Source organism: Culex pipiens, chromosome 1 (genome assembly GCF_016801865.2).
Source record: "Culex pipiens pallens isolate TS chromosome 1, TS_CPP_V2, whole genome shotgun sequence".
In the NCBI taxonomy this organism is placed as follows: Eukaryota; Metazoa; Arthropoda; class Insecta; order Diptera; family Culicidae; genus Culex; species Culex pipiens.
Window position 1 is genome coordinate 18,164,085 of NC_068937.1, and position 62,467 is coordinate 18,226,551.

General features: G+C 35.8%; 3 protein-coding genes across 9 annotated transcripts in view; 1 reads left to right on the plus strand and 2 right to left on the minus strand.

Annotated features, from left to right (window-relative positions):
- The window catches only part of LOC120421425 (midnolin homolog), a 33,628-nt gene extending 30,120 nt beyond the window's left edge, over positions 1 to 3,508 (minus strand). Inside the window, exon 1 of the mRNA XM_039584637.2 lies at positions 2,453 to 3,508. Within this exon, the coding sequence (XP_039440571.1) occupies positions 2,453 to 2,748 (296 nt within the window). The 5' untranslated portion in view covers positions 2,749 to 3,508. The remainder of the gene's footprint in view (positions 1 to 2,452) is intronic.
- A 6,806-nt stretch (positions 3,509 to 10,314) lies between these two features.
- Positions 10,315 to 14,410, plus strand: LOC120421422 (sorting nexin-25). Its single transcript, XM_039584634.2, has 2 exons — positions 10,315 to 10,719; positions 10,912 to 14,410. The coding sequence occupies exons 1-2, from the start codon at positions 10,599 to 10,601 to the stop codon at positions 13,875 to 13,877; spliced, it is 3,087 nt and encodes a 1,028-aa protein (XP_039440568.1). The 5' UTR covers positions 10,315 to 10,598; the 3' UTR covers positions 13,878 to 14,410.
- Positions 14,411 to 16,965: 2,555 nt separating this feature from the next.
- LOC120421420 (short-chain dehydrogenase/reductase family 16C member 6) lies at positions 16,966 to 57,018 on the minus strand. 7 transcript variants are annotated; one of them, XM_039584628.2, is made up of 5 exons: positions 56,498 to 57,018; positions 50,261 to 50,365; positions 18,114 to 18,416; positions 17,868 to 18,045; positions 16,966 to 17,802 (listed from the first exon to the last, which is right to left on the minus strand). In XM_039584628.2, the coding sequence occupies exons 1-5, from the start codon at positions 56,554 to 56,556 to the stop codon at positions 17,359 to 17,361; spliced, it is 1,089 nt and encodes a 362-aa protein (XP_039440562.1). In that variant the 5' UTR covers positions 56,557 to 57,018; the 3' UTR covers positions 16,966 to 17,358. The 7 variants fall into 7 exon arrangements, with proteins under 7 accessions (XP_039440562.1, XP_039440565.1, XP_039440567.1 ...); XM_039584631.2 differs by lacking the exon at positions 50,261 to 50,365 and having other exon boundaries at positions 56,498 to 57,017; XM_039584633.2 differs by lacking the exons at positions 50,261 to 50,365; positions 56,498 to 57,018 and adding an exon at positions 37,921 to 38,397.
- Between the last annotated feature and the right edge of the window lie 5,449 nt (positions 57,019 to 62,467).

Genomic DNA, 62,467 nt, shown 5'->3' on the forward strand with positions numbered 1-62,467 from the left:
AAAGGATAAAACGAAGGGAAGGAATACAACGAAACAGGTTACAATGGCGTAATAAAAGGTAAGAGAAAGAATGAAAGACAGAAAATGTTGTAGAAGTTTTTAAAATGAAGGGAAAATATGAAAAACTCAACAAAACCTTAAAATTTTGAATGTGTTTTATTAAAAAAATGTATTTGATGAGATATTAAATGGTGAAATGTAATACATCTCTCCACAATGTAATTTTACACCCCTATAAAACACACAACTTGGCAACCAATACACTCACACAATCACACCACCGTAAAAGCACTAGTTAGCCCTCGTATATTTTTTTATTCCCGTAATTCCGCTTCCAACCGCGACGGGAGAGTCACGTGCAGCAGCAGAGAGCTATCCGGGGCCCCTCAGAACCATCATCACCCGCGGGAACATGTGAATGGTTTCGGATTTTTTATGGCCGTGTTTTGTAGTCTGAACTACGGGAGGGGAGAGAACAGGCCAACTATCGGGTACATGAACGTGAGTTTGACCATAACTATTTGGCTGGTGGATGTTAAGGAATGTGGCGTAGTTGAAAGAAGATTGAGTTTTTTGTTACTTTTCTGTAAGTTTTCATTCGAAAAATTGCGGTTTTTGAAAGTTTTATTGCAAGAAACCTTTTTTGAAAAGTAGACAAGACTTGTAAAGGTTTGCGTCTTGACTATTTCGCAAACACACACAATTTTAGACAATATCATAAGAAACACTTGAAAACTACAAAACACTACAAAACATTTCTGATCAGCAGTATGATAGATTGAACGTCTTTCTAAAACAAAAGTAATATCATAAAAATCAAAATTTCTATAAGCTTCTCTAATACCGACGTAGACATTAGTGAACCAAGGAAGAAAAAAACGTAGTTTAACATTTTCTATAAGTAAATGTTATGATTTTGTAAGTTAGGTGTTTGCAATATGTTGAAATCTCCTTCTATGATGTTCAAAAACAGATAACTGGATTATTTTAGTTTTACTCGGAAGTTAAACTCAGGTGAATTAGAAACCTCAATTTTATCCGATCTTTCAAGTTTCTCTGGTTGGCAATCCATGTTCATGAAGGACAGTAGCTCATCAATTTTAGAAGCTCAACAGAATTTTTCTCTACCTCAGTTACTTTCAGATTTCTGATTACCCAGATAAAGATCCATATTCAGCTTTGTCAAAGGGTGTCATTTGGAACACTTGTGTCAGATTGTTTAATAGATACACTGCATTGCAATATCTCTTGTGTACATAAGGCCTTCCTGTGTCCTGTTGCAAGTTGGCACCCTAGCCATAACAAAAAAAACGATCATCTGGAGAACTTCCAGATCCTCTTGATGCCATGTCTTATGATCTTATGATTACAGAGCTCAGTTTTCAAAATGTTTTCAGTTTATCAAGATAATGAAAACTGGTATCCTTGAATACTTCAAAGCAGTCAAAGTTAGTTTCCATATGTCAGGCTAATCCAAGTTCTACATGTTTTCATTTATTGCTCACGGAAGACTTCATTCTTCTCGAGTACACAATTTGACTAGCCTCTGTCTTTGATTTTTAAGAGTCACTTTTCCAAACTCGCACCTTTACTACACAATCAGCTGAAGAACGTCCGGATCTTATAGATGCCTCTGGCCTTTCACTGCGTTGATGATCAGCTGAAGAACTTCCAGGTCCTTTAGATATGCCTTGTCTTATGATCTTATGATTGCAGAGCTTCAAGAATTTTCTCAGTTTCTTTACTGCTTCTTGAATGTTTCCAAGAAACTAGTTTCCATATGTCTTGCCTTTCCTTCTTTATCACTCCAACAAAGGGGTTCGCGAAAACCACTGACGTTCGCAAAACCTCCATTGTTTTCACAAGAGCCCGTCCGTCTTCTTCCCAGTGTGGTGAGCTCAGCTAGTATGTGGTGTGGTGACGTCGTCGTCGCCACCACCACCACAACACACTCTCGAAAAAAAACCACCACACGAAACAAAATGGCAGCAGCGCAGTAATCGCTGATTTTGGTTATGCGGCCTCAGTAGGCTACGGCGACGACGACGATTGCGGAATAGGAAGACGAGCGCGACGACGACTTCGGTGAGGCTTGAAGGTCTGGCCACCACTTGGCGCGCCGCGCCGGAGCGGGTTATTAAACAACAAAAAATAACTATAATTGCATGATCATCACTCTCTCGCACACACACTCACGCGAAGAGACGGGCCAACATAAACAAAGGAGGGCAAGCACAGGAAATGTTTAAAGTGGTGAGAGGGAGAGTGAGAGAGGTTGGAGGGGAACTCAGAAGGGGTGCCAGATGCGCGTCCAGGTCTCGCCGACTTGGCGAGATTCCGGGAATGTTGGCACCCCTTGCCCGGAGAAATGTGAAGGTGTGTTGGTGACCCGGCTCGCTCGCTCTCTCTCTCTCCCGTGTAATCCCGTATGTGTCTTCGCTGGGATACCAACCTCTCGCGGTGCAGCAAACAGATACGGTCCTTGGAGACTTTCAGCTTTTTCGATATAATTTTCTTCAGGTTTTCGACCGAGTTTTCGCCGTCCACGACGACGGAGAAGCTGCCGCCGGTCGTGGTGGTCACGTTCAGCGTCATCGGGCTAACGACGACGGTGGACGCACTGCCGGAGCTGGAACTGGTTCCGGCCGAGCCACACCCAATCGATGGGCCAGACGGGGTCGACGGGGACGGCCCGCCGTCCCGCGAATCCCCGCTCCCACCTCCACCTCCTTCGCCAGACTTATCCATTGTTCTTCTCGGCACTGCTACGCACACTACGACACTGACACTTTTCGGCACTGCTCGCGCAAACTTCCGCCTTCTTTGTCGAAAAAAGCCCCAAAGCTCGAGCTAATCTTCTTATCACAGACTCGCGCACACACACACCCGCTCGCTTCTTCTGTGTGTCGTACGTCACTCCATCACTCGGAACCGACCTCGTAACTGCATACACACCACGCCTAGCGCGCAGCGCCTACTGTGCGTTTCTTCAAACAATGACACACGAGCCCGCACGCTCACACACTCGCTCCAGGAGAGCTTTTGGCCGCACTGGGTTCACACCCACCCACCAAAGGAGCTTGGTTTTTCCTTCTGGACAACTTCCCCGGGGGAAACCCTTCAAACACCACACTCCGGACTCGTCACGACACGACCATTACATAAGTTACTAGCGGTGCGGTTCCAAGTTACTTCCAAGTCAGAACAGCTCGTGCGGCGAAACCCCTTTTTTCCTCCAAGTAGGCCTTGACGGGAATACCGTCTTCCAGCAGGCACACGAAAGATGGACGGCGGCTATGACACGTGGAGGGTGAGGCTGTCCGCTTCTCACCACACTGAATGTATTATCTACCAATACGCGCACAAACACAGCTAGACGGTGAACACAACGGTTGGGCAAGAGCTATTCCTCCTCCACCTCCGCGCGGCACTTGGCTTGAAACCGACACTGTTGGGTGTTGGTGCTGGAAGTTGTTGCTCCGTCCACTGTCAGCTCCGTCGAAAGACTGAAGGCAGGCGAGATGGGCTCGAGAGCAAGTGGCGAGCCTGTGCTGAAAGGAACTCGCGAGAGAGAGGAGCGGAAACGAGAGAGAGAGTGAGTGGTGAGATGAAACTGGCAAAAGAGAGGAACGGTTGGTGTCTTGGAAGAGTAGGGAGTGTCGAGTTGAGAGAGGGTTTGAAGTGAAGATGTGGTTGAAGTGACATCTGGGAGGGAGCTCTCGTTTTTGTTGACTTCTATTACGGACGTCATTTGATAAGTCAGCTTTCTTTGTGACACCTTTAGTGTTAATTGAGATTCAAGATCTTTTGCCAAGATACTAGGATTATTGCTGAGTATAAAGCTCTCGATCTTGAAAGACAGAAGTCAACAGAACGAGCAATAGGATCTTTCCTAAGAATTGTATATTATCTGTTTCCTCTTTATGTTGTTATTCAGGTTATCCACGACGTTACTACATCCAGTTTTCGCTATAACAGCAAGCTGTTCACTGCCATAATGATCCCTCCCCATTCTCCGGATATCTTTTCCTAGACATTTTTTAACTTTCCACATCGCTTGGGAAGCCAATATAACAAAATAAGTAAAAAGCAGTTTAAAGAATATTTCATGCACTTCTGACGTGTTTTTACTCCTCCTCAGAGGCTTCCAACAGTCCTTAAATATGAAATCGAAGAGTTTGAAGAGTTTCCAATAAACCGAGTTTCGGTCAAGATGTACTTTTCTATATTATTTGGTCTTCATCTTATTGGATGTTTGTTGAGGATTTGTCTTCTTGTGTTTGTTTTTTATCAAAGCAATTTTCAAAAATTGCATCAACATTATCTGAAATTTCAATTTTCTCATCGGAGATGTTTTGTTATGCACAAGAGCATTCGCATTGCGTCCGGATGTTGCGGAGGATTCCTTCAACTCTAGAAAGTTCCTATATCTGAATCTTAGTCGATTTTATAGCAATATTCATTTTAGCAATTCCGTTGTGAAACTTCCCACCCTTTACTGAAATTTTCAGCAATGTTTTGAGTGCTGAAAAGTTTTACTTTTACAATCTAAAAACTTCTTGTAGGCGGCGTCATACAGCGCTTCCGATTTATACGGAATGTCCATAGGACAGTCAGAGTCTCTTCCGGACTCACTTATCCTTCTTATGATCTTGGAAAAAATTAACATGACTTAACGGTGGTTGGAAAACATATGACAGAACAATTTGTTTTCAGAAATCACAGGCTACTGAGTCGGGAAACAAGTGATGGCCATATTGAACATACTTCAATACATTTATTTTTGCTTCAAATTTTTTTTTTTCAGAATTGTAAAAAAGTTTGTAAAAAATCGTCTGTTTGCACCTTGTTAAATAAATTACTTTTTTTAGGCCGTTGCAGATATTTTTTGAAGTTTATGTCCCTCGGCTCTGACAAAAATCCATCCAAAAATATATTTTTTTTCGTAGATGGCGCAGTATAGTTATTCTAAATTATCTTAAACTTTGGGAAGTCGCGTGTTTTGGCTTTGTTGTGAATGCGGTTGGGAGGAGGGACAGGCGGGACGCAGGAATAGTAACAAGAACTATGCAAGTTTACTTAATCACGTATATTATTAATAAAAGTGCTAGAACTAGATTCCACGATGTTTTTCTTCCTGCTGTTGATGGTGGAGTGACGGATGTTGTTGTTGGTTGCGCGGCAGCTCAGCTGTCAGCGCGCACGACCAGGGTGGTGCAGAACAGGTGGCGCCAATCCTGGCGCACAGTGTTGCCAAGATATGACAGGCTTCTATTACAAGTTTTCTGAAAAAAAGTTCTACAAAGTACAATGAAGTCCTTCTGGTGGTTAATTATATCTTTGAAGATGCGTTCAACTGGGTATTTAGCAGAGACACCAACCTGAATATTGATTTTGTTTAGCATGTGCATAAACCAGACAGCAACCGACACTTTCATTCTTTTGTACCCGAAGGACGAAAACTTTTTATATAATTTAGACCAGCCTACTGGCGTTTAACAGGAGTCCACAATTTTTAAATAAAATTTGTATCAGCCTAAGCAAAAACTAAAACATCGCGACGATTTTTGTTCACCTTGATTGATTTCTAGCGACGCACACTAACCAAAACGTCAATTTTCTTTCCAGGTTTGCCTCGGTCTCCCGTGCTCAATTGATCACTAAATTTAAGTCAGCTTTCAGCAAAATCTTTTTTAAAGTGTCTGTTAACTACCATCAACACTTAAAACATCGAACGTAATCGCAGCATGCCAAAATTAGATGCCACCAAACAAAAGAATTTTGGAGAGTGAGAGAGCGGGCACCAGGGTTGCTAGGTGAAATGCGTATATTTGGCATGAAAACATATAGAAAACAGGACAGAATGGGAACACTGATGGCAACAAAATTCATATGACAAAAGATTGAAAGACATAAGGTCGAATGGACAAAAGGTCGAATGCCAAAAGGTCGAATGGACAAATGGTTGAATGGACAAAAGGTCGAAAGTGGACAAAAGGTCGAATGGACAAAATGTCGACAGGACAAAAAGTCGAATTTAAAAAATATATATGTAACAAACCAAAACTTTTGATTTGAGCCTAAATACACAAATATTGATAAGCAGCTATGGAAAGGTGATTTGAACGTCTTTCTTTAATTTCACTTCTATTTTCTTAAAAAAATAGAGGTCTTCTGAATAAAACTTGCCCCGGATTGTTGGAAATTTTTTGAAAGGGGGGGTTATCTTTAAAAATATAAATAAATACGATCGTTTTTTATATAGCTATGTTTTAGAAGTCAGATTTTTCTTAGGATCTATTGAGACCATGCTTTCAGATTGATAAAGGATAGAAAACTTGCTATAAAAATTAAAAAGCAAGACTTTTTTGAAATTTTAGCTTGAAAGAAAGTAAAAGTCTCTAAAATGTTCCAACAATTTTTAATAAATAAAATTAAAACTTGCAAAATATTTAAAAAATAACAGGTTGTTTTAAAAAATAAAATAAAAACTTAAAAAATAATTTATCAGTCGAACTTTTTTTTTGGAAAAACTGCTCATGTATTAAAGAATGGAAAAACTCAAAAAAACAAAAATATGTTGACAATCAAGAATAAGTTGTTTTAAAAAATAAAAATAAACTTTCAAAATATTTCAAAAGTCGAACTTTTTTGTCAAAGAACTGCTCATGTTTGAATGAATGGAAAAATTCACAAATATATTGTGACAATCAAGGATTTTTTAAATAATAATATACGTTTCAAATATTTTAGAAGACGAACTTTTTTTCAAAGAACTGCTCATGTTTGAAAGAATGGAAAAACTAACAAAAATATAGCGACAAAAAAGAAAAGGTTGTTTAAAAAAAACCAAAGACTTGAAAAATATTTTAGAAGTCGAACTTATTTGGGAAGAACTGCTCTTGTTTGAAAGAATGGAAATGTTCTCAAAAAATGGTTTGGAAGTTATTCTGTTTATTTTTAAAAAAGATCATCACTAAAAGGGTGGATAAACCAAAGATTAACTAACAGAAAAAATCAGACTTTTTGTTAGAAATTTTTTTTTTCAAGAATTATTCAAAAGTTTATAATTATAATTATTTGTTGAATTTTTTCACATTCGACCTTTTATCCTTTCGACGTTTTGTCCATTCGACCTTTTGTCCACTTTCGCCCTTTTGTCCATTCGACCTTATGTCATTCGACGGCTAGAACGTAGAATTATGTTTTTTTTGTTATCAAATATGTTTGATCCCCGACAAACCTACCAAGCATTTCCCCTAGGTTTCATTTATATTTTTTTGAATTAGCTCAAACTTTGTGGTGTCCTTCCCTATCACCAAAGAAGCCATTTTGTGTTATTGGTTCAGCCATACAAGGCTCCATACAATTCTGGCAGCTGTCCATACAAAAATAGTACCGTAATCTGGGGTGAATCGGGACTACAGTCTGAATAGGGACAGCAGTTTTTAGAGCACTTAAAGCTTTTAAATTTGGAAATGGATGTACACATTTTGTTGGCCTGAGTCTGTTCTAACCAAACTTCAATGTCTCTTAGGCAATTTTATTGGAAATTTTTTTAAAACAAATTCATGAATTTATAGTTAAAAAAAAACCTGGTAATTTTGTGTTAACATTAAACTTTAGGTGGCTATATCTTGAAAACAGTTCACATTATCAAATAATCTTTGAAGTACCTACTTTTCGATTGCAAATTTGTTTTTACAATAACAAAAAAATCGACTAAAAAAAGGAAAATTAAAAAAAAATCTCGGCGGCAAAAAAACCAGCTAGATGTCACCTGACAAAAAAGGCTAGAAAGAAAAGTACCATTTTTGTTTAAGCCAAATAAAAAAAAATGCTCGAAATCGGTCGCTTTTGTAGATAATCTCTCTACTGATGCATTCTTCACAATTTGCTATCTGTATACTTTTTTTTTCATTCGACGAAATCTTCATCCGGTGAAATGACCGTCTCAAAACGTCCTATTCGGCAAAACGACTTTATGCGAAATGTCTCGCTTACTTACTTTACTTTATCAGCAACAGCGAATTGTCTCGCACCCAAATAAATATACAGATGCAAAATCAAATTTTCAATCGAAACTGATTTTACATTTTTTTAAATAGTGCATTGTTTTCAAGTTATAGACGTTTTTAGGTTAAATTTATTGGAAAATTATTAGTTTTGTGCAATGAGCAATTCTCGGAGATTTCGGTCATTCGATTTTTTTTGTTTTTTTTTTTAATCCGGATGAAACTTTTTTTGTGCCTTCGGTATTTATAAAGAAGCCATTTTGCATCATTAGTTTGTCCATATAATTTTTCATACAAATTTGGCAGCTGTCCATACAAAAATGATATATGAAAATTAAAAAATCTGTATCTTTTGGAGGAATTATCTTCGGCAAAGTTGTAGGCATGGATATGGACTACACTGAAAAAAATGATATACGGTAAAAAAAAATTGGTGATCTTTAATTTCACTTTTTGTCACTAAAACTTGATTTGCAAAAAGCCACTATTTTTAATTTATTTAATTTTCTGATATTTAACCTTGCAACCTTGCAGAATTTTCCAGAATGGGCAAAAAAATTTTGACCGAGTTATGATTTTTTAAATCGATACAAATTTTTTCAAAAAATCGAAATATTGGTCGCAAAAATTGTTCAACTTTATTTTTCGATGTAAAATTGAATTTGCAATCAAAAAGTACTCTATGAAACATTGTGAAATTTCCCGATCTTTTCGAGAACAAAATTTTCAAAAAATTTAAATCAGGACTAACATTTCAATTGGGCCAAATATTCAATATTACGCCCTTTTGAAATGTTATTCTTGATTTAAATTTTTTGAAAATTTTGTTCTCGAAAAGATCGGGAAATTTCACGAATGTTTCATATTTTAACATTGTAAATATGACCATTAGTTGTTGAAATATCAAATTAGAAAATGGTAGGTTATTTGAGTGAGACTCAGAAAACATCAATTTTCCTGTTTTTAAGCATTTGCATGGCAATATTTTAGCAACAAAGCTCAAAAAAGCAAAATGTAGAGATTTTTTTCAGCTTTTCAAAAATATTTTTTTTTTGAGTGGGCAAACATGGGCACTCATTAAGAAAATAATAATTGCGACTATTTTGAAAAAAAGTTACCTAAATATGGCTATAACTTGAAAACGGTGCTTTTATCAAAATTTCACTAAAGTACTTTTTGATTGCAAATTCGATTTTACATCGAAAAATGAAATTGAAAAATTTTTGCGACCAATATTTCGATTTTGTGAAAGAATCAGTATTGATTCAAAAAATCATAACTCTGTCAAAGATTTTTTGCCCATTCTGGAAATTTCTGACAAGTTGGCATTTGATGTCTTTAAAACATGTCAAAAAATTAAAAAAAATAAAAATAGTGTTTTTGTGACAAAAAGTGAAATTAAAAATCACAATTTTTTTACCATGTATCATTTTTATTCAGTGTAGTCCATATCCATGCCTACAACTTTCCCCAAAACACCAAATCGATCAAAAAAAACCTTCAAGAGATTTTTGAATTTTCACTTATCATTTTTGTATGGACAACTGCCAAATTTGTATGGAAAATTATAAGAACGAACTAATGATGCAAAATGGCTTCTTTGGGAATACCGAAGGCCCAAAAAAAAAAATGTCAGCTGGATTGAAAAATACAAAAAATAAAATGAAAGAAAAAAGACCGATTCCGTAGAGAACTGCTCCATTTTGAAATTGAATATTGAAGAAAAAAACCCCCTGAAAAATATGTTCGAAAGAATTTATTTGTTATGGTTTAAAATTAAATTTTAATACCAGAATAAAACAATCAATTAAAAATAATTTTGACAGGAAAAAAAATGGACATATTTCCACAGATTTATGAAGATGACATCAACACACCCCTGCAGATCATAACATGAGTGCCGAGAAAAGATTTTGATTCTGTCATAAGATTATGAAAGAGCGTACTTGGTGCATCATAAAAGCGTTTCCCTTGCAAGAAAATAATCTGAAGTTGTCTTTTCAAAAAATCAAACGCAATTTTCTTAAAAAGTGCCATTTTGTAAACCATTCTGTCAAGTTTGTACTCATGCAAACTTCAAAAAAAAATTTAAACAAGCCTTTTTCAAACACCACTCCACAAAACATTTCCTGCTTTGCTCCCTTCCCACAGCATTCTGTTTACAAACAGTGCGCGCCCCCCTCACAAACACCACCAAACCATTTCCAAGAAACAAGAAAAAAGCACGCAAAACGTCACACCAACTGACAGCTCGGCCGCTGCGCACTGTCACCAGTGTCAAACGCCAGCAAAGGGGCGTATTTAGTGTGTGGACGACGAAAAAAGAAGGTGCAAGTGCAAACAACACCATTTTTTGGCAAGACTCGCTCGCACACACAATATTGTAGCTTATTTTTGGCCTAAACCCCGCTCCGATGGTGCATAATTGATGGCCGCCGAAGGCTACGCCATCGATCGCAGCTGGAAGTGACTGAAAAAAGAGTCTTGGAGATGCATTTGCAGATGCTGTGCTGAGCGGAACGGAACGGCAAAACGGCCTTGAGTTTTTGTAGGGGCTTCAGAGAGCGTCGTCACAACAACAATATGAGAGTCATTTACTGGGCCGGCATCGTCGGAACCGTCATCGTGGCCATTTCGCTGTACTGGCCGCTGTTCTTCTACATCTGTCTGTTTCTGCTGTACTCGCTGATACTGATTGCGCTGGGTAAGTTACCGGGGAGATAAGAATCTGTGAGTGGGTGTTTTTCAAACGGGAATCGATAATAATGGCATCCTTTGTCTGCCTTGAATCGCCTAGTAGTAATGCCGACCTTGAGTGATGAGTAATCGTGTCCCCCCGGAAAATGGGGACTTTTCCCTAATGGAGTATCACTACTGACCCTGGTTCCTCTTGCAGCCATCTTCGGCACGATCTACGTCCACTACAAGCTTACGAACAAAGAGAGCACTCACAATGCGAAAGACCTCCCGAACAACGTGCTGTACAACGCTACTAAGTCGCAACTCTTTGACCAGCCTTCCCCGCCGAAGAACGCCTCCAGCTTGCCGATCATTTTTGGGCGCACCGTGGACAGCTTGCTGCAGCAGATCATCGGAAACGCCATGCGTGACGTTGTGAGTCCAGCGCTGGAGGAGATCATCGCGAATCCACGACGAATTGCCGACCTGCTCAAAGAGGACCTCTGGCTGGGAATCGAGAAGCTGCACGAACGTGCCTCAAGAATTGATGCGCCCAAGATGATCGCGTGCGATTTCGTGGTCAAGACTACGATCCACCTGGAGAAGATCAGAATCGCGCAGGCTCGAGCGGTGGAACTTGGCACGGATCCGGTGTTTGGAACGTCCTCGTATCTCGCGACCACCGAGAAGGAGCTCGAGTTCCTGAAGAAGATTTGCGAGATTCTGATCATATTCCTGCTCCCACGTGGGTACTCCCTGTCCCCGATCAAGGACCTCCTGAGCGAGGTGATCTCCTACAAGGTGCTCTTCCCGGCGATCAAATACCTAACGTCCCCCGACTTTATCAACCAGCAGATCGTGGAGTGCATCGAGACGAAGCTGGTCGCGGTAGCGATCCACAAGCGCAGCTACGAGTACGCCGCCAACTTTGAGGACTTTCTCAAGCTCATCAACGGGAGTCAGACGACGGAGGAGCTGCAGTCGATCCGGGGCAGCATCGTCAGCGACATCATGCAGGCTACGACGATGCAGAACCTGCAGCGAACGCGTGGCTTCGACAGTGACTTCTTCATCGGGAAGGGCAGCGGAACGGGTGCTTCGGGAGATTCGAGTGACGGACCGAGCCGGGCGGACATAACAGCGGCGATCAAGCTGAAGAAGTACATTCAGCAGTTGTCGTTCGCGAAGGGACAGTGCGAAAAGTGTCTGTCCAAGTTCGGGTGGGACGGGAACGTGAGCAACGATGTGGATCTTTCGATCTTGGACATTCTCTCGACGGTGGCGGGGCGGAGGCACTTTACGATCTTCCTGGAGCCGTTGAAGGCGGCGTCGCTGGTTGGGTTCTACACCACGGTTGAGGAGCTGAAGCACGCACAGAAGGCTTCTTGGCATCAGCTGGGGGCGGAGATTTTCTACACGTACATCCGGTGTCCGAACTCGGAGGTTCCCGTGGACAAGGCGTCACGCAAGAAGATGGAGTCTTTTCTGGTGGGGGATGGCGGGACTGAGGTGTTCTTCGACGTGCAGCGAGAGTGCTTGGTGACAATGGAGGAGAAGTACTACCAGCCGTTCTTGCTGAGCGAAGAGTACGCCAAGCTGAAGAGTTCGCTAACGCAGGAGGACTTTAAGGAGATCACGCTGAACACGTACCTCTCGTCAAGTACCGAGAGTCAAGACGAAACCGCTTCGAACGCATCGTCCGCGAGTGGGGACGTTGATCCGGTGATCATGGATTTGAGCAACCACTCGACGTACGCGAGGAACAAGCTGGAACAGCTGGACGAGAAGCTGGCGAACAAGAACCAAGCGCTGGATGCGTTGAAGCAGTCGCTGAAGCCGGACTCGAAGCTGCTGGGGATTCTGGAGAAGGAGATCGACTGGTTGAAGGGTGAGAAGCGACAGCTGGAGTCGCACCTGCTGCGGACGGAAGTTTGGGGCGATTATCTGGGCAAGTGGCGAGCGATCGTGGAGAGTGTGGACTTCTCCGACGACAAGGAACCTCAGCCGCAGTTCATGATCGTGGTTCAGGTGGACGAGGTGAACGACTGCGGCAAAGAGGACGTAAGCACTGCGATGGACGCCGCCGATAGCATCTCCACCGGGTGGGTCGTGGTACGATCGCTGGCACAGTTCCACGATCTTCACCGCAAGTTACGACCGGTCTGCGCCGATCTGAAAACGCTCGATCTTCCCTCGAACAACGCATTCAAGCTGTTCCTCCTGAAGAACGACAAATCGCTACTGGAGAAGGCCAAGCAGCAGATCCAAAAGTACTTGAACTTCATCCTGGAGGACGACCACCTCAACCAGAGCGAAGCACTGTACGAATTTCTCAGCCCCAGTTCGGATCGACTCAAGCAGAGCACAAATCCGTCACCTTCCAAAAAGGACAAGTCCAAGTTTTCGCTGGCAACCCTGTTCAAGGCCAACAGCGAAAAGCTCGATCAGTTCTGGGGACCGCACTTCCGGTTGCACAGCGCCGACTTTGCCGACGACGATCAGGTTTCGATGTATCTGGAAGGTTCCAGCGCGGAGAACGGCTCTTCCAAAGCCGCGACCGACGCCGACGCTAAAGATTCAATCGCCGAACCCCTGTACGCCCTGCTCGGCGAGATCTTCGACATGGGCGGCGTCTTCAAGTGGCTTCGCCGCAGCCTAATCTCGTTCGTCCAGATCACGTACGGCCAAACGATCAACCGGCAGATCCGCGAATCCATCAACTACCTGTTCGAGGAACCGATGCTGCACACGTACGCCTCCACCGTGCTCAAAGCCCTCTGGCCCGGCGGCGTCCTCACCGTCAAGTCCGTCGATCGCTCCGAAGACCAGCAGGAGATGACCATGAACGCGGCCAAGTCCCTCCTCCTGGACAACATCCCGGACCTGCTCGGAAACCTGATCGGCGCCCAGAACGCCCGCGCCGGCATCATGAAGCTCTTCGACAACGTCCAGAACCCGGTCTACAACAAGCAGCTGTTCTACGACCTGCTCGAAATCCTGATGCTCGAACTGTTCCCGGAGATCCGCCAACTCAAGGTGCCCCCGAGCGTCGCGGCCGTCGCCGTCGTAGGCGGCTCCTCCGCCTCCACCCCGACCCACGGCCGCTCCGGAACCGGTGCTAGCGACTTTGGGCTCGCGTCATCTTCGCACGTAACTCCCACCAGAATCATATCAAGAAACTGAATGACAATGAAACGCAACGCAACGTATGGACGAACCACCGAGAAAAACGGAATCAAGCGAATGGAACTAATCAACTTGAGGGCGTTATTTTGATGTGTTTGACAGCTGCTTACCTTGCATCTACCACAAAAGAGAGGTGAGCAACTGTCAAACGGTAATGTCAAAAGGCGCTCACTAGCTAGTGTGTAACGTAATGGTTGAAGTTACTTTCTCTAAGTTAGGCAGGCTTATTTTATACAAACACACATTCCCTACATTTAAGTATTTAAGAGAGAGTGGAAAAAGGGTTACATTCCACGTCACCACCACCTACCAGTCTAGTCCCCCACCACCACCAACACCCACACGGCAGTAACTGTTTATGTGAAAATAATTGAAATTAACAGAAGAAAACATAAGAAACAAGTAATCATGTGTTGGTACTTAATTGTGACTGTTCTAACCTTTAAGTGATGTAGACGAGCTAAATTGATGATCTCATAATTGGTACACATATAAATTGGTATTGATAATAAAGTAAATTTGACAATTGAGGTGATTGTGTTTGATTCGAAAGAACTGCTCCGAAATTCTACAAAGTTAAAACAAAAAACAATAACAAACAAACAAATTAATAAATAAACAAATTAATAAATTAACAAATTAACAAATCAACAAATTAAAAAATTCAAAAATTAACAAATTATAAAATTAAGAAATTAACAAATTAACAAATTAACAAATTAACAAATTAACAAATAAACAAATAAACAAATAAACAAATAAACAAATAAACAAATAAACAAATAAACAAATAAACAAATAAACAAATTAACAAATTAACAAATTAAAAAAATAACAAATTATCAAATTAACAAATTAACAAATTAACAAATTAACAAATTAACAAATTAACAAATTAACAAATTAACAAATTAACAAATTAACAAATTAACAAATTAACAAATTAACAAATTAACAAATTAACAAATTAACAAATTAACAAATTAACAAATTAACAAATTAACAAATTAACAAATTAACAAATTAACAAATTAACAAATTAACAAATTAAAAAATTAACAAATTAACAAATTAACAAATTAACAAATTAACAAATTAACAAATTAACAAATTGATAAATTAACAAATTAACAAATTAACAAATTAACAAATTAACAAATTAACAAATTGACAAATTAACAAATAAACAAATTAAAAAATAACAAAAAACATAAAAACTCAGATTTCGCAAATTACAGAAATAAACAAATAACATTAATTTCTTAAATAATACAAATTATTTAAATCATGCAAATTACACAATTAAACAAATTTGGGATCATTCATAAACAACGTGTATACTTTTTTTGAAATCTCAGCCTCCCCCACCAAAATATTTTTTGTTTGTGTATGGAGAGTTGCTGAAACAAATTTGAGCATATTTTTTTAAATTCAAACAAATTTAAACAAATTCTAAAAAAAATTGAGCAAATTTAAACAAATTCAAACAAATTTTAACAATTTGAAACAAATTTACACCCTTGTTTACACCAATTTAAACAAATTTAAACAAATTTGAACAAATTTGAACAAATTCAAACAAATTTAAACAAATTTAAACAAATTTAAACAAATTTAAACAAATTTAAACAAATTTAAAAAAATTTAAACAAATTTAAACAAATTTAAACAAATTTATACAAATTTAAACAAATTTAAACAAATTTAAACAAATTTGAACAAATTTGAACAAATTCAAACAAATTCAAAAAAATTCAAACAAATTTAAACAAATTCAAATAAATTTTAACAAATTTTAACAAATTAATAAAAATTTAAAGTAAAACAAATTTTAAAAAATACAAATTTGAACAAATTAAAAAAAACTTACAAATTTTAACAAAGTTAGACCAAATTTAAGCGACTGTTAAAAAAAATTGAAAGAATTGAAAAAAATAAAAAATCATAACAATTGTTAAAATTTGTTAACATTTTAACAAATTTTAGCAAATTTTATCTTATGTTAACAAATTTTAACCAATTGTTAAAAATTGTAACAAATGTTAACATTTTAACGAGTTTTAACAAATTTTATGAAATTTTAACAAATTTTATGAAATTTTAACAAATTTAATCAAATTTTTAACAAATTATGACGAATTCAAACAAATTTTAACAAATTCAAACAAATCTAAACATATTTAAACAAATTCAAATAAATTGAAACAAATTTCAAAAAATAGGCAAATTTAAAAAGATTCAAACAAATTAAAACAAATTTAAAAATATTTAAACTAATTTTAACAAATTTTTACAAATTTTAACACATTTCTACAAATTTAAGCAATTATAAACAAATTTTAACAAACTTAAATAAATTTAAATCAATTTAAACGAATTTTAACAAATTTTAACAAATCATAACAAATGTTGAAATTTGTTAAAATTTTCAAATTTAAACAAATTTTAAAGAATGTTAACAAATTTTAACGAATTTAAACAAATTATAACAAATCATAGCAAATGTTAAAACTTGTTAACATATTATCAAATTTGAGCAAGTCTCATCCAATTTTAACAAATTTTAACCAATTGTTAAAAATTGTAACAAATGTTAACATTTTAACAAGTTTTAACAAATTTTATGAAATTTTAATAAATTCAATCAAATTTAAACAAATTTTAACAAATTTAAACAAATTTAAAAAAAATTAATCAAATTCAAACAAATCTAAACACAATTAAACAAGTTTAAACAAATCCAAATAAATTGAAACAAATTTTAACAAATTTAAATAGATTCAAACAAATTAAAACAAGTTTCAACATATTTATACAAATTTAAACTAATTTCTACAAAATTTAAACAAATTTAACAAATTTTAACAAATTATAACAAGTTATAACATATAAAAAAAATAAACAAATTTAAATAAATCTAAACATATTTAAACAAATTTGAACAAATTTTTATCTAATTTTAACCAATTATTTAAAATTGTAACAAATGTTAACATTTTAACAAGTATTAACAAATTTTATGAAATTTTAACAAAATGTAAAAAATTAACACATTATGTTTGGGATTTGAATAAAAGACAACAAAGAATTTTAATAATTTTCATTTTTATTATCTCATTTCTCCATACTTATCGGTAAAGATCTGTAAAAGGCAGAATTTTTTTCTTCATGTTAACTTTAAAAAACTAGTGAACCTTTCATTATATTCACTGAATACGTTCTCAACCCCTCCTTTTTTATTGTTCTTCTAGTTGTGCTAATCGAGTGTAATCTACGTTTACGTACTGCGTGTATTTGTGATGTAAATCTTGCCCTTTTGTGTATTTGTAACTTCTACATTCATTAAAAAATTAAACAAATATCAAGAAACTGCTGCAATTTGAGATTCCCTAACTTGTACACAGTCCATTAGGAACAGAACAGAAATTAATCACTTAATAACCTAAAACCAAGCAACTGCGTGTGAATTCGTCCCCGCTCACAGATCCGACTCGACGCCACTGTCCAGGAAGTCCCGCAGCAGGTTCGCGGCCTTGCCCGGGAAGCATCGCACAAACGCGTTCAGGTAGATCAGGTACTTGGGAATCGAAACCTCCTCCAGGCCCCGCCGCTGGCCGTCGATGATGGCGGCCGCGGCTTCGTCCGGCTTGACCAGGCCCATCAGGCTGGGGAAGCGCATCTTGGGCTTTTTGCACAGGCCCGTGTCGACCATGTACGGGTACACGCTGGTGAAGCGGATTGCGGGCTTGCGCGGGTCTTGGCGGAGTTCCTCGGCCAGGGATTCCATGATGCCGCGGACGGCGTACTTGCTGCCACAGTACGGAACAAGGTTGTTGAGGCCGATCAGGCCGGCGATCGAGGACAGGGCGACGATGAAGCCGCGGTTCTTTTGGATCATGTCGGGCAGGTAGGTTTGGAGCATCTGGGAATGGAAAGAAAGTAAGTAGACTCAATATCAAACTATTGAGGCCAGTGACCAGTTCTTACCCAGAAGTGTGCCATCACGTTGATTTCGTACGTCTTCCGGATTTCATTCTCCGTCTGCTGGAACAGCGGATGCGTTGGCATGATTCCGGCGTTGTTGACCAGAATGGTCACCACTCCTACCTGCTGCTTGACAGTCTTCTGCACCTCGATGATCTGCTCGCGGTTCGTCACGTCACACCTGCAATTTTCATAATCTCAAATAATTTCGAGGTTCTCTAAAGTCTCCTCAAGGTTCCCCCAACTCACACATAGCCAAAGGCGTTGCCCTTCTGCTGCTTGATCGCGGCGACCGTTTCCTGGTTCATCTTGTCGTTGATGTCGACGCAGACGACGGTTGCGCCGAGGGCGGCGTACTGCTGGGCCAGCGAGCGGCCAATGCCGTGGCCGGCGCCCGTAATCAGCACCACGTCCTTGCTCACGTCGACGGGCTTCGGCGGGACCACCAGCAGGTAGATCGACTCCAGTGTGAAGTAGATCCAGCGGACCAGCATCACCACGATGTCCACCAGCAGGATGATCAGGTTGTAGATCTTGATGCCGGCGTTGGGCCTGGGGGAAAGACAATTGGAAATTAATTTGTTAGTTGTTGTTATAAAATCGATTTTTTGGGAAGATTTGCACCATTTGATCATCATCCTTTCATAACAAAATTGATAGTCGAATCACGCAAAAAAAAAATCCGAAACAATTTGTTTTGGTGAAGTCAAGAAAATAATTTAAACTTATCACATTTAGAACAACACCATTTACTTATTTCGAAGCAATTAAGTGAAAAGTACCTAGTTAAAAAAATTATTCTAATATTACATCTGTCAAAAATGTGTAACTTTACCTCTAAAAATGTATAAATTTAGTCACAAACGAATATGTTCAGAGAGAGGAGCGAATCTTTCAAAAAACCAGCAAGGCGCTCACTTGATTGCCACCAATTTTGCATGGTGGAATTTGCTGTCAAATGTGTCTTTGATGTTGTGTCATGTCATGTGTCTAATTTACAAAACATTTTTGATAACATTGATTTTAAGCAGTTTAATAAATCTGGAGTTTTTTTTTAAAAGGACCAATAAACCAAATTTTCAGTTTTTGCTTTTTGGGTGTTTTTCAATACCCCTGACCACGGGTATGAATCTTCAAGCAATTTCAATATGGCGACTTGTATCAGAAGAAGGTGAGGCATTTTCGCTAGTTCTCACTGTTCTGTGTTCTGCGTGCACGTCCGCAATAGAGTTATCTAAGCCCGCTCTCACGCACACTAGCACACCATTTGATTTGCTGGTCGGTACAAAATTTAACCTCACTTTTTTCGTGTATGTACACGCAATACATGCGCACGTAGATAACTCTATCATCGACCACACACATACTAATACAAAGCGCCACCAAGAGGCAAAAGGTAATTACGAATATTTTTGGCACTTTCGTTAAAAGACATGCGGTTTTGCAAAAACAAATAACAAAATTAACTTTTAATTCTAGATTACTTTTTCAAAACAACCAATGCGCCTTGAGTTTTTTAGGACCTTTTGAAAAAGTAAGCGAGAATTGTAGTTTGACTATCAAACTTGTGAGTTGTTGCTGATTTGTTCGAAAATTTTATAAAAGTTATATTTTTTCCCCTTTTTGACGGACATTTCTGTTGCCACCTTTTGGTTACTTGGATTAGCGATGAATAATTTCACAGTGTAATAAACAGGGCAGCTACCACCACGCGGCGCCACCGTTTTAAAGGAAAAAATGATACAGGTTTTCAGACGAGTTTCAATCCCCTGCCCTGACTCAAGGTTCTAAAAACACCCAAAAAGCAAAAACTGGAAATTTGGTTAATTGGACCTTTTAAAAAAAAACTCCAGAAATGATCAAAACAAAGCCGTTTCGCAGACTATTTCGAGTCAGCTTTGAGTGACATAGCGCAATCAGCCTCTCTGAGCCATTGGCTGTACTACACGATTGGAGTGAGAGGGAGAGCAAAGAGAAGGAGAGTGTTCAGCAGCGATTGATGTGGGACCGATCAGAACTGTTTTTCAACGCGTTCGATTTGTGATCGCGAATGATTGAGTCTTTTTGGAGCAATCAGGACTCTTGAATTTAATTCTGCTCATTTCTTCAATTTCTCAACTAGCAGTTGTTCATGTAATTTTGAAATAAAATAATTGGGTCCTAAAATGAAGCTTAGATTGCTGATATTTTTGTTTACAGCGATAAAGCTTATTTTTCTGAGTACAATGACCCTTTGTACGACCACAAAGAGTTTAAAATGGATTTTTAAATCAATTTTGAAAAATCAACCTCGCGGTCCTTCTTGACAGAAAAGCTCCTACTTGACAGCTCGTTCCAAGGGGACCATAGTTGATCCATCGAAAAAATGTTGTCTTGTCAAATTTTTTTTTGAGTTAAAATGAAAAAAAAAAGATCAGAAATGGTTTTTAATCGTGTTTTTTACCGTTGTACATACAAATTGACACAGGGCTTTAGTACCCAATTGTAAATTTTGCTACTGCTTATTGCAAAATTATCAAACCTGTTAAAATTGCTAAAATTGACCACATTATGATATTTAGTAGTTTTGGTAGTTTTCAAAATATAATTGACAGTTGTCAAAATTGTTATCAAAATTGTTAACATGATCAAAATGGTCAAAATTGACAAAATTATCAAAATGTCATAATTGGCAAAATTATCAAATTGTCGAAATTATCAAAATTTAAAAAATATCAGAATGTTCAAAAGTAAAAAGAACATCCAAATTGTCGAAATTTCAGAGTTCTCAAAATAACCAAGATCGCAAAAATTGTCAACTTTGGCAAAATTTTATTAAAATGATGTATAGAAAATTTACAAAACTGAAAAAAATTACAAATTTAATAGAAATTATAAACTAAATAGTTTTCCAGTTGAATGTCTACCTCAGGTTTTTTTCTGTCAATATTTTTTTTGCTAAAAATTAAACATCATAAAAAATAAATAAATCATAAATGAGCCTGAAAATTTTAAATCATTTTTTTTAAATATCGAAATGAACAAATTTGACCAAATTGTCATAATTGGCAAAATTGTCAAATTTTGAAAATTTTTAGAGATGACATAAATCTCAAAATGCTCAAAATTTTGAGAATATGGCAATAACCAACATTGCCAAAATTATCAAATTTGGCAAAATTTAATAAAACTAACCAAAGTGACAAAAATTACAAATTTAACAGAAAATATAAACACAGCAAAATATTATCCAAAAATATTCATAAATTAGTCTTAATTAATAAAATCGACAAAAATTCTAAAATTTAAAAAAATAACAAAATAAAAAAAATATAAAGTACACCGTTTTTAAGTTGAATATCTACCTCAGATTTGTTTTTTTTTTTTGCAATGATTTTTAATGTCAAAATAAAAAAAAAAAACATGAAAAATCATTAAATTTTTTTTTTAATATCAAGATAAACAAATAAATGAGCGAAACTGATAAAAATTACAAATTTAACAAAATTGCAAGACTAAAAATAAAAAATATTACCCAAAAGTATTGATAAATTAATCAAAATTAATAAATTCGACATCAAATTTAAGAATTTAAAAAATCTAAACTGACCAAATTTAAAAGAATATTTCTTATAAAGTACTAGTACTAGTATTAGTACTTAGTTCACATTAAAATTGTGTTGTGACAATAATTCTTAATTTTAACAATAAACAAGGCTAAACATGCTAAAAATAATTGAATATTGTTAAAAAGATCAAAATGAAATAGCAAAGTTCTCAAAATAACCAAGGTTGACAAAATTATTAAAATTGTCAAAATTACTTAAATTTACTGCATTATGATATTATCAAAATTGTCTTTTTTTTCTCAAATAAAGTTGAATATCAACCAATCAATCAAATAAATTATCAAAGTGTCAAAATCAGCTAAATTTACAATATTCCTAAAATTAACAAAAAAATTTCCAAATTGTAAAAAATGTAAAAATTGAAATGTTCTCAAAATAACCAAAAACGACAAAATTACAAATTGCCAAGCTTCCGTGGCCGTGAGGTTACGGGTTTCGCCTTGTATGCGGAAGGTGATGGGTTCGATTCCTGTCTGGCTCGGCAAAGTCAGATCCCTTAAAAGAGTAAATATGCTCACTGGGAATACTGACCGGTAGGGGATGGGTTTCGACTAGCGGCGTGCTGGGTTTCCAATCCAGAGGTCGTGAGTTCGATTCTCGTACCGGGATGATGAAGTTTGAAAAGAATTAACATACTTGGAAAATTCACAAAAAAAACATACAAAATTGAAAAGAATCAAAAAATACTACCGTAAAACGGGGTGACTTTGATAGCCGGGGTGACTTTGATAGGTTTGCGATTTTTCCGCAAAATGAAGAGTACAATTAAAATACGTAAGGAATGGTTCAGAAACAACTGACCGTGGTAGAGAAGTGTTCAAAGTACCTCATGAAGAACTTTTCATAAATTTTTGAAAAGTTTAAAAAGTTAGTTAACTATAGTTAAGAAAATGTGGATGAAAGTCATTATTTTAAACTTCTCAAAGTGTCATGATTTTCTCAATGAACATGATTTTTAATCGGAAAACGGAATGCATTTTCGGATTCTTTGGACAATTTTCCACTTGGAGAAGGTTAAATAAGTTTGTAAATAATAAATAATATGTGTTTTTGAAACACAATTGAAAAAAATCTCCCAATTTATAGGCAAATTCAGTTGAACAAATTTCATGTAAAATGTGAAAACTTGTGATTCGTGCTTCAAATTCAGTTTAAAATGCAATATAAATCGATAATTTTATAAACAAAACTATTTTTAACAAACTTCAGGCAAAATTCCGACTTTTTGACAATTTTACCTAAAATTTATATGTATTTTGTTAAAAAGCTTTATAAACTTAGTTAACTTAATATAAACATTGATTTTTTTCTTACAAACTATATCAGCTACTTTAGTGATGGTACATTTAACGTACAAATAAAGTTTGAACATCTTAAATATGATTTTAACAAGAAAAACTATGACTATCAAAGTCACCCCGGAATTAAAACCAAGAATTTTTAACGTAATTATTTTTCTAAACACTATTGAAAAAACTTTTTTTTCCAAAATAGTGCATGGACTTTGTGTGGCCTACCCCAGTACATGTTTTAAAAATAATAATCTTGAGAAAAACCTTACCTGTTGGAAAATATTCTAAAAACAAATTGAAATCCTATCAAAGTCACCCCGGTTTACGGTACCAAGAATATAGATAAATTTGGCAAAATTTATAAAATCAACAAAAAATTCATAATAATTAAAAATCAGGACAGACAAAATTGAAAAAAGGATTCTAATAAATTGCACCGTTTTTCAGTTGAATGTCTACCTCAGATTTGTTTTTTGTCAGTAATTTTAATGTTGGATAATTAAAATACTCAAAACATAAATAAATAAATCAAAAATCAGGTTGAAAAAATCATGAAACGAACGCGAGCCTCCGCGGCTAGAGCGAGAGCGCTAGTGAAAAGGCGAGCGCGAGCGAGGAGAGAAAATGACTACAAATTCTCTCCCTCGTTCGCGAGTGATACAAACAAATGCTTTATTGATTTTGTTGGGCTGCTTAATAAATACTTTAAATCGATTAAATAATTTAAAGTTTGATTAGCTGCAATTAAAAAGGAAATGTCTTTTACAACAAAAATCTGGTGTAATCACGGCTACGCAGGGGGTAACGAAGAAGCCGCCATCTTGGAAGTTCAGATAACAAACACTGAGAATCAGTATTATACATATTACTTTGGTAACACGAAGTGTGTTATCCTGGTTAAACTCAAAAGTCCCATGCAAATGTGTAAAAACAAACTGAAAAATGTTTAATGCCGATTCTCAGTGTACGGGCGCACTGTTTGATCGACCAAAAGAAAAAAAGCAAAAAAGGTAAACAGGAAAATCACCTTTTTCGATATGAATTTTCAGCCAATGTTGGGATGGAATCTCCAAGGGTATGATAGAACTTGCCATCAGCAACACAATTCACGTGTTTTTTTCAGGTTTTTCTCGTTTAAATTGCGGGAAATTTGAAAATCAAAAACCCAAACAATGATTTGTTATGGGCTACCATTTGACAGCTAGTCCTACTCCTCTACCTTCGCTCCAACGATCACGATCGCTCATTGCTTGGCAGCAATCACCACTTGAACTCTCCTCCCATTGAAATCATCGCGCAAAAAACGCGTTAAACGCGCGGTAATTTGCAATTATCTGCCACTCATCCCGCGTGTGGCGTACGCTCAACAACAACAAAAAAAAAAAAACCCCCCGTTCCAACTGTCAAGTCATTCCGATCTTTCAACAAATCATCAAAAGTCTCATGGCATTTTTATTTGGCATTGCTAACAATAACAACAAAACAACGAAACTCCCTCTACAGATCCGAGTTCAGTCCGGTGTCCAGGAAGTCCCCGAGCAGCTGTCCGTTCTTGAGCGGGAAGTTTCGCATGAACGTGTTCAGGTACAGCAGGTACTTCGGGATGGACGCCTCCACGAGGCCACGCCGCTGGGCATCGATGATGGCGGCGGCGGCCTCCTCCGGCTTGACCATCTTCATCATCGAGGGGAAGCGCGTGTGGGGTCGCTTGCAGAGTCCGGTATCGACCATGTACGGGTAGATGCTGGTGAAGCGGACGTCCGGCTTGCGCGGGTCGGCGCGGAGCTCTTCGGATAGGGATTCCATGATGCCGCGGACGGCGTACTTGGTGCCGCAGTACGGGACCAGGTTCTTGAAGCCGACCAGGCCGGCGATCGAGGAGAGGGCGACGATGCGGCCACGGTTCTTGGCGATCATGTCCGGGAGCAGTGATTGGATCAGCTGGAAAGGGGGTTAGAGGTTATGTTAGGGCAAGGTTGATGGTAATCAAGGGTCCTCAAAGTACCCAGAAGTGCGCCATAACGTTGATCTCGAACGTCTTCCGGATCTCGGCCTCGGTCTGCTGGAGCAGCGGGTGCGTCGGCATGATGCCGGCGTTGTTCACCAGAATCGTCACCACGCCGACCTTCTCCTTGATCTGCTTGGTCACGTCGATGATCTGCTGCCGGTTGGTCACGTCCAACCCAAAGCCGAACGCCGTTCCGCCCAGCCGCTTAACCTCCGCCACCGTCTCCGCGTTGGACTTTTCGTTGATGTCCGCGCAGACCACGGTCGACCCTAGCGCCGCGTACTGCAGCGCCAAGCACTTGCCCATTCCGTGGCCGGCCCCCGTGATCAGCACCACGTCCCGGCTGACGTCCTCGGGCTCGGGCGGAACGACCAGGTGCACGATCGACATGACGATGTTGACGGCGGCCTTGATCCAGAACACGGCCAGGTCGACCAGAATGAGCAGCACGTTGTACAGCTGGACGCCCGGATTGGCGGCGCCGGCATTGCTGAGAACGTAAAGTCAGACCGTTTAGTGATGATCATGCGAAGAGAAGGGGTGCGACCAAACCTGGTGAGTAGTAGGCCAAGATCACGTGCAAAACGACGGGGTGGGTGAGTGTTGACAACGCACACAGGTGACTTGGATGGTGATGGTGACAGGACAGGTGCACACATGACATTTAACAGGAAGCCTTGACTTACACGACAAGTTGCATGCAATGCGTGCAAACACGGAAAGAAATTTGGTGAATCGTTTGTTGACGAGAATGTTTGGTCGTAAACAAGTGTTTACGATTTCTTCGTTAGATTCGTTTCAGTGCAAACAAGGGTGGTGATTTGTGGTGACACAGCGTGACTAATCAAAACAGACTCCCGACTACAGCTGATTGTGAAGGGCGACAGGGTCAACTTTTTTCCATTATTAGGGCTTTTGAGTATATTAATGATACTGATGGTGCAACTTGTAACGGGGGTTTAAAAGTGGGAACACCCTGCATTAAAATGAGCCTATTTCAGTAGAAAAAAAAAAAACTAAATGCCAGTGCTTTATGGCTGTCACTTAGTTTTATGTGGTTTGCAGTTTGAATTCAAAAACAGTACACGTGGCGCAGGTCTGTTTCGTGATCATAAAGATAACCACAAAAAGACACGTGGAAATACCGTTTCGGTTGAACAAAAAAAAAATGTGTTGCTATGATGCAAGAAAGAGAAACTAAGGCAGTAGACGGATTTTTTGTGTCTTGTCTTGGAATCATGAAAAAAAACTTTTTTCAATTCACTATTGCTGACCTCTTTATTCAAAACGCTTTTTATTGAACTTTTTCTTCTAGGTTTTTGTTTAACATTGAAGCTTCAGATATTTGATGACAGATAGTTTGTTATCGTTATTGTTTGTGATGACATTTCTTCCAAGTTTGACTAAGCCACACAAAAACAAACCGTTACTTCGGACAGAGAATCAGCCATAGTCAGAAAACCAGTAAAAACAACTTATCTCCAAGACCTGTCTCGCAGATCTCCGCCAATGCTACAAATAGCCCGGAGCTAAGGAACCTTGAAATCTGCAGAACCATGCGTTCACCTTCTACTACAGGTTGACGATCAAACAGAAAAATTCCGCTTGCGGTCCAAGAGTTCGACTACCTTTTCTAAAGCCATCATCATCATCATCCACGGATGCATTCTTCCGCGTTGCGGAACGCCTCAAAAGAGAACAGGTTCCATTCTGTGCCTCAACATAATGTTGACACTTCTTTGTCTTCAGGTGGATCGAAATCTAAACAGTGCAAAAGAAATGACCCACGATTCACGATGCCATGAACATCGTTCCCCGCGACATTCAAAACAAAGAGATCTATTTCCAGATCGCAGTTTCGCTTTCAACGCAACTCACAAACATGTATCCAATTACGAACAGAAAAAAAACCGGTCCGGCGGCTTGTCGGCCACAATGGCTTTGAGGAAGTCGCGAGCCGGACAATGTAGTGCATGTTTTGCAAGAATGACCCCGCCGAGCGGGACCTTGAACTTGGCTCTCGAGCCGTTGCTGGTGGCGTGAAAAGATTTCTTATCCAAAGTCATGTCTGGATTTCGCTGGTGGTATTAGCGATAACCTGGAGGGGTGGTTTTTATAGTGGAAGCTAAATTTGAACCCTACATTGATAAGATAGCGGAATTTGGAGATAACGGGCGAAACTTTGGACGGGATGCACTTTTCGGCTTATCGGTGGCGCTCAATCGCGCCGTGTTGCCATGTTGTATTGGTTTTGTTTTGGGTAGTTGAAGTTGCAAGTCATGCCGATGCCTACTTGGCTTCTAAGATTGCCACACCAGCACATTTTGATGTCAATGTGCGTTTCTCAAAAAAAAAAAAAAAAAAAGATTGCAAAACACACAACCGGGTGACAATCGCTTCCGCAACGCGGAAACATGCAACGTCCTGCGCTGATGATGATGATGATGATGAATAATGTTCAGCTACTTTGCTAAGGTAGTCGAATTCTTTGCAGAACTTGTTTGATCTCCAGCCTGGCGGCAGCCGCAGCAGGATATGGTGAACGAACGCTTAAGGGGTTACATACATGTAACCCCTTAAGCATACATTTTTATCTATTATCAAAACAAATTTGAAGACATTTGGTTGTATCATTGCCGAGATATAGCTATTTGAAGTTATCAGTTTCCAAAAACGGATGCCACGATATCTCCGCACTGCCTTGACCAAATCGGCTCAAAATTTTGGTGAAGACTCGTTAAACCGGTCCTGTGTGCATGAGGAACGCCGATTTTCAAAAAACTTATTTGAAGAAAAGATAAAAATATTTTTGTTTTTTTTTTTTCATATAAAAAATCGTCAGTTTTTGATTTTTGTATTTTTTAAAAAAGCATAATTTTAAAATCGGGCTTCGTCATGCACACGGGATATGTCTTGAGAGTCTTCACCCCAAATTTTAGCCAATTTGGTTCATCCCATCTCGAGATATCGTGGCACCCGTAAATCAACTTTGTGTTTCGAGAAAAATGCTCAAAAAGTTTGACGGCAAAATGTTGATCTTAAAATCGTCTCTAACTCAGTTTAATCATGTAATATCTTCATGAAACTTTCAGGAGTGATTGAAAATCATCTTTTTAGTGGATTCAATAAATTTTCTGTAATATGAAATTTTGCGATTTTCTACAGGTATGTAATCCCTTAAGCGAATTTCGTGGTTGGATAGTTCTAGGCTATTCAGCAGAGCTATCAAATTTGTGAGAAGTTGTAAAAATAGTATTTTTGATGATTTTCAGAATAAGGTTTTTGAGGGTTGATTAACCTTATATCGAAAATGAATATTTATTTTTGCAATTCCGTCTTAAAACGGTTCACTTTGCCTGTCATTCTAGAACAGTGTTTCACAACCTTTTTCGAACAATTCCCTCCTTTGACTATTTTCAAGACCTTTTTTATACTCTTGTTATACAGCAATTCCATTTGAAAAGAGCCTAAACCGAAAAAAAAGTTCTCCGATCGGGCTCAAAATTTTTCTGGGGGTTCCTTGGCCAACATAATTAGACCCGTATGTTTTTTTTTGTTTGGCCATTAGGGTGACCTACATCGTGCTAGGGTGGTTCGAAAAATGGCAATTTTCGTCATTTTTCGCAAAAACCACTTTTTTCAAAAAATCATATCTTCGCGCCATTTCATCCGATTTTAGCTGCCTTAGACGCAATAGAAAGGTGATGAGTTTGGTTATTTGGGAAAAATAGTAAGTGGTTTCAAAAATCTAGTTTAACATTTGAAAAAGTCGCATGAAAACTTTAAATGGCGTTTCGACCGTGTCTGGACCAAAGAGCCTATGTCTGAAAATATTTTTATTGGATTCCTCGGAAAATTTCACATAAAATATCAAAAAATTGGCGATGACGAACCGTACGTTTCAGAAATATGATTTTTTTCAAAATAAAAACTGAGTTTTTCGACGCACCACGCGCAAAAACAGGAAAACGACGAAATGAGCAGATTCAACTATTTTCACTAAAACTGCGATAACTTTAAAATTTCAGCGATGACCTATAGATGTTATGGTACCAAAAGTTGCGTCTTTCAATTACAAAAATGTTGATACCCAAACATAATACACGTTGACTTAATTTTTGAAATAAAATTGTCATTTTATGGGAAAATTCATGTTCATTAGAGTGACATTCTGGTTCGATTCTTTAGGTAAAAATAAGTAACTGTGCAAACTTTGAGCCAAATCGGTTAAGATGCAAGGATCGCTTAATATCGTTGAAGTTTGTATGGGAAAAATCGCAAAAATATATGGGGAAAAGCAAACATTTTTAAATTCCTCTAAAAGGTGTTGTTAAAAGTGTCGGATCATTGTCAAGTGTGCGATTCTTATGTATTTTTTTATGAAAAACAACTTTGTCGAAGATTGCAAAACGATCCGAGTTGACCCTGACGAGTTATAAGCATTTTAAAGAAGACGTTTTTGTATAAAAGGATTCTTTTCTCCCTTTTCAACGATTTAAACGACTCTTAAACCTGAACCAATCTCGCTCAAGATTTTCACAGTTACTTATTTTTGGCTAAGGAATCGAAGCTTTGACATTTGAATAAAGAATGTGTTTAAAAATTCATTATACACCTGTCCAGTTGTTTTGCAATCATTAGTTTCCTAAATACCTAAGTATTGGCGAAAATTTATTTTTTTGCAAGAAAAAAAAATTGCGGTGCTGTACATTGGAATTTCATAAGAAATCAAAATGTTTTTAATCCAGCTCAAACATGCTAAATATGATTATCAATGCCGAAATGCGTTTTAGTTTGTTTTCAGTTGGTTTGAATTCTACTTTTATTTAAATTTTGAAGTTTTCTTGAAAAAATATATTTGGACCGTCTTGGGGTCCCACAAGACCCTAGTTAATATTATGAAATTTAGTAAAGTACTTCAAAAGTTTTGCTAAAAAAACGATTTTAGCTAAACTTCTGAAGATTGTAAAAGGGTAGCACGGACGGTAGCACGTCCGTGAGGGTAGTTTTTGTAAGAAACCCCGTCATGCTATATATTGTTAGAAAGGTATTTGAAAGACCAAAAGATTGATGATCTGACAACCCAATCAAAAGTTATGAGCACTTAAGTGATATTTAATCAAAAGACTTTTCCAACGAGCCCAAAAGATTGAAGATCTGACAACCCAATCAGAAGTTATAAGTACTTTAGTGTTTTTAATACACTTTTTTGAGGCCGGCTCTCAGATATTTTGATAAAACAAAGTGTTATTTATTCACTTTTTTGAAGCTGTGTAGTGTATTCACTTTTATGGATGCAAGGAAGGCACCAACCACCTAAAGGTGGATTAAGTAACGTTTTATTTTGAACTCGCCGTCGAATCGGGCGTACAATTTTATTATAGAGCTTTTTCAAGACACCAAGTTTCAATCTCTTCACGTTTTCGAGTTTAAACTGCTGTGTGAATTGGGTCTTAATATTAAGCTTAAATTGCTGATATTATTGTTCACTACGATATGGCTTTTTTCTGAGTATTATGATCCTTTGTACGACCACAAAGGGTGTAAAATGTTTTTTAATCAGTCTTGAAAAAATAACTTCGCAGCCCTTTTTGTTTTTCAGTTTTTCATCATAAAATGTTGAATCTGGACTTTAGTCGCAAAAAATAAAAGAAATAAAGGTAGGTTTGAAGAAAATCCAGGCACATTTATTGTAAACATAAATCCCTCCTTGTTTGCAACAAGAAGGAGGAAAGATTTTTTTTGTCGAAAACAATATTTTCAAACATTTAAAATAAGGACTAACATTTCAAAAGCGTAATATTGAATGTTTGGCCCTTTTGAAATGTTAGTGTTGATTTAATTTATTTGAAAATATTGTTTTCAAAAAGATCCGAAAATTTCACGAATGTATCATATTTTAACGTGTAAATCGGACCATTAGTTGCTGAGATATCGACATTAGAAAATGGTGGGTTGTTTGGGTGAGAATTTTCTCAGAATATGCATAGGTACTAATTTTAAAAAATGAATAACTGCGACTATTTTGAGTTACCTAAAGTTACCTAAAAATGGCTATAACTTGCAAACGGTGCACTTTATCAAAATTTCACTAAAGTACTTTGTGATTGCAAATTTGATTTGCGACAAATATTTCGATTTTTTGAAGAAATCGGTATTGAATCAAATTTTTTTAACTCGGTCAAAGATTTTTTGCTCATTTTGGAAATTTCCGAAATGTTGGCAATTGATGTCCTCTAAAACATATCAGAAAATTAAAAAAATAAAATAGTGTTATTTTGCATATAAAACTCAATTTTTTTACCGAGTATCATTTTTTCCAGTGTAGTCCGTATCCATTCTACAACTTTGCCGAAGACACCAAATCGATCAAAAAATTCCAGATTTTTGAATTTTCACATGTCATTTTGTATGGACAACTGTCAAATTTGTATGGAAAATTATATGAACGAACTAATGATGCAAAATGGCTTCTTTGGGCAGAAGAACATTTTAAAATGTTATTTCCCACTTTTTCTAAGAATATCTATAAAATCAATACAATTTCAGCATTTTAAAGAATATGCAATTCGAGATAATGATGAATTTTGCTTCATAAGACTGTCAAGCATCTTTAGGCCAAGTTTCAGAAGGAGAGAAAAAGTCGGAAATAACATTTTAAAATGGCTGTATTTCGAGAACTACATCAGCAAACCTTCTGAAACTTGGCCCAAAGATACTTGGCAGTCATTTGAAGCAAAATTCATCATTATCTCGAATTGCATATTCTTTGAAATGCTAAAATTGAAAAGTTTGTTTTGGTTTTCTCATCGAAAATCGGATGTAACTTCTTAAAAGGGCTGTTTCTCGAAAACTGCATCAGCGAATGTTTTCATTTTTTTGCACAGAGGTGCACTATAGAGTTATCTACGTGCGCATGTATTGCGTGTACGTACACGAAAAAGATTGAGGTTAAATTTTGTACCAGCCAGCAAAACAAATGGCGTGCTAGTGTGCGTGAGAGCGGGCTTAGATAGCTCTATGGTGTAAGGAATCGATAGACCCCAAAAACTCTGATTGCATATTTTTCCAAAATAACGGTATTTTGAGCACCGGGTTTTCACTACTACACTTGCAAGCGTAACGTCACACGTCGTAAAATGACCTGTCACTTTTTGTGGATGGGTTATGTGTGTAAACAAAGTGAAATAAATGATTTTAAGTGGTGCTAACTAGGAAATTCACAAACAATCATCAACAGATTGATTTAAAAAAAAAGAAATTCGGAAGCGATTTTCTTTTGCGTGATACGTCTTCTCTCTGTTTTGCGTGTTAAGAAAGTTTGCAAGCGAAAAAGATTTGTTTGCGATTATTCCATCCCTGATTCCTAGTAAAATGTGTGTATTAACTTGTGGCATTTATTGGACATTTCACATTTTTAATTACTAGAAAAGTCACCAACAAATACTCATCTTGATTATTATTCCACTCTTGCGGTTGTGAACCAAATTGGGTAACTTTTTAGCAGAAATAAAAAGAAATTTAAGACCACTAATCAAATATAAAAAATTGCGATTTGTCATTTCAAAACTTTCACTCCGGATAATCGAATCATGAAAATTTTATATGGGTCGTCGACCTCAAAAAAGTTGAAGCGTTTCTGACCTGGAAATATGTAACCAAAGTTCGTGACCAATATGGCGGTGGTAAATGATTGAGAATATGTAGTTTGATTCTTAACATCAGTTGACGCTCGGACACTGAAGCGACCGCAAGTGCTTTAGACTGTGCTCCGGCATCAGCGTTGCTTTGTCACACGTTTGTGACCTAACCTCTTTTTTCTAAACGGAATTTACTACGGAAACAAAAATGGACAAAACCAGGAAGAACACGTTGAAAATAGTTTTCGGGACCGCGGCCAAGATACCACAGCACATGGACGTATTGCGATTTGTTGGAGGAACGTTGAAGATATCAGCAGCCAGCGTACATTCGATCTACAAGGACGAAAACGAACAACAGTTTTACATCAAGTTCATTGATGACGCCGCGTTCAACCTGTTCACCGCCACCATCGAAGAGCAGTACACCTTCGAGTACATCGACCTCAGCACCTCCGTCGTTCGCCTGGATGTGGCCAGTAGCCTGTTCCGGTACGTGCGAATCTTCAACCTGCCGCCCGAAATAGAAGATAAAGACATTGCCACGGTTTTGGGACAGTTCGGCGTGATCAGGCAACATGTTCGAGAGAAATACCCGGCGGCGTACGGATTTTCCGTGTACAGCGGCGTAAGAGGTGTGCATATGGAGATTTCCAAGGAAATACCAGCGAATCTGTTCATCGGCCACTACAAGGCGCGGCTCTATTATGAGGGCCTTAAAAATAAATGTTTTTACTGCAAAGGGGAAGGTCACCTGAAGGCCACCTGCCCCAAGCTAGCCAGTAACAAAGCGCAGCAAAATGGCGGACAGTACAGCCATGTGCTCGCAAATGCGATCATCGGGTCGGGAACAAAGCAGGACGTTCCATCGCTAAACATGACGTTACTGCCAGTGCCGCCGTACAGAGGTGCTGGATGCAAGGACGGTGGACCCGAGCGACCGCCGATTGTAGCCGAACAACAGACCAGCACGAGCGCAGCTGACACGAGCGCAGCTGACACGAGCGCGGCTGGCACGAGCGCAGCCGATGCGTGCGTAGCTAGCACGAGTTTCGCGGCTACAGGCGCTGCCGAGACGAACACGCTTCAGGATCGCAGCGTTTCCAACATTACGATCCTGAGCGACAACACGATGGATCAAGGGGATGGAGAGGGAATGGAGTCGTATCCGGACATCTCGTCTGACGAAGCGAACTCGCCCTTCACGTTGGTTGACCGATCGAAGCAGAAAAAACCGCAGCTGACCATCCCGAACGAAGACACGAGCAAGCTGGACAGCCCGATCGATGCGATCGGTGATCGGTCACGAGGATCGACCCGAACGCCTGATACGGAGAGAGGATCCAGATCTCGCAGCCAGCGAAGGCCGGGTCGGCCACGTAAGTAGACGACGATAACTCGGTACGATAATATCACTAAGACATTCAACGTCAGGGTGTGGAAGGGATGTTCAAAAAATGTTTCTATCCGTCGGTTTCGCGAAATTTTATTCATTCTTTTGCAATTTGTTCTAATTCATTCATATTTCTCTAATGGCTCTCATACGTAATATCGCTACAATCAATCTTAATGCTATTTGCTCTACGGTGAAAAAACTTCTATTGCGAGACTTTGTTTGGAACAACGATTTGGATATTATATTCATGCAAGAAGTTGCATTTGAAAATTTCTCATTTATCAATTCTCACAAAGCTCTGATCAACATAAGTCCTGATGGAAAAGGTACGGGAGTGCTTTTACGCAACAATATTGAGTATTCTGATCTTATAATGAACACCAACGGAAGGATAACATCGCTATGTATCGACAATTTGAATTTTATCAACATTTATGCACATTCAGGAAGTGGTTTTAAGAAAGAACGAGACCAATTATTTACAGTTGACACACTGATTCACTTCAAGGAAGGTAGGGAGAATATTATGCTCGGCGATTTTAATTGTATTATTCACACAGAAGATTCAAACAGTGCTGTGAAAAATATATCTACGGGATTGAAAAACTTGATTTCATCAATGGATTTTATCGATGTTGAAAAGAAAATTAAGGGAAACGATACATTTTTCACCTTTTACCGTAACGGATCAAAGTCACGTTTGGATAGAATTTATGCTTCCAAATATTTTTGTGATTCTGTAACAAAAATTGAAACCAAACCAACAGCCTTCTCTGACCACCATTGCGTTTTTGCAAAATATAAAGTTTTAGATTTATCAAATGTTTCTTACTTGGGAAGGGGATACTGGAAATTAAATTCATCTCTATTGAACGATGATGAAATAAACTCAAAATTTAGCAGTCTGTATAGAGATTTGCAAAAAAGAAACTCTCATAGTGATATTAATTTTTGGTGGAATTCAGTATTTAAAGCGAGTGTTAAGAAATTTTACAAGAATGAAAGTTATTTGTTCAATCAGCAGTTTAATCGAGAGAAGAATTTTTACTATGTTTGTTTAAATGAACTATTTGATTTACAGAAATCTGGTGCAGAAGTCACATCGGATCTGGAAATAGTCAAATCAAAATTGATGGAAATTGAGAATAGACGAATAAATTTATGCAATTACAAACTCAAAGCAAATACACTGTTATCTGACGAAAAATTAGGCTTGTTCCAAATCTCTACGAAAATTACTCGTAGCATGACTTCTAACGTTATGAAATTAAGAATAAATGGGGAAATTACATCCGACACAACGAAATTAAAAAAATATATATTTGATCACTATCAATGCAATTTTCAAAAGCAGCTAAATTCTGATATAGAGTACGAAAACGTTTTAAAATTCATTAAAACTAGTCTAGACAACGATGATCATCAAGCTCTTCTTAAACCTATTGAAGAGGGAGAGTTACTATTGGTTATAAAAACAGCATCAAAACGAACTAGCCCCGGACCCGATGGACTTTGTTATAATTTTTATCTAAACCACTTTGAACTTTTGAAAATTGACCTTTTAAATTTATTTAATTCGTATCTAATCCATGGTGCTTATCCACCGGCCAGTTTTTCTGCAGGTATTATTACACTCATCCCGAAGAAAGGAGATAATTATGATTTATCCAACAAACGACCAATTAGCATGTTAAATACAGATAGTAAATTATTTACAAAAATTTTATGGAATAGAATACAGCCACTGTTAGATAAACTTATCGGGCCTGGCCAAGCAGCTTGTGTCTCCGATCGTTCGTGCGTTGACAATCTCCGCACATTTCGAAATATTCTCATTAAAGCAAACGCATCAAAAAAATTCAAAGGAATTCTCATGAGCCTTGATCTAGAAAAAGCTTTTGATCGGGTTGATCACGACTTCCTATGGGCCGTCTTGACGAAATTTAACTTCCCAGCTAGTTTTATAAATTGTTTAAAAAAGTTATATAAAAATGCAACTTCACAAATTTTGTTTAATGGGTTTCTCACTTCAGCAATTCGTATCTTAAGTTCAGTAAGGCAAGGATGTCCATTAAGCATGGCATTATTTGCCCTTTACATTGAACCACTCATCAGAATGTTATATGAAAATATTTTTGGTTGTCTCATTGCTAACAATTTTGTGAAGGTTGTTGCATATGCAGATGATCTGAATATTTTAGTAAGAAACAATCACGAGTTTGATACTGTCTTGCAGTTGGTGAGTTATTTTAGCATATACTCTAAAATAAAACTCAATTTTGCAAAATCTCAGTATCTTCGTTTTAATGGTTGCTTATCTGGTCCACATCAAATTAAAGAAGTGGAGTCTCTAAATGTTTTAGGAGTTTTAATTTGCCAAAATTTCAATAAATTAGTTGAAATTAACTATGATAGTTATTTGAACAAATTGAAATACACATTAAATTTACATCATAAACGTATTTTAAATCTTTTTCAGAAAGCGTGGTTGTTGAACACTTACGTTCTGTCCAAAATTTGGTATATTTGTCAAATATTTCCTCCAAATAATAAACATTTAGCAGCGATAAAATCAATCTGCGGACAGTTTATTTGGCAAGGCTTTATCTTTAAGGTTCCTAGAAATGAATTGTATTTACCGGTTATTAAAGGTGGTCTCGCTCTGACAGATGTAGAATCAAAAGCAAAGTCTCTTTTTATTAAAAACATTCTTTATAGTAACGCTGATGGAAACGCACCTTTGGACAACTTTATGTTAGGACAAATCAATAATTGTACTTTAACTAGAAATATGCGAGAATGGATCGTAAAAGCTGATGAACTCAAACTTGAAAGCCATTTAAACAGCAGCAAAAAAATTTATGATTTTTTCATTCACAATTTAAACATCAAATGTAAAACAATGGAGGACATGCCTAATTTAATGTGGTCAAATTTGTTAAACAATTTAGATTCAAACTTTTTAAATTCAAATTGTAAAACCGTACTGTTTTGCATCTTCAAGGACATAGTTTTAAACAAAAAGAAATTGCATTTATACGGAATAAGAGGGACGGACTCGGAGTTTTGTGAGAATTGCGGTTTAGTAGAATCAGTTAGTCACTTAATAAAATATTGTCAAACATCCGAAGACATTTGGAGATGGTTAAAAAATATTCTGAACAATAGACTCAAAATTTTAGTAAAAGATCCTGATGAGCTTCTATCATTGAGTATCGGTGATAGGGACTTTAAATACAAAGCAGCACTTTGGCTGACTGTGCAAACGATAGTTTATAATTTAGAAAAACGAGGTTCTGGGGATTTGAATGAATTTAAACAAAGCATAAGAATCGTTCGTTTTAATAATAAAGCTATTTTTGAGCGCCATTTTAAGCATTTTTTGAACATCTTCTAGAAATATCCAAAGTTAAATTATCTCTACCGAGCTTATTTGTCGTCTTATTTGCAAGTGGTGAAATGTAAATTCAAGAAAAATGTTGTGAAATAAAGTGTTAAAAAAAAAAAAAAAAAAAAAAAAAAAAAAAAAAAAAAAAAAAAAAAAAAAAAAAAAAAAAAAAAAAAAAAAAAAAAAAAAAAAAAAAAAAAAAAAACATAATTTCAAAAATTAATCCAAAAAAGTTCAGAAAACGTTTTCCTAATCTGCCACGATTAAGCCCGACACTGATTAAACCCACTCAGAGACGCCGGTCTCGCGTAATTTCCACTTATTTTAAAACCAAGTCCTCCTGACTCGTAATCAAACTGTAACGTAACACCAGATAAGACTCTGTGTGTATGTTGAGCCCAGATGTTACGCTACACCACATCTCTGAAGTATTCAAGCGATGACTGGACCTGCTGCACTACGTGGTACTCACACTTACGTTAAGTGGGTATTGCACAAAAGTTGCACTTGACCTTGCAATTAACTAGCGTGTTCTAGTTATTCAGACGACATGCGACACCACCACATGCTACACTGCACTCGGATTAATTGATTGCTTGTTTTTTTGCTGCCCACATGCTTCAAGAATCGCACCCTGACGTATTTTAAGTTTAGTGCTCCAGACAAGTCACAGACATTGAACATTAAACATTCCAACGTTGACAGAAAAAAAGTGAAGACTTACTCTTGCTGCGGCATGTTGACGGCTGCGTTCGACTTTCTTGAGGAAAAACTTCGGACCGTTCCGGTCTTCGGACACTACTCGACTAATTCTGGCCAACCACTTTGGCTCCTCACGCAGAGCAGGTCTCTTATCAGCGGTGTTGTTCCGAACTTGCTCCGATTTCCCGCCTGTGAGTTTTGTCCTTATCGAAATGAGAGCAACTTGAGCGCGGCACTCTCTCTCTCTCCCCCTCTATTATCAATCGACTGATACGAGAATCTCTGTGACTTTGATTCCTAACCTCAAATTTCACTTTCAGGAAAGTCTACTTTATCGACACGCACCAGCCTTCTTCACGCGCGCGTTCCTTCTCTCCGTACGTTCTAGAACACTAGAACAGTTCTAGTTCTCAACGTGATACGCGTTCTTGGCGCGGACTCCCGACTGAGCCGATTGTACCGAGCGGACTGAAGTTGCGTCGGCCGCGCGGCGAATCTCTTATACCGGCCGTGATGTCAGCAGCCTCGGCAGCCAGGATAAGTGAATCGAGAACTCTCGTTTGGCTTCTTGGAGAGGAGGTAGGATGAAATGAAGCACTGCTGCTGCAGCATCAGAAGGTTTCAGGCAGCAGCAGTACGAGCAGAACATGTTATGACTGGCAGCACCGGCTATTCGCGAGCATGGAGGAGGAGGGGTGTTCAAGAATTAAATCTTGAAGGTTAAAGTTGGAAAAAGGTTGAATCTTAAATGTTGCAAAAATAGGAGGCTTTCCCCTAAATTGTTTTGCAAAGTTCTTAACCACTATAAAAGATCAGATCTTCTCATTTTGCTAAATACTCTCAGACGATTAATGATGTAGTATCCCTCACGTAATGCTGATCATCATTCTATACATCATAATGATCAAGCAAATTTGTTTTTTTTTTTTGCGCGGAATGAGCTCCCTGTTCTTAATTGTTTCGAGCTTGGTCCGAAAATGTCCCAACTTAACAATAAAACCTTTATAACTTTTTTCCCTTATTTCCAATTACTTTGCGTGCTTCAGGAAAAATGTTCCCCGCATCATTTCTCATAAGAAATGATATGATCTGAACCATAAATTATGTCCATGTGGGCTTATAGCAATAATAAATTGAAATAGGCAAAAATTCGTCACCTAGGAAAAAATACTAATTTTTGATTTATTGTAATCGATTTACTAAAAACGACAACTTTTGAGCCAAAGTGCGCGAAACATTTTCATTGAAAAGATCAGAAAATTTCGATTTGAATTCTTTGCTAGACTGTATCTCAGAAGTTTCAGATTAAAATTTATAGAATATTTTCTGAGCTTTCCAAAAATATGTTTAAAGAGTTGTTTTTCAGAAAATATTTTTATACACTCAAATAAAAAATGAATGCATATAGTAGCTATAACTTGAAAGCGGAAAACATTATCACAATAAAAATAAAGTATTCTTCGATTGCAAAATAATATTCGCTTAACAACATGATGTTCAATATGTTGTTGTCCAGATTTTCGATATTTTCTTTTTTTTAACATTATGTTTTTAAAAAAATTCCATTTCCTAAACAAGATTTTGCACCATCATGCACTATAATTCAGGAGATGTCTTTTAGAGTCCGCTAAAGCATATAAAAAATTATGAAAATTAAAAATACATGTTTTGGGAATTCAAGTATTAAGCCGCTGCGAATATTTTTAAAAGTTTATGTCCCCTTCGAAATTGATCGAAAATAAAAAAAAAACTTTACAACAATTATTGACAACAGATGTCTAATCAACTGAAATAAACTGAAATGCATTTTCTGCATTGATATTTAGCATCATTATTGGGCTAAAACATATTTTCTTTGATACGTAGATATTTCGGAAACTAATGGTTTTAAAACAACCGAACCGGTGTATATTTAAGGCTGTCAACTGTACGGATTTTTTTCCTTACCATACGGATTTTTGACCCTCTTCGCGGATTTTTAACAGGCCGGGTTTTTGTAAGGAATTCTTCGCATAACTATTTAAGTATGAATTGCTTTTTTGATTTGGTCAAAGCATTTGTTAACTTGTCATTTTTATTTAACTGTGAGTTTGATTTAAAAAGGGAGAGTTTTCCGAGTTTTCCTCAACTCAGACATGATTATCAGTTTTCTTTCAAAAAAGTCCTATAAACTATTGTATTTCATATGTTGATAGGACCTTCAACCCGCTACAACCCAACCCCACCTTTAGACGGGTTTCGATTTAAAAAAACGCCAAAAATCATTTTTCAACCAATTTTTGATCTTTAAAAAGCATTGGAAAGAACAACTCTTAAAATTTTAAAAAATGTATGTGTTGAATATTTTACTTGTTTTATGTGACTTTGTCAATGTTTTTAAAAATGACATTTTTTTACTAGTCAACTTTGGCTGTGTTTTTTACTATTATTTACTATATTTTAAGTTAAAAGAAATATGCAGTAATTTTTCTAGTGTCCCAGACTATAACTCTACGCATTTTTTACGACTTAAATGATAATGGTGCCATTTTCTATCCAAAAATTTTAAAAACAGGCAAAAAATTGAAAAAGTGACTGTAAAAACATGAAAAAATTAGGCTTTGTTTGTGAAAACCTTTGAATATTCGAATTAACAAATCTAGAGTTTTTTTTTAATGATCCGAACTCGAATCGAACTTCAGTTAATCGAAACATTGGATAATCGAGTCTGGTGTGTATAATGAATTTGCTAATATTTTAGAACCTTTCTTCAAGCAATAATTTGACATTTTTTCTTTTATTTAATATGGTACTACTGTACCTGACCCTCTCCGATTTCAATGAAACTTTGTAGACATGTTATCCTGGGCGTATATAAGCCATTGTTGTGTATATGGAGCCACTTTTACTTGAAAATAACATTTGAGAAGGGCGTAAGTTATTTTTAATATTTTTGTATTTTGTAATTTAAATATTACTGTATCTCGAAGCCGTTACATCGTATTGGACGGGCTTTCTGAAAAAAAAAAATACACTGAAACAAAAATACGCGCCACTTTCATGATATTTACTTTTAAAAGTAAAATTTGAAGGTGATGTCACGATTTTTTTCGTTCAACATTTTTTAGGAAATAGCCTAAGATGTTACAAATAGGCTCACGAAAAATGCAGGATGGTATGCCTCTCTTAAAAAAATAGAAAAATCATTTACTAAGATTGTGTTTTTGAAAATTTTATCGTTTAAAAAAAACAGTTTTGGTAAATGGTTTTTGTATTTTGTAGGAGAGACATACCCTCCTGCAATTTTCGTGAGTCTTTTGTAACATCTTAGGCTATTTCTTCAAAAAATTAGAACGAAAAAAAACTTTCATACTTAAAAATAAAAAAAAAAAACTCATAAAAATGGCGCGTATTTTATTCCAATGTATTTTTTTCAGAAAGCCCGCCCAATTTCCTACATTTTTGTCTTTGACCACTTTTTGGTACGATGCAACGGCTTCGAGATACAGTAATATTTAAATTGCAAAATACAAAAATATTTAAATAAAAGTGGCTCCATATACACAAAAATGGTTTATATAGGCCCAGGATAACATGTCTACAAAGTTTCATTGAAATCGGAGAGGGTCAGGTACAGTAGTACCAGAAAAATTCCCGATTGAGCTGGAATTGCTCGTATAAGATACGTTTTCAGTGGTATAGTTTATTTGTTTTCTTGTGAATTATTTGAAATGTTTCGTAAAAAGACAAAATTTATTTTGCCTGTAACTACTTTGCAAAAACTTCGAATGATAGATGTTTGCTATCCAATATGTGACCTACTTACTCAAGCAGGTGTACAAATAGGCTCATATAATGATCAATGTAGCTGTTTTCTATTTGCAATGAGTGTTCAGTATACTGAAATTTTCTGAATATTTTCTTTTACAGTCCAGTCTCTATAATCCAAAGTTTCTTGCAAAAATTCCATCTCGGATAATCGAATCAGGATTTTTTTTTGTCCAATTAACCAAATTTTAAGTTTTTGCTCTTTGGGTGTTTTTGAAACCGCCTTGAGTCAGGGGTTTAAAAACACACCCAAAAAGCAAAAACTAAAAATTTGGTTTATTGGACCTTTTAAAAACAAAAACTCCAGATTTGGTAATTTAATATACTTTTTAAAGACCTTGGGATAATTCTGAAATCTGAAAACGTTTTAATAATTTAGTAAAATAACATTTAAATTTAATACGGAATTCTTATTTTTATTTGCTGTAAATAAATCCTGAAATAATGTGATTATCAAACTAAATACTGACCATCCCCACTACCAGGTCATATCATGAATCAAGTCACATATAAATTAAAACAAGAACATGTGAGCACGTCGTTGAGCTCTCGCAAAAAATACACACATACACTCACTTACACACAGCGCCATTCTCACTAGCGAGAACCACTTATTTTAAGGTAGACTTGTTTTGTTGACAAGCCACGAACGAAAGCCACCGCACAACACGCGAGAAAGAATGGAAAAGGAAAACAACAACAACAACAAACAAGCAAAAATAAAATTTACTACTGCGGCACGATCTCAGAATCACGACGACGACGACGACGCCGACTACGATTGACGGCCGTTAGCACAAGCTGTTGAAATTTGCGCGCTCACGCTCGTTTGTATTGGTGCTAGCGACGGCGACTTTTTTTTTCGCGTGTGTTTTGATTCTGGAGACAGATTCGAACGTAAGAATATGCAAAAAAAGAGAATGAATTAAAAAAAGAAGCCATTTCTAGTCTGCTTCCGGCTTTGTTTGACGATGTTTCGAAGAATGCATAATGAATTTCCTCTCAAAATCGTGACAAAAGCGGAAGACGATTTGATAAAAATAGCAAATGTTATTCAATTTTGAAGTTTTCGAGTCAAAGAACTAATAAAAATGCTAAGTTTTGTGCAAATCGATGAAACAACGCCATCTTTTGAGCGCTTGAGCAACTAAGCAAGCTATGAAATCATGTTTTTTTGTCAAATGGGTCAAAAGGGAAATGTAAACAAACATTCCACCCTGCTAACGTCAGTTGATGTTTTCACTTCGTGTTTGTTTACACTTCGTGAGTCATGAGTCAATTTACATATTTTTGCTAGATTTATGATTAGAAGAAACAAAAACAACTTTGTTTACGTTTTAAATGTTAATTTAACGTTCCTGGTCACATGACAACAGATGCCAACCTCCCAGGTGACCACCTCATCCCCAAGAATGTCGTCTTTCAGCCCTCCAACTTATCTGTAATGACTGTTTTGGACCAGACTTCGTCTGCGTTGCCGATGTTGTTTTTGTTTACGTTTTTCTGTCCGCAACACGGCTAGTCGTCGTCCTTTCCAAGGCCATCCACTTAAGGCTTCGGCGCCAGAGCCGCGGGACGCGTCGGCCACGTCGGAGACTGGTTTATGGCCAGCCTTGCCCTAGCAGAAATGTGGACTCTCGGCGCAAATTTGCGATATTTTCTCGTTGGCGTAGGTCAGCTTCAAGTGTTTAAGGGGTGAGCTAAATAATAAATTTAGAATTCCGCAGATAAACAGACTCAAAACTTAATTTTTGACAGCTCACTACCGCCATCTAGCTGTCAAACGCCAAACGTCACACACCCAAAAATCGAAAGTGGTGAGTTTCCAGCGTGCGCTCGTGCGGTGAATTCACACGCAAGGTGATAATTTTCACAAATTGACCCATCACGTGTCATCCGTTTGGCCTTTTGTTTACATTTTTTAACTCGCACGCTTCAGCAATCACCAAAACCGATCTCAATCCGTGCTAACGTCATTCAGGTTCCGCGTTTTCCAAAACTCACCACGACCTGCCGGAGCGAAACGATGGGAAATTTAATCGCCCTAACCTTAACATTCGAGCGGCGACCTTCAAAAGCGTTTCACGCTTGAAGAAGTGGAGCCAGACGGGGAAATTCCGGTGGCCGAGGAGGAGGTAATTGTTCGATGTAGTGTACCGCGGTCAGACCGGGGGCTTCCGATGGTGACCTTTTCGGTAATTGGGGTGAGAACAGTGCGTTTTTGAGCGAGGTGAGAACATGGAAAAGGTGATTTTTTTTGAAAGGAGGAAGTGTTGGTATTCCTAGGTCGGAGAAATTTGTGTAGAGTAAGAACATTACAGAAAACAGTCAAAATTGTCAAAATTGTCAAAATTGTCAAAATTGTCAAAATTGTCAAAATTGTCAAAATTGTCAAAATTGTCAAAATTGTCAAAATTGTCAAAATTGTCAAAATTGTCAAAATTGTCAAAATTGTCAAAATTGTCAAAATTGTCAAAATTGTCAAAATTGTCAAAATTGTCAAAATTGTCAAAATTGTCAAAATTGTCAAAATTGTCAAAATTGTCAAAATTGTCAAAATTGTCAAAATTGTCAAAATTGTCAAAATTGTCAAAATTGTCAAAATTGTCAAAATTGTCAAAATTGTCAAAATTGTCAAAATTGTCAAAATTGTCAAAATTGTCAAAATTGTCAAAATTGTCAAAATTGTCAAAATTGTCAAAATTGTCAAAATTGTCAAAATTGTCAAAATTGTCAAAATTGTCAAAATTGTCAAAATTGTCAAAATTGTCAAAATTGTCAAAATTGTCAAAATTGTCAAAATTGTCAAAATTGTCAAAATTTTCAAAATTGTTAAAATTGTCAAAATTGTCAAAATTGTCAAAATTGTCAAAATTGTCAAAATTGTCAATAATTGCAATTGGAGAAGGTTCTAGAGGTGTTGTGGACACTCTTGGGCATAGGTTTGTGGTGGGGTTTTTGAGCTCAAAAACCCCACCACAAACCTCTGCCCAAGAGTGTCGACAACACCTCTAGAACCTTCTCCAATTGCAGCGCAACCTTGCATCAGTTCACCGTGTCACTTTCCGCTCATGATCGTGAACTCGGAAACATTCTAGAAGTCTAAACTCGGCCACACGTCTAAGGTCCACTTAGAACGAGCCCACTAATCACCACCTTTCGTGCAAGTGGACAGTGTTGGAACGTGGAACCATCTAGATCTTGGAGAGTTGGTGGAAGTCCGGCTGATAACCGGTTTGCTTCGTCGTTGCAGCTCGCAACGCATCGATGTCAAGTGCAACCTCCTCGCGGTTCACTACACTGTCACAGATTGATGGAGGTGGAACCTCCATTTCTTATGTTTACCTTTTCTCTACAGTTTTTTGACAAGTTTGTAAACCAAATTTATTTTTCCTGCAGTTGAATACCACCTTAACAGATGTCGACCACTCTTCACCTAACGCCATCTAGTTGTGAACGCGCGAATCAGTTTCAAGCAACTGTCAAGCGCGTATAAATGAGCTGTGGTGAATTCAAAATTGCCGTGGTGAGTGTCCGATCATTCAAAATGTCAAATTAATGATTGACAGATTTTGAAAGAGATTTATGTCTGTTTGTCTGTGGTCCAACTATCTCTGTCAACACTGTCGATCGGACATCGACCAATCCGGTAAAAGGTGTTCTGTTGATTCAGCTGTGGACCTTATTTAAGGTCACTTTGACAGTTCAAAAGCACAGTACGCCCCCGTTTGTTTGACCTTTGTCCAACTATCGAAGTTTCACGGTGACGCTAGAATTCTCTTCTGCTCAGCGCAAACAATTTACGTAAATCAAATCTTCATCTCAACTGGAGAGAATCACTTTGCGTCGCTGTCACAACAACAAATTACTCAATTTGCGGCGGATGACAGCGCGGCAATCTACTCCAATAAATGTTGGTTTATTTTGCGTGAGAAAACAGCACTAACCTCACAAAATCGAGCCGCCTTGAAAAAAAAAGAAGTAGAAATATGGAAAGAGAGGAGAGACTTTGTTTACAAACACAATATTTGACAAACAACAAGTGCACGACACCGGCAGCTGCCGGCGGCTGTCAACGCTGTGGAGGTTAAAAGCAAATCGCTCGAGTGACGTTTATTTGTGTGTGTTTGTGAATATTTGCTAATTCGATTAGCACGTGCTGCCTGTGGTGCCGTTGTTACTATTGGAAGTAGTTATACCGGCAAAAAAAATGTGGTGGTGTATGTTTTCAGTAATTTATCAGCTCTGATGATTGTTTCTCACGAGAAGGATGCGATGATATTTATTAACCTTAATTGCTGGGAAGCAATTACTGAGATGTTAGAACTCACATCATCACTGTTGTTGAGAAACGCGTAATTTATTGTTTTGGTTCACGTGACTGGTAACGAACGTTTTTCTTAAATTCCTTGTTTCATTTTTGTTGATATAATCATAACAAATCAGAACAGTTATCAATCACTCACTCGTTCACTCACTCGCTCACTCACTCCTTAACCTTCCTTTTTCACCATCAACAGAAATCTCAAAACTTCGAGGTCATCGAAATGATCCGAAGTCTCAGAAAACCATATCTCTTAGCTGTAGTTATGTCCCAGTTCAACTCAACTGACAGTTACTCTCAACCGGTAAAGACTGGGCCACATAAACCTCGCCGAGAAACCACAAAAAGTAATGTAAATTTAATGTTCGCGTTGGCCTATTCCTTCAGAACATATGTTTGCACTTTTAAAAAGATTTAAGTGTCAATTTTTTACGACGAAACACCGTTCGTGGATGCGCCCTTGGCATAACCTAACCTCAAACGATGTCAACCTTAAGCTTCGAAGCCGAAAAGCTTATTTGAATCAAAAGTAACTACACTGAAAAAAGAAACCCGACAAACTCTCTGTAGTTGTGTGTCCAATTAATAATGCTGTGGCGAAACCAATGTGGAAGTACCCTCCGCTAATTACCTCAAGCCGGACGGCGTCTCTGTTTAGAAAGGCTTCAAAAACGAATTCGGAAAAAAGCTTCAAGTTCAAGCTGCGCGATATTGACCATCACGCGCAGTGGCCAGGAGGAGGTCACTCTTGAGGAACAAACACGTGGTGAAGTACGGCGAGTTTCTCGCTTGTCGTGGCGCGCTAGTCACTTGAGGGGAGGGTTCGGGAAATGCTTGACGAATATTAATTGTCAAAATTGTCGAAATTGTCAAAATTGTCAAAATTGTCAAAATTGTCAAAATTGTCAAAATTGTCAAAATTGTCAAAATTGTCAAAATTGTCAAAATTGTCAAAATTGTCAAAATTGTCAAAATTGTCAAAATTGTCAAAATTGTCAAAATTGTCAAAATTGTCAAAATTGTCAAAATTGTCAAAATTGTCAAAATTGTCAAAATTGTCAAAACTGTCAAAATTGTCAAAATTGTCAAAATTGTCAAAATTGTCAAAATTGTCAAAATTGTCAAAATTGTCAAAATTGTCAAAATTTTCAAAATTGTCAAAATTGTCAAAATTGTCAAAATTGTCAAAATTGTCAAAATTGTCAAAATTGTCAAAATTGTCAAAATTGTCAAAATTGTCAAAATTGTCAAAATTGTCAAAATTGTCAAAATTGTCAAAATTGTCAAAACTGTCAAAATTGTCAAAATTGTCAAAATTGTCAAAATTGTCAAAATTGTCAAAATTGTCAAAATTGTCAAAATTGTCAAAATTGTCAAAATTGTCAAAATTGTCAAAATTGTCAAAATTGTCAAAATTGTCAAAATTGTCAAAATTGTCAAAATTGTCAAAATTGTCAAAATTGTCAAAATTGTCAAAATTGTCAAAATTGTCAAAATTGTCAAAATTGTCAAAATTGTCAAAATTGTCAAAATTGTCAAAATTGTCAAAATTGTCAAAATTGTCAAAATTGTCAAAATTGTCAAAATTGTCAAAATTGTCAAAATTGTCGAAATTGTCAAAATTGTCAAAATTGTCAAAATTGTCAAAATTGTCAAAATTGTCAAAATTGTCAAAATTGTCAAAATTGTCAAAATTGTCAAAATTGTCAAAATTGTCAAAATTGTCAAAATTGTCAAAATTGTCAAAATTGTCAAAATTGTCAAAATTGTCAATATTGTCAAAATTGTCAAAATTGTCAAAATTGTCAAAATTGTCAAAATTGTCAAAATTGTCAAAATTGTCAAAATTGTCAAAATTGTCAAAATTGTCAAATTGTCAAAATTGTCAAAATTGTCAAAATTGTCAAAATTGTCAAAATTGTCAAAATTGTCAAAATTGTCAAAATTGTCAAAATTGTCAAAATTGTCAAAATTGTCAAAATTGTCAAAATTGTCAAAATTGTCAAAATTGTCAAAATTGTCAAAATTGTCAAAATTGTCAAAATTGTCAAAATTGTCAAAATTGTCAAAATTGTCAAAATTGTCAAAATTGTCAAAATTGTCAAAATTGTCAAAATTGTCAAAATTGTCAAAATTGTCAAAATTGTCAAAATTGTCAAAATTGTCAAAATTGTCAAAATTGTCAAAATTGTCAAAATTGTCAAAATTGTCAAAATTGTCAAAATTGTCAAAATTGTCAAAATTGTCAAAATTGTCAAAATTGTCAAAATTGTCAAAATTGTCAAAATTGTCAAAATTGTCAAAATTGTCAAAATTGTCAAAATTGTCAAAATTGTCAAAATTGTCAAAATTGTCAAAATTGTCAAAATTGTCAAAATTGTCAAAATTGTCAAAATTGTCAAAATTGTCAAAATTGTCAAAATTGTCAAAATTGTCAAAATTGTCAAAATTGTCAAAATTGCCAAAATTGTCAAAATTGTCAAAATTGTCAAAATTGTCAAAATTGTCAAAATTGTCAAAATTGTCAAAATTGTCAAAATTGTCAAAATTGTCAAAATTGTCAAAATTGTCAAAATTGTCAAAATTGTCAAAATTGTCAAAATTGTCAAAATTGTCAAAATTGTCAAAATTGTCAAAATTGTCAAAATTGACAAAATTGTCAAAATTGACAAAATTGTCAAAATTGTCAAAATTGTCAGAATTGTCAAAATTGTCAAAATTGTCAAAATTGTCAAAATTGTCAAAATTGTCAAAATTGTCAAAATTGTCAAAATTGTCAAAATTGTCAAAATTGTCAAAATTGTCAAAATTGTCAAAATTGTCAAAATTGTCAAAATTGTCAAAATTGTCAAAATTGTCAAAATTGTCAAAATTGTCAAAATTGTCAAAATAGTCAAAATTGTCAAAATTGTCAAAAGTGTCAAAATTGTCAAAATTGTCAAAATTGTCAAAATTGTCAAAATTGTCAAAATTGTCAAAATTGTCAAAATTGTCAAAATTGTCAAAATTGTCAAAATTGTCAAAATTGTCAAAATTGTCAAAATTGTCAAAATTGTCAAAATTGTCAAAATTGTCAAAATTGTCAAAATTGTCAAAATTGTCAAAATTGTCAAAATTGTCAAAATTGTCAAAATTGTCAAAATTGTCAAAATTGTCAAAATTGTCAAAATTGTCAAAATTGTCAAAATTGTCAAAATTGTCAAAATTGTCAAAATTGTCAAAATTGTCAAAATTGTCAAAATTGTCAAAATTGACAAAATTGTCAAAATTGTCAAAATTGTCAAAATTGTCAAAATTGTCAAAATTGTCAAAATTGTTAAAACTGTCAAAATTGTCAAAATGAACAAATATTGCGTGACGCATCAAACGTTACGTAATATCCGAACACCCCTCAAGCCACGGTTATTGGCACTTCAGGTGGTCAATCCATTGAAGATCGTCGAACAAAAACCCACAGAAGCGACACGCATGATCAGGAAGTCAGTGCTTCAAAGGTCAGCCATTGTTTGGGAGAGAAAATTTCGGTGCGAAGAAGCACGTCGAAACGTCAGCAAGGTAATCTCCGGTCCTGATGACGCGCGAAGTAATGAGCGATTGGCTCAATTGAGGTGCGTGATTTGCAATATCTTTTGAGGAGGTTAAATCCGGATTAGGATTAGTTTGATGCGATCGAAAAAAAAGCAATTTAACATTTTAGAAAAGATTGCGATGATTGGTTACGGAGTTTATGGACGTGTAATTATTTTTTTTGAGTTTTTAATTAAAATATATTGCTCATTTCATCTTAATTTTTTTTTCGCAGTTCGGAATTGGTCCTAAACTGCAGCGCAAACCCCATTCAAAAACCGATCCGTAGCCTTGTCCCCCAAAAACAAACACGCGATTGACAGTGCCACCAAACACAACAAAAAAAAAACACACACACACACTCACACTTTATTGTCATGTTTACCCTGGCACAAGTGTCCCACGTTTCGGCAATTATCATCGACACCGCAACTCTAAAAACAACAACAACAACAAAAGAAAAAACACCCTCGATCGTGATCACCGTGTAAACAGCAGTGCTGCCAACCTTTGTTTCTCTCCCTCTGTTGCTACCCAACCCCACTTGAGGGTGCATTTTTGCGGCGATCAAAGGTGGCCGGTTTGCAGCCATGGTCAATGTCAAAAGGGGTGCAAATCTAACCTCACTTCCATATTGGATCGTTTTTATCGTTTTTTGACTTACCGCTTGTTGGGCGAGGAGGCCCCCTCAGTTTTGGCGTTGGCGGACCCCTTGCCGAACGAGGCTGGCTTGGGCGGTATCCGCACCTGGGAGTCTTCCAGGAATTGGCTGTTGAGGGTTAAATGAGACAGAGAGATCATTTTGAGATGAGAGAGTTTTATTTTAGGGCGATGATACAGCAAAATGCAAATTATGAGGATTGACCGTTTTCAAATCGTTTGAATACCAATTGACAAGTTGTAAACCATAAAATTTATTGTAAGTTTATGGTAAACAGTGAGCGAAATGATTCCGGAAGGAATCTAAAGAATCACAAAACTAAAACCAAAATCTGATTTCAATACGATTCTCACCACTAATCATTTTAATGATCCAGGCTGTCGAACAATCATCCAAGCTAATGACAATTTTCATGTAAATGAGACTGATAATAGCTGGCAACCTTGAAAAGGTATTTCTGAAGTGAATGGTCGCATACATTTCGTTGCGATGATGATCATTTAAGGGCTGGCCCTTATTTTTCCTGACTCTTTTTTTAAAATGTGTTCTTTTAGAATGATTAAAACTAAATAAAAAATATCACATTCAAGTTAACTCTAACCCTTCAAACCATTATTAAAAAAACGCTTCAGGATCGCCGCTACGGCACCTGTGTTGCCCAATTATGACGCGTTGTCAATTTGCATTGTTTCACCCTTGTCACGTATGGAAATTCCAAGCCCATCAGCAACAGAGTGCGGAAGCATTGGGCACTTGAAACTGCTGGTTGAATTGGTATTGGAGGTTTGAATTTGAAATTAACAAAATTATTTTTTTTTAAATTCTGGGCTTTTGAAAAACTGGCAACACTGTCATGATTAATTGACTCTTTAAAAATAAATCTCAAAATTAAATTTTTTAAATGAAAAATACGTTATTTCATGAAACAATTATGACAAATTGTGCACTTTGAAGGTCTGGCAACCCTGTCGTGAAATATCGCTGCCTATGCCAGTTTTTTGTTTGAATTTCAAATGAAAGAAATTTTTTGCAAATTGTAGTTTTGATAACATCAAATAGGGAAATAATTCAAATATATTTCATCAATCTGGGAGCACTGGCAACAGATAACAATTCTGGATTATCGTATAAAAATTATGCACATGAAGCCATAAAACAATGTACAAAGTTTAAAGAATGAAGTTCATTTGTTTTGTCGATTAGTATATCGATCGACGAAACAACAAAACATCTGCATCTTGTGAAATGAGTTCGAAACAGATGATCTATTTAGAGAAATATTTTGGAAAAAAACGCAGAACGCTTTGTATTGGATAAAAATTGCAAAATATCAAGTTGGCAAGAAGACCACTGTGAAGAATGTACTTCTAGAAATTTTGAAGATTTTTTAACATCAAACAAATTATAAATATCAAAAATTCAATATCTGGCAACCCTGCCCAAAGAAATCGCTACTTAAATTGACTAGTGCTTTGACTTTTATTTTTCAAATGCACATTTTATTTAATTTTAAATTTTTTACATTTTTATCAATTTTCTCAATTTTGACAATTTTGACAATTTTGACAATTTTGACAATTTTGACAATTTTGACAATTTTGACAATTTTGACAATTTTGACAATTTTGACAATTTTGACAACTTTGACAATTTTGACAATTTTGACAATTTTGACAATTTTGACAATTTTGACAATTTTGACAATTTTGACAATTTTGACAATTTTGACAATTTTGACAATTTTGACAATTTTGACAATTTTGACAATTTTGACAATTTTGACAATTTTGACAATTTTGACAATTTTGACAATTTTGACAATTTTGACAATTTTGACAATTTTGACAATTTTGACAATTTTGACAATTTTGACAATTTTGACAATTTTGACAATTTTGACAATTTTGACAATTTTGACAATTTTGACAATTTTGACAATTTTGACAATTTTGACAATTTTGACAATTTTGACAATTTTGACCATTTTGACAATTTTGACAATTTTGACAATTTTGACAATTTTGACAATTTTGACAATTTTGACAATTTTGACAATTTTGACAATTTTGACCATTTTGACAATTTTGACAATTTTGACAATTTTGACAATTTTGACAATTTTGACAATTTTGACAATTTTGACAATTTTGACAATTTTGACAATTTTGACAATTTTGACAATTTTGACAATTTTGACAATTTTGAAATGTCAAAAGTTATTACCATTCATTGATGGTAACACCATACTCAATCTCCGGTAAATGATCCTGTTGCAAAGTTGCACAACTTCCGGTCTTGAAGCATTCGCTGGCACATACTACTCAATTAGAAGGTATTCTGTTTCAAAACATTTTCCACGTGACGTAAATTTACACCTTCAAACGGTGAGTAACTTTTGCTCACTAGCTTGAATTCAATGCCAGTGCCGGGGGTAATCAGAAACCCATCAGATCCATTTTCAAACTGAATAGTATTTGTGAGTGGGTGGACACTGGACTGGGGGAGAGAATAGTTTCCCATAAATCGATCTACTCGCCGGGTGACGACGACGACGACGACGATGACCATGTCCATCACCGCACGAAACTATCCATTACTAAGTGTTCGCTGTGCTGCCGTGCCGGGCGGCCACGCGAACGGACGTGATTCAACGACAACCCTAACTATATGGCCGTTGCTTCCCCGAGGGAGGATTCTTTTTTAAATTCATACATATAAGGGGAGACAATTACATCACCCATACCAATAACAATAGCACAGATACTTTGAGTTTCAAAAATATTTCTTGTCTTTAAACAAAACTTATTCGAAATTTATTTTAAACTGTCCTGAGATTGTTTACACCAGCAACATATTAAGGAACAAAATTGTACAATTAAATACTTTTGAACAATTAAAAAGGCCATACCAGCTTTCGGCATAGTCATCTTAAAAATTTATGTTAAAAAAAAACGTAGTTTTAACGACATTACAGATTATTTTATTATAAATTTAACGTTTTATAAGGGATGTTTATCGAAAAAGGTTAGAAAAAATGTTGGAAAATAAAGAATTTCTTCATATTATTTAATAATTATAATAATTAAAAATAAAATAAGCCACTACATGCAAAAGATTTTTTTTAATGTATTTCCAGCAAATTTGATAATTTCAAAATAAATATTCAGGTTAATATTCCTACAAAAACAGGATAACAAAAGCAACATTCTCGTTAAGCCAGTATTCAACTGCCGAATTATTCTTCAAAGTTTTTTTTTTCTAAATATCTAGAGCAGGGGTGGTCAACCATTTGACCCGGCGGGCAAGATCTGATTTTTTTTTGAAGTAGTGTTTGATGTTTGGTAAAAGTTGAAAATGCAAAAAACAAAAAATTTTAACATTATTTTCATCAGATCATTCAAAAATAAACAAATAAAAAAACTAGTGTTGCAATTAACATTACTTTAACTGGATTATAAGAAAAAAAACAAGGTTAACTTTTAAGAATGTCTTTTTTAAATTTATTTTCATTCTGATGTCGATTGCAATTGAAAATAAATGGTCGTAGCTAGTTTTTTAAAAGTTTGATTTCCTCAACACAAAATTGTATAAAAATCAATGAGGCATCATAAAACTTATCTAAACAAAATTGAGTTCAAATCTTAATTACATAAAAAAAACTTTTGTACACTTTAATGCAAATATCTGACAAAATATTATGAGATGATTGAAAACACACACAAAATTTAAAAAGCTATTTTTCAAATTTCTGAAATCTATTGAAGTTTATCAAAAAAAAAAAATTTTTGGCCAAATTTCTTGACCCATTTCAGACATTTTTCGACCTCAATACAGAAAATTTAAAATTTTGAGTGATCACATTCAAAACAGTAAGAAATTCAATATTAGAATAATTCTGTAGAACAATCCTAGTTTTTTATCGTATATTTCACAATTATATGGAATTGATAAACATGTTTTCTTGTCCCAGTTTTCAGTTTAATTATTGATTCTGAAAATTCAAACATAAATAATGTTTAAATTTGAAAAAATATCATTACAAAAGCAAAAAAAAAACAGCTAAATGTTCTCAATATTTTTTGCAAAAATGTGGTAAAATTTAATCTTAAGCTTATTTAAAAAAATCTAGACTATAATTTCATTTTTCGAATTTATCATGCAGCCTTAAGGGCCAGTCATAGAACTATTTTGAAATGCCGTAGCGGGCCAAATGAAATGGCGTTTGACGTTGGGCAGGCCTGATCTAGAGGCTATACATTAAAACCTGTGCAGTCAATGGTGTATAACTAAGAACAAAATATAAAACGATTTATCATAATTTTAAACTAGAATTTTCTGAAATAATACTTAAAACTGAATTGGAACCTGCCAAAACTGAGGTTTAAGTTTAATTTTTAAATTTTTTTTGGAAAAATTAGAAGCAGAAATAGAACAATTTTATAAAAAAAAGTTACTTAACTACTAAAACTTTGTAAAAAATATGTTTTAAAGAAATTTTTGAAAAACTGATATAATTTTTTATGTAAATTTCAGAAATACTTTTTTTTGCTGCTGGAAAAATTTGGATAACATTTTCCATGTTTATGATTGTATGAAATTTTTTGATGCAATTTGTTAGACTTCGTCATTTGTTTTGCAAGAGTTTTTTATAATAATTATTCTGGGCTTTGCAAAATTTGTCATAGTAGGCCCTGTTGATTTTGCTATATTTTTTACTAAAATAAATTTCTTGATGATTTTGTTTAATACCTGATCACAAAATTGAATACAAGAATGACAATATTTTAAAAAATATTTATAAAGCATTACATTTTACAGTTTTTGAATTTTATTTCAAATATTGAATATTTAATATTAATTTTTAAATTCACGTTTCTTTTTATAAATGTCATGCCAAAATTTCACTAAAATTATCACAACATTAAAATAAATTCTCTTGAAAATAGACAAAAAATCTTTTATGACATTAGTTTTGTGATAAAGCACAGGCAACAATATTGAAATATATTTAAAGAGGCCTGTGTTTTTAAAAATAAAGGACGACTTACATTATTTTGTTGATTCCAAATAATTTAAATATTTAGTAAAAAAAATGGTTTTTTACAAGGATTTTGCTTTTATGACGTCTTAACACATTTAATTATTGTTAACTGCTACTTAATTAAATTAATATTTCAAAAGAACAATCAAATTTAGCAAATCTGCAGCAAAAAAAAAGCCTTAAAAGAAAACCACTTTAAAACATTTTTTTTTTTGAGTCAACCTTGGCCGATTTTTGAAATAATATTTTCAACTTTATATGTCAAGATAAATTTGTAATTTTTCTAATGTCCCAGTTCATGTTTTGATACACTTTATACAGAACTAGAAGCCAAATGCCTAAATTTATAAAAGAAAAATGTAAAGTACCAAGCACTAGATTGAAAACAATTATTTCTGACATTTTAATTTTCCATTCAACATACTTATAAAATCGATTGCAAAATGTTTAATATTTATTTTTGCAATTCCGTCGTGAAACTATTTACTTTTCCTGTCTTTCTTGAACGACGAAATAGCCTACTTTTCTGAACCAAAAATAACAGAATCGAATAGCAACACTTTTCAAAATAAATGCTGAAAAGTTCTACTTTTCAGCACTCAAATGGGTGCTGAAAAGTTGAATTTTTCAGCACTTGTTACGAAAAGTAACACTTTTCAACATTTTTTTGGTTTAGCGATTTATTGACAAAATACATGAAAATTTGACATAAAATTTCACTCAGTGTGTAGTTTTTGGAATTGCAAAAAATGTTGTATGGAACTCGTTGCAATACTTGATTTTTTCAGCACTCTTCGTATTTATCCAACTCGGTGAACCTCGTTGGATAAATGTACGACTCGTGCTGAAAAAATCCTCTTTTTGCAACTTGTTGCATAAACTACTATTAAGCAATTTCAATCAAATAAATGCTAATTTTTCTTTTTACAAAGGTTGAATTTTGGGACCACAGATTGGAAGAAGACGAATTTCTTAAGGAATAATATTTTCAAAGATTGTTTGATATTTTTAGAATAACTGTGATAATTTGTTAAGCCTTTGTTAAAACATCTTATTTAATTTATTTTGTATGCAAATTGGGCTTAAAATTAAATTTGTCCGTATTTGCTTAATATTAAACACAATAAATACAATGTGAAAGAAAGTCGGGAAAAATAAAAATGTTCTTAGAAAAAATTGGCATTAGGGGGTTAACCTACCGTTCACTTCGAAACACCGACAGCGCATTATCGATGTTGTCATCCTGAATTAAATTCATCTTGATCGATAAATCCGTACGCACTCAACTATTCCAAACTTTAACTTCCAACCTCAACCGACTACTAAACTTTGCACAATATACTTTGCAAAATTCGGTCAATATTCTGGAAAGTACGAGGGGCCTGCGTGTGTGGGCCACGGCGGCGTCGTCGTCCTCTTTTTCAAATCACGTCCAATTTCACACTAAACAAAATGAGGGTGATATATCGAGCGCGCGGGTGCCCCCTTGTGTATTTCGCGACACTGAACTGCACCGCGAAACTGCACTAACAGATTGTTGCTAGTAGTTGCGACTAAAACGAATGATATTCAGCTCACGTGCGAACGCCACTACTCGACGAAACTACGATGCTCTCTTCGAGAAAAAAAAAACACTCCTCTTCAAACAGAACCTTCCGAGCAGATCTTCAGACCAGGTCTTCGAGTAAAGAGCTTCCACGCCCGCTAGCGGTTAGAACGCGACTGAACTCCTCTCTAAGCCACGTCCGTACAAGTTCAAGCGCCCAGCCAGCAAGCTCTCCGAGTTGATATCGACCTCCGGGCCAGTCGTCGTGCCGTCAGTCATTCAGCGAGTCTACACAGCTCAAAGAGAAGAAGTAGTTGCTGGCAGTTAGCGGACACACGTTAGAGCAGAAGAGCCCACACTCCAAACCGGTGTCTGGGCAAGGTTCTGGAAGGGAAGGTTGGCACCATTTTTCAACTTGTTCTCGATTTCCTCAACGAAATACCGAAGACGACCTTAAATTGACACTTCAACCTATTTCCATCAACAAACTGTCAAATTCACAACCAAACACTAATTTCGTCCAACCTTCCACTGCACAACCTTGGCCGGTCATCAGTGGCGTGTGTAACTCAACAGGTGTGTGTTCGGAAAAGTACACACATACGACACGAAGGTTTGGCCAAATAGAGACTGGAGCTGGAACCGGCATGACAATGGGGATGAATGACTATTGGGGGGAGAGAGGAAGTTCTGTTTAGGGGGTGACGGCGAGACACGTTGAAAAATGGAACTTGGAGGAAGGAGGGGGGAGGTGGAAACACCCCCCTTCAAAAACGGAATTGAGACTGGAAGTTTCGATATTGTTTTGGATCGCACGATGAGATATCGGGAAACATGTTCCATTCCCCCCCAGGTGACAAAGGTTTCCATTCAGGAAATTTGTTGTTTTTGAAATTTTCCAAAATATGGTTAAAAAATGTGTTGTTATTATTTAATCTAGTTATTCTAGAAATGTTAATTGGGTACTAAAGCCCTATGTCGATTTTTATGTACAACGGTAAAAAACACGATTAAAAACCATTTCTGATCACGTTTTTTCATTTTTATGCAATTTTTTTTTTTGACAAGACAACATTTTTTCGATGGATTAACTATGGTCCCCTTGGAACGAGCTGTCAAGTAGGAGCTTTTCAGTCAAGAAGGACTGCAAGGTTAATTTTTCAAAATTGATTTAAAAATCCATTTTAAACTCTTTGTGGTCGTACAAAGGGTCATTGTACTCAGGAAAATAAGCTTTATCGCTGTAAACAATAATATCAGCAATCTAAGCTTCATTTTAGAACCCAATTGAGGAACTGTACAAAAGTTTATGTGTACAATTTATTATTTATAATTTATAAGAAAAAAATAAAATAATAAATAAATTCATGCCAATTCAATAACAAATACTGTTAAAATAACAGAAAGTGTTATGTAATATTCTTGCAAAATCCATTTTAGCATAAGAGTTACGCCCCATACAATTTTATTAAAATGTGTATGGAAATTTTGTTACGAGAGAAGGGTGTCTAAAAATCCATTTTTGCGTAACGTAATAAAAGAATGCTCCTCTAGAACGTTTCAGAAAAGTTACAAGGAAAAATATGTCTCGTTTTTCGATCATACAAAATAATATTTGCAATCGAATGAAGAAAAATCACTCCGGTCAATTATATTTTCGAAAAGAGGATATTTTTTTTCTAAAATTCTCCTATTACTGCGCAGGCTAACCTCGAGGGGAAGCATGAAGATTTGAGTCCCCATAAACAAACTGATTTTTTGTAAGTTTGTATGGAAAATTAGGGCGGTTCGTCAAACTTGCATACAACTTATAATCTCTTTTGTGATTTTTTCAATAAAAATAATTTCGATAAGAAACAACATAAGTAATTTAGGTTCGTTTAAATTGTTAGGGTTGCTTTTATTTTATAAAATATTCTGAAATTGTACAAAACGGTGCACATTATCAATAAAATGTAATCGATTACCAATTTCAAAATTGTAAGCGTTCAATTAAAAAGTAAGAATAAGATTTTTTACATACCTAATATATAACGGATTACAAAATTAAAAACAAAATCGACAAATATTTTTCAGTGTATCATTTTTATCTGATAAGTTCTATTCATAACCTACAACTTTGCTAAAGGCACAACATCGATGAAAAATTATATGGAATTATAGCAAATGAAGTAAAAGCATAAAATAATGAAAATTAGTGTTGTATTCAATTTGTCTTTCTTTCTTATTTACAATTAAAAAAAAAAGCCAAATCGCATTCCTATAAATCAAGATTGTTTTGTGTCAGAAAACTGTTTCTTGACTTTTCAAATATTTTATAAAATTCTAGATTGTATTATATTTATCAAGTAATAAACATATTTTTTGATTTGAATCCAAATGAATTATTTTTCAAGTTTGGTTTAGACCATTACAAATTTTGTTTCAAGATTTTAGTATAATTTATTACTTGTTAATTTTTTTTTACAAAAAAATTGTGCAAAAAATGCTAAAAATTTTAATTTTCTTTAAAAAATATTAAAATTGGTACAGTACAGCACCGTACGAATTTAGTTTACCTAAGATCGAAATCATTATTTTTATTGTGAAAATTTTTCTCAGTAGCAAATCTATGACAGTGATTAATGTATTTTCCAAAAAATCTAAGTAATAGAAAAATCATAAATAGACTAATTACTGAAAAGAAAATCAAAAGATTTTTTTCTATAATTTAAATTTTTCATAAATTCACGTTACGATTTTATTTTAATTTAAAGAAATTTTTTTTAGTTCTGTTCAGGCTGGTAATTTAATTTCAAGTTTTGCCCCAGCTCTCCCACTTGAAAAACTTCATCATCTCGGTAAGAGGATCAAACTCACGACCTCTGGATTGGAAATTCAGCATGCTGCTAGTCTAAACTCATCACCTTTTTTTTGTTTCAAAAAAAGTTCAAATTCCTTGCTTTTAAAATTATTTTAAAGCATGTTTGTTTTAATTAAATTATCTTTTGAATTTGAATGAATTTTCGATTTACAAAACCGCAACAAATTTTTTTTCGCGAAATTTCATTTGACAAATCTTTTTTTTTTTGAAAACTAATGGTTACAGTCCTGATTCGATTATCCGAAGTTTCGATTATCTGAAAGTTTGTATGGGACTTCGGAGTATCGAATCACGAAAACACATTTTTTCTTGTTTTAAACATCAAATTTGATTTCTGCCTCCCCATTTTAGTCAAATTTGAATAATAAAATGCATTTTTTTCAATATTTCGTCACCGCCATATTGGCCGCAATTTTGGATTTATAAATTTGAAATCACTTTTGTGTAGTTTAGAGGTCATACTCAACAATCAAAAATTAGAAACCGATTTTTTTTTCGTAATTCGACTATCCGAAGTTTCGAATATCCAAACTGAAATTTTTCCGAGGCCTTCGGATAATCGAGTCTGGACTGTATATTTCATTGTACGGGTGTAGAGTGCATTTTTCCGGTTTTTTTATATTGATATGTTGTAATTTTGGTTTGTTATTTAGATTATTATATTTTTTTTGATTGAATCTAACCAATTTTCGATAGTTACCGAAAGGAAACAAAGTGTTTTTAACAAAAATATCTTTACTTTTCTATTTCTCTCCCTAAACTTAGTCAGACCACATTGAAAATGACCTTGATAATTGTTATATTCTAAATGTTGACATCTAAAAAAACTATTAACTTGCCCAGCTATTATTCAACATTTTCAACCAAAGACAAACACACGTAAATCACTTTAAATCCTTCGCATCAATCAACTATCAAACGGGCAGTTTGAATTATCCAAAACTCACCACGGCAGTCTGGAACTCACCACCGTTCATTTACCCTCGTTGACAGTTGATTGAAACTGAATGCACGTCTGTCGTTACAGTCAACTTTGCTACATTCTTCCATATCTAGAAACCTTTGGTGATAGAGGAATTTTTAATAACATATTTCAATGATTCACGCCAGCTTGTCTGTGGTTCAACTGCTTGGCACAAAGTTTTCCCTTTTTTAGAGCTTGGAGCCGTTTGACAGTTCTCGTGCTTCGATTGGTACTTTTGGTTAGAGATGGCCATTCTCTAATAAGCTCCAGTCTCTCGATTTTTTTTTCTATTTGTGGCCTCAGTAATCAGCAATTACATTTTCCAGCTTTGTTTTGTGAAAATATATGAGAATTCATTATTGCGGTTCAAATTGTTTCGGTCATGATCATGGTCCTTATGTCAGTCGAGGGCCATTATTTGTTATTTTATTGAGCTGACCTTCAGTGCTCAATAGAGCGTCAAAGCTGATAGTTTGCTTGTCTGAAAAGAAGAGATCTATAGAGTACGGATAAGTTTTAATATTTAGAGAACTATCTCATTTCCTAAGAGGACCGTTTTATATGACCTTTTCAAACATAGCGCAAGATATGTTTTTTTTTTCTTACCAAAAAATAAATGTTTTTAAATTGTTTAAGCTAAATTGTAAAATTTTATCAGATATTTTCAAACATGTATTTTTTTGTACATTGCTTATTTGTATTGCACGCAGAAAAATAAGGCACATTTGAATCAACAAAACATTTTGTTGATTTGAAAATCAAGATTTTTGTTGAATCAACCCTAACCATCAAAGCAACTTTTTCTAAACAAGAAAAGATTTTTGTGGAATTGAGAAAATCAAGGTTGTTTCAACGCAAAATCGGCGTTGATTATATTCAACAAACCCCGTTCAGGCTGATTCTACAAAACATTTTTCTGTGTGTGTTTATTTTGAAGTCTTAAAAAACAGAGCTAAGATACCATCAGTGGTTAGATTGGGTCAAAGTGATTTTTATGTTGCTTGTTGCTCACTGCCTTTACATAATTAGAAGACTTTTCTCACCTGTTTTCACAAATTAATACTCAATTTTTCCAACTCCATTGAAACTCTCTCCAAACCCTGGAATTTCAAGCAACCATCGCGAGTAATTTGCAGACTTTAAAAAAGAGAATGTCTCTGACGTATCTCTCTCATTGCAGTTGGTAGTTTCGTGTTTGGTGTGAATGACAAGTGGCGCTTAAAACAATACGTCCAAACCGCACAACAAACAGCAAATTCCTCATTTTCGCGGTCATCCACCAGTAGCAGCCGATCGCCTGCTGCGCGCTGTCATCAATCATCATCAAACGTCATCATCATTGAGAGCTCAACTGTGCTGATCGCTTAAATTGGGTCCTAAATGAAATGAAGCTTAGATTGCTGATGTTATTGTTCACAGCGATAAAGCTTATTTTTCTGAGTACAATGACCCTTTGTACGACCATAAAGAGCTTAAAATGGATTTTTAAATCAATTTTGAAAAATTAACCTCGCGGTCCTTCTTGACAGAAAAGCTTCTACTTGACAGGTCGTTCCAAGGGGATCCATCGAAAAAATGTTGTCTTGTCAAAAAAAATTTTTGCATTAAAATGAAAAAAAGTGATCAGAAATGGTTTTTAATCGTGTTTTTTACCGTTGTACATAAAAATTGGCATAGGGCTTTAGTACCCAATTGATCAGACCAGACACAGACTGTTCGTTGACATTTGAGAGGGGTGAAATCGGGGGTTAAAAGGTGAGAAGCCCACTGCAGTGGTGAACTTTGAACAACAAGCC

Excerpts from the sequence above, each read along its gene's own strand:
- LOC120421422 (XM_039584634.2), top strand. The coding sequence starts at position 10,599 with ATGAGAGTCATTTACTGGGCCGGCATCGTCGGAACCGTCATCGTGGCC. Across the intron at positions 10,720-10,911 it reads GCTGATACTGATTGCGCTGG|CCATCTTCGGCACGATCTAC; the intron begins GTAAGTTACCGG and ends TTCCTCTTGCAG.
- LOC120421420 (XM_039584627.2), bottom strand. The coding sequence starts at position 56,556 with ATGAATTTAATTCAGGATGACAACATCGATAATGCGCTGTCGGTGTTT. Across the intron at positions 50,366-56,497 it reads TCGGTGTTTCGAAGTGAACG|CCAATTCCTGGAAGACTCCC; the intron begins GTAGGTTAACCC and ends AACCCTCAACAG. Across the intron at positions 25,263-50,260 it reads GCCTCCTCGCCCAACAAGCG|CAATGCCGGCGCCGCCAATC; the intron begins GTAAGTCAAAAA and ends TTACGTTCTCAG.